The following is a 72,089-nucleotide window of genomic DNA, read 5'->3' on the forward strand; positions in this document are numbered from 1 at the left end:
CGTGCAAAAAGGGACCTCAAATCAACCATCTATGATATGTTGATGACTTGATTTTATTCATAACTGGTGATAAAAACTCAATCAAGATGGTCATGAGGGTGCTTAAGGACTATCAAAATGCATCAGGACAGGAGATAAACAAGCAGAAAACTAACTTCTACACCTATGGCCTTCAAAACAGAAGAACTATCAGAAGGTTGGAGAGGTGGACTATTTACAAGCATTCTCAATTCCCCTTCACATATTTGGGTTGTCCAATATACACGGGGAGGAAGAAAATTGCATATTTTGCGAATATGGCTACTAAGGTCCTGAATAAAGCAAATGCTTGGCAGGGCAAATTAATATCTATAGGAGGGAGAGCTATTATTATCAAACACATTCTACAATCTCAGACTCTACACTTGCTAACTGCCATGGTTCCTCCAAAAACTATCCTCAACCAAATAGAATCTTATTTTTCTAACTTCTTCTGGGGTATGAAAGAAGGGAAGAACAAATATCACTGGAGTTCCTGCAATAAGATGTGCTACCCATATGAGGAAGGTGGGGTTGGATTCAAGAAATTGCAAGACATAGGCTCTTCATTCTCTGCTAAGAGATGGTGGAGACTCAGAACGGAAAGGAACCTATGGACAAAATTTCTCCTGACAAAATATTGTCCTAGGTCCAATTTACTATCAAAACAGAAAAACTCCAAAGACTCCATTATTTGAAGGAATTTACTAGACACTAGGAAGATAATTGATTCCAATATCACGTGGAAACTAGGAAAGGGACATTGTTCTTTTCTGGTGGGATAACTGGCTTAGATCAGGACCCCTAGTCCAACACAATATCCAACCTGGGAAACCTGGGAACACAAAAGTTAAAAGATTTCATTTTTGACAACTGGAATACAAATGCACTCAGGAGAACTCTCCCGGATCACATCACTGAAGAGGTTTTAAAGGTGGACATTAGAAACAAGGAAGATACAGCTATTTGGTGCTTGAATCCTAATGGCCACTTCTCATGCTCCTCTGCCTTTAAAGCATTTAGACAAAAAAAGAACAAGAAGCCATAACTTGCTAAGCTATGGAGTAATGAAGTACCATTTAAAGTCTCATTCTTGATGTAGAGGATCCTAAAAAAGAAACTTCCCATTGAGGAACATTTACATAGATTTGGACTCAACATAGCTGCTGGATATGTTTGCTGTAGAGAAGCCAAGGAGGAGACTGCTAACCATGTTTTTATTCTGAGTGACATAGCTTCTAATACATGGAGAAGAATTGCTAGTTCCCTGGGTATTGATATCACACCAGTGAGTATCCATAATACTCTTAATAAATGGTGGAAGCTCAAGCCTAACAACGAGGTTCATAGGATGCTTTTACAAATTACTCCCATCATTGTATGTTGGGAGTTGTGGAAAGCTAGATGCTCCAAAATATATGGCCAACATGCTACATCACTGACAAGAATTTGGCACCAGGTTACCTTCCAAGTAAAGGTATCTCTGGGCAAAAGGTTCAGTAGAATGGAATCCAAGTGGAACTAGGACATGCTATGTAAAATTGCCATGGATTACAAGCCTAAGCTTATTAGCAAACTTGTGAAGTGGAATGACACTCTCTGTAATTCTCTCACTGTGCTACATGGCTAGAGTGGGCAAAGCTGGTGCAGGAGGAGTTGTTAGGAGAAGAAATGGAGAGATGGTCATGGCATTTGCTATACCTCTCCAATTCTCAACTAACAACTATAGTGAGACCTATGCAGCCTTGCTTGGAATTAATTGGTGCTATGCACATCACATAGATATCTTGTGCCTTCAACTTGACTCGCAACTACTTGTCAATATGATCAATGGCAAGCTCAATCCCCCATGACACTTGTACAATGAAGTAGAGCAAAGCAAACACAAAATCAGGGGGAAAAAAATTTAAGTCCATCACTATTACAGAGAAGGAAATAAAGTGGCTGATTCACTTGCAAAATATGCCACAACACTATGCTGAAATGAAGTCTATCTCCAGGTGACTTACCCAAGGAAGCTAAAGGAGCACTTAAAATGGACAAATTTGGACTCCCATCCTTCAGGATAAGGGCAGCCAAACACTCCGGGTGGTACTTTGATCCTCCTTGAACATCTTTCATCTTTTCTTCGAGGCATGTTCTGATTCACCAAGTAGTCATGCCTTTGTTTCGGCAAAGCCAACACTCATATAGGAAGTTGGCTTTGCTGAATTTTTGTCTAATGTTGGTAATGCTCCAGCATCGTTCCTAGTTGGTTTAGATTAACTAGGTTCTATGGGGGTTAGGTTTTATATCCCCCTCCTTGTTGTACTAATTTTCCTTTGAGTTATTAATATACAAGGTAGGGGTCTAGGCCAAACCCCCCACTACCACAGGAGATGAAATCCTGGGTGGATGGATTGAATAAAAAAAAAAAAAAAGATGTAGACGCCGAGGTTTGGCAAAACCCAATAGCCTTTACTCAAACAGGTATTTGTGTCAAGAAATTCTATAAATATATATGTAAAATTTGTTTTTATTGAGAATCCAATTAATAATATTCAAAGTTGTCGCTCTAAAATCTGTAACCCGTAAGATTAAAATCTTGCCTTCGCATTTGCCATATAGTAGGACTTGCAGGTAATTAAATTACCACCATTTTATTCAAGAGAAATAAACCAGTTTGATTCTCTCACTTTTACTGCCATAAAACCAAACGTACTCGCAAAACTAAGGTCAAGTTACAATAAAAGAAAACAAAAAGTAAAAGAAATGGATGGAAAAGATCGTCGTTTTGAATTTAGGCCAATTTACAGGCTACATGAAGAATGAGAATCAAAGCAAAAAAGTTTCGATCAATTTTCTTTTCTCTAATTTATCTAAAGTGTACTTTTTCCAGCCGCAGAAAGTATTAAAATTCTACTTCGTTATCCTTGGAATAAAATTAAAATTTTTAACTTCACTAATTCATTGACGCCCCCAATTGAAAGATTGCAAGCTATGTTATATTTTGCAAAAATAATTCTCCATGCTTCTGTCTACAGACGTAGTCCAAAACAGAAACTTGTACGACAATGTAGCAAAAGGTAGAGAGATTTGTGGTCACTTGTTACAAAAATATGATTCCATTTCTTGCATTCAACCCACTATTGTGACCAGGTTCAGTTTGTCCCAAATGTATTTCCCTTGTTTTCTTGCTATCAGAAAAATTACTATCTGAAAAGAAACAATGGAATGACGATAATATATATTGTTTCGTGTAACCTATATGTCACGGGTTCGAGCTGTGGAAGCAGCCACTAATACTTGCATTAGGGTAGGCCGTCTACATCACACCACCCCTAAAATTGTGGTCCTTTCCCGGATCCTGCGTGAACGCAGGATGCTATGTGCACTGAACTGCCCTACTATCTCAAAACTACCTGTGTTAGCCACACAAATTATATTCTTGAATTCTCTATAAATAGGTTAGTTTACCCATCCATAGGGAGCATTATTTCCTACCAACTGAGAATTGAAGATTAATAAAGAAAAGTCAGCTTTCCCCTAGAGTTCTCCTGATCACTTCATTGGGACTTCGAAAATGCCCTTAAAATGCAAAGGTTATTGATTATTAATGCCTACTGAAGTGTTTGGGGGAACTCCGGGAGCCACTTGACATCAATCATAATTTTATTATCTTCATATATATTATGAGAGTTTAACTAAAAATTTTAGGGGTTCTGAAATTTCGATGGGAGCTTAGTCTATATATGATACTCAGGTCATTGTATTTTTCTTGAATATTGCTGTTATTTTCCCTAATGGTGTATCTATGCTAATTCTTTTCTTTTTTGCCAGCTTTTTTAGCTAGGTCTTATAAGCTAGAAGAAAACTAAAAGCTATTACGTTCACTAAAAAAAATTTGAACTTTTTTCTGAAAACAAATGTCATATTTCTTGTGACAGCATATGTTAACGTCTTTCTCAAATTACTCTGTTTGGGACCTCCATACATTGCTCATCACCCGCCTTACCTTAGTTCTATTGAAAACTTAGTTCCTTGAATAATTTTTTTATCTTTAGAAAATACTTTTAAAATGATAGGCTGCTAATGAGAATACTATTAAACTGATAGGCTGCTAAGTACGCAAAGCATTAATTAGAAGAATGTTAAAAAAGGAGGGATGAAAATAAGAAAGTGGATACAAAGTGAGAGAGCTTGAAAAGCTCGAAATAAGGTAAACTCACATGAATAGTGGAGTGGTGAGACGTGAAAATGGTGATTTAGTTATGGCTTTTTAATTTTCCAGTCCAGTGCAGTAGTAATAGCCTAATAGGTTTGGATGAAGTTGGGTAATGCGCCGCATCAGGTGCGGCTCAAGTATATACACGGCGTAAAGTAAAGTTATACGATATGTCTGTACTTAAAAGCTATTTTTCTAGATTTTTGAGATAGAAAGTGTTAATAATCTTTTTTATAGTCGATTTTTTCTAATAATTTATTTTTAATTGACAATATAGCTAATTCATTTAATTTTTCTTGAGATATTGTTAATTTTAGATAGATTTTATAGAGCAAAAGAAGTATAGAATTATTGGAAGCTTCAATTTCTTGGAGAAAGAAGATGAGTAAGAATATTAAAGAGAAAGACAGAAAATATATAGGGGTTTCTGAAATATGAAGAGATTGGGAAAAGAAAGATTGACTTGAACAAATTAAGAAAGGGAGAGTAAATTTTTTACACCTTATCTAATGAAGGAGTAAGAAGTGAAAAATTGAAATGTTGGGAAAACTATTCATCTACCCATGTCTAAGTAAGTCAAATTATTACTTTATGTATGTATCTAAAGAGCTTTCTTTCCTTTTATATTAAAAAAACTCTGCCTTTTGTATTAAAAGTACTAAATATTATTTTTAAAGAAAAATTATCAGCTATGTCCATTTATAAGTAGCTCATTACAAAAATTGGCCAATTGATAAAATATTACTAATATTAGCCAAATTAGCCTATTAGCTATTTGTAGCAAAAAAAATTAAATTTTTACTTTGTTTTGAGTGAGTGTTATTAGAATAGATTGAGAACAACTTAAGGAGCTTGAATCTCAGTTTTGGGATGATTTGGTAAAGTTTTGAGGTGGTTTGAATTGAAAATTCGAAGTAAAAGCTGAAAATGAAAAAAAATGATATGTATATCACACTGTGTATCATTTGTGTATCACATATGTATCATATTTGTATCAATTGTGTATCACATGTATATCCATGTATACCTGTGTGTGAGATAAATGCGTGATACATGTTTGATACATGTGTCGCAGAAGACTTTTTTGAACTCAATTTAATTACCAATTTTGATACAAAACTAGTCTAAATCACCTCCAATCTTCCTCAAATTTTGTATATTGACTTATCTATATATTTTCAATGAATTTCAACTATACTCATTGAAAAAGTTCCTTTTTTGTTTAGATTTTTAGAATAATGTATAAATTTTTGCATTTCATCACCTTATTTGCTACCACATCCATGAAATTTCCTTTCCTTCTTGTATCTAATGTTGCTAATCACGCTTAAAAATATGGAAGGTGATTTTTGCATGTGATTCTTTGAGAGAAAGAACCGTATTATTTGGTTTTTCAATTTTTATTGGCTAGTTTTGGTAAGTCTATGACTAATGGCTAGAGGTTGGTAAGTTGAGATTTATTTGGGACATTTGTGTAAGTTTTCCTTTTATAAATACCTATAAACTTATTATTTTAAAAAAATTGGGCCCAAAAATTTGGGGGCCTAAGGCACAAGCCTTACTACTCAACACATTAGAGTCGGCCCTGCCCGGAATGTATTTTAAGCTAACCTAACGCTCGCTTAAGGCTCATGGAGTGATTAAATAATGTTAACAAACAATTGAAGTGAAGACTTAGGGTGTGTTTGGTATGAAGGAAAACATTTTTCGGAAAATGTTTTCCAATTTTCTTAAGTTTGGTTGGCTTAAATGTTTTGGAAAATATTTTCCTTATCAATTTATTTTCCTCCAATTGGAGGAAAATATTTTCCTTATCAAGAGAAAGAGAAAGCATTTTCCAAAGCTCCTTCTCAACCTTCCCCACCCTCACCAACCCACCCCACCCTCTTTCCAAAAAAAGGTTTTTTTTTTCTTTCAAATTTCAGTTTTTCCGTTACCACCCACCCAACTACCCCTCCATCCCCCCCCTCCCGCAAAAAAATAATTTTTTTATTTTTTTTTGCAATTTCAAATTTCTGTTTTTTCATTTTTCTGCACCACCCACCACACACCCCAACCCCCCACCTGCCCGCACAAAAAAAAATTTACTTTTTCTTTTTTTTTGTAATTTAAATTTCTGTTTTTTTCGTTTTACTGCCCCGCCCCCTCCCCTCCCCCCGAAAAAAATTTAAAATATATTTTTCAGTTTTAATTTTATTATTTATCGGTTTAAAGGCTCAAAATTTTATAAGTTCCAAAATTATGAGTTCGGAGGTTTATGTGTTTGGAAGTTTACGGGTTTAGAAATTATAAAGTTTACGGGCTCGAAATTCTGCGATTTTGAAAATTTAGCGGTTCGAAAGTTTATGAAATTTATTGGTCCGGAAGGTTGTTGGTTTGAAAGTTTATGGCTTCATGTTTATTATATCTAAATTATTTATAAATACTCTAGAAAAGTCATTTTCCTTAATTTGCGTACCAAACATCGAAAAATAAATAAGATTACTACTTATTTTCCAAAAAAAATATTTTCTTGGAAAATATTTTCCGTGATACCAAACACACCCTTAGTACAGAGGATAAGGTGTCTTGAAAATACTCAAAACAGAAAAAATAAAATGCCCCAGACCAGGGCTTATGGGTCGCACAAGCATAACAGAAAATTTTAGGAGTTCTTGTGCCTCGCACCACAACATGTGGAAAAAATTCTAGATTTTTCCTAGTGCTATGGCTGTGCCACGCACAACAATTCCCCAGGCATAATTTCATCAGATATAAAAGCCACTTTAGGGAGAAATAAATTCCCTTATTTCTACATAAATTTTGAGAGCAAGAACGGCCCAGGTCTTCCCCAATCCACCCAAGGTATGATACCTACCATGAATTCTATTTAGAAACTTTTAGGTAAATATTGGTTAACATCTAAAATTTCTAAAATTCTAGATTTTCAACAAGATTTAAAGGACTTTTCAAGAACCCCAAGATCTAGGTTTCTAAGAGCAACATCTAAGGTAATTTCTTTGCTCTCTATTAGCGAGATTAGAAGCTTTACAGGTTTGAATGGTTGGAATAATAGAGTTCATGGATAAAAACCTAGTTATGATGTTGGGGCCAAGTTGAACCTAATTTGGTGAATTTAGGTTAAAGTTACTGGTGGGCTAATTGTTCTAACCCCTTATTGGAGATTCTCAAAGGGTTTAACTACACGAACTCATTGGTAAAGTTCCTGATAGTCGATTGAGGTACGTTGAGTTTATAATTTTCTTAAGTCAAGGGCCAAACAAGACAGGTGTAATAAGAAAATTGCTTGACAAAACAAATAAGCTTGAATCCTCTTAAGTGTACATGTTCAGATTGTTGTTTGAAACTCCTTGGTTTGCTTAAATGCTAATAATCTATCATTGCTCACGATACAGAATTTATTACAGAAATTGAATTACCTTGCTTGAAATCTTAGTTAGCTCAGAATTTCAAAAGTAATTGAATCTCCTAATTGGTTTGATGTGTTGTTATGCTATTATTTGCACTTATTTAGATTCACCTCAAATTAGATATATGTGATCACATATGGCAAGAGAGAAGTAGCCAACCTCCCCAGGTATGAGTCCTATGGGGCCAGGGCTAGCTACCCCACACTAGTAGATGCACTATGTTCAGATTTAGAAAGGAAAAATGTGGTTAACCTCCGCAGTGTAAAAGCCGTCAGGGTCAGGGAATGAGACATCTATCCTCTCACTCGCAAGCGCCATTGCTTGTTAGATACTTAGCCTGTTTGAGCCTACCACATCATGTGGCAAGCGTTGAGTGTGCAGGTGAGGAAGCTCGTAGCTAGATTTCAGATTTTAAACTTCCCGTAGATCCAATAGATAGACTCCGTTGATTCCTCCCTGCAATTGTTGATTGTCTTCAATATTTTAGTCATTATGACGTATTATTATTATTATTATTATTATTATTACTATTACTATTATTACTATTATTATTATTATTATTATTATTATTATTATTATTATTATATTGTTGTTGTTGTTGTTGTTGTTGTTGTGTTTTAGGAGAATACTCCAAAGATAGGTTCATCACTATCATTGGTTGGTTTAAATTTTCAGATATCTTTTGGCTAAACTTTTATTAACTAATTTCATATGGTCTTAGTATAAGACTTATTCATACTTGGTTGGCTTAATAATATTATCAACATGTATCTTTACATGGAACAAAACTTACTCGGCAGATAAGAGAGATTGAGCGTCATCATGTCCCATCCTAATTTGGGGCGTGACAGTTGGTGTATCCATAATGGACACACAAATTTTACTTTGGAACTAGACTCTCTTATAGTTACTGTGACCGGCAAGCTGAAGGATAAGAAAACACACGATTATAAGATTTTAAGATCATTGATGAAACTCTACAAATGTTGAACTAGCTGGCTAATGTCAATATTATGCATTACAAATCTGGTGGCAGGCTATCTAGCAAAACTTGCTACTACCAGCCCTGAGGTTTCCTTCTCTCAATTCAGTGGCTAAGGATCCCTACTTCCACGTATATGGACAATTGTAACACGCCAAGCATAACTTATGATAAAGAAAACATTTTTGTTAGCTAAGTTTTTTTAAATATAATTTCTCAGTATCACTGGGTGTGTTGTATTATCTTTAGAAAGGAGGGGGCGATTGTCTTACCTCCAAGATTACAACACTAGGGAGTCCACCCTAACCAAAAAATCACAGAGAGGTGTAAAACAACCTCCTGTGCCCAAAAATTACAAGATGGGAGGCTTAACTCACAAAGAAATTTGCCTTATCATACTTTGTTCTAATGCTAGGTACTTGAAATTTATCTAAAATGAAAGTTCCCTTGATTTCCCTAGGCAAAAAGTAGAAAGACATGTACATCTTCCTCTCCGATGTGTTGGAAGTCATTTTTTGCCAAGTAGTCCGCTATCTGGTTAGCTTCCCTATAGCAATGTATAGGAGTGATATTGGCTTGGTTCATACACTATGAGATATCATCTACCGTGTTCTTCATTTTATAATTGTCAGTATGTCTTTCTTTGATCATGTTGACTATGAGCAAAGAGTCCATTTCAAGCATGAAGTCTGAAAAATCATTCTGAATACACCATTTAATACCAACCAAAGTCGCAAAAGCTTCTACTTCATTGTTGCTTCTGCAGTTTGCTGATAGAGAGAAGGCCATACATAAATCACCCTCCTCATTCCTCAAAACACCTCCAAGCCATGCTTTACCATTTTGATGGATAAAGCTTCCATCTGTGTTTAACTTGAATGCTCCCTGGTATGGCTTCATCCATGTTGCCATAATAGTTTCAGGGATGGGTTGTAGTCTGACCAACAATACTTGACCCAAGGCAATGTCAACTTGCATTTAGGAAAGGTCCTCTGTGCAGCAACCATAACATTCCAACTGATTTGTTGCTTCATTTTGTACAAGTTGAACTTCTTTTGATCTACATATTTACACGAGCATCCATTCCTCCAAATTTCCCAACAGGTGATGATTGGAATGATCTGCAAAGCTTGTTTGTGAACAACATTGTTGGACCTTTGTTGCCACCAGTGGTTCAGCCACCCTCGAATAGGTATTTGTACATGCTTAATTCCCAAGGGAGCGCCAATTGCTTTCTAGATAAACCTTGCTGCATAGCTTTCCATAAACACATGTTGTATAGACTCATTGATATGGTTAGTACAACAAACCATCTAGAAACAATGTCTACCAAAGTTAAGGATTACTTCATCAAATGGAAGTTTTGACATCCATAATCTCCAAGTTAGAAAGGAAATTTTAAAAGGAATGCTAGAGTGACATACCTTACTAAGGAATTGATCCTTAGTTTTAATAGCTCTGAACGTGTTCTGAGTAGTTTTATTGGAGTATGTACCATTATCAGAGAGATTCCGTATAGCTTGATCGGGGGGGGGGGGGTTTGGTCTCCAATGTTGATTCCTTTGATGTGGTCCACAATATCATCTGGGACTGAGATTTTCTATGTTCCATTCACCATTGTGAATGTACTCTTTCACAAGAGTTTTCGGATTCTTCCTTTCATTTGGGAAGAGAAGAGCTAAAGGGCCCTTCCACGACCAATTATCCCACCACATGTTAGAGTTGCCGTAATTTACTACCCAATGAATATGTGGCTCTACTTTGTCTCTTATTTTCCTCAATTTTTGTCATACATGTGAATCCCCTGGAGCATATTTTTTACTTACAGGATGAGATCTTAAGTAGTATTTCTGAATCATGAAGTTATCCCAAAGGGATGGAATGGTCCTAAGTCTCCATCAAAATCAATCACTCTTCTAACACATATGCCTCATTCATTACATGGGAAGCATAGGGTTTTCCATGATCTCCAATAGTATTTTCTTTGATCTCTAGAGGATCCCCAAAAGGAGTTGGCAAAAACGCTTTTCAATCGAGTTAAAAGTACTCTTTGGGGGGGAGGGCATGGCAGAAAAAGTATAAATAGGAAGATATTGAAGGACATGCTTAATTAAAATCAATCTACCACATTAAGATAAAATCTTACCATGCCATCCATTAAGCTTCTTAACAATTTTATTAACCATACCATTAAAATATACAATCTTTTTCCTTACTACATAAATTGGACAACCTAAATATGTAAAGGGAACATCCTTGTACATATAACCAGTAGCAATTCTGATTCTATTGATTCTATGTGCACAAGTATTGGGGGCAGTTAAGAAGAAGCTTTTATGAGTATTGACCATATGACCAGAGCAATTTTTATAATCTTTAATGATTTTCATGATAAGATTAATAGAATCATTGTTGCCACTAGTGAAAATAACAATATCATTAGCATAGGCAAGGTGATTGATATGTGGACCTCTAGTAGACATAGAGAAAGGAGTATTGATATGTGGACCTCTAGTAGACATAGAGAAAGGAGTAAGAGACATCAGTGTATAAATCAATGAGAGAGCAGGTAAGTACCTCAGAATCTAGGATGAAAAGGGTGGGAGATAGGGGATTTCCCTGTTTCAAACCTTGACTTGTGGTTAAAAAAAGCCTTTCCTATTACTATTAACAATAATAAAAAAACTAAATGCCAGACAATAGATTCATGATCATGCAATTCCAATGTTTTGAGAAACTAAATTTCCTAAGAAATAAAGTATCAAAATTCCAAGAAAGTTTGTCATATGCTTTAGTCATATCAAGTTTCAAAATAACATTACCACCATTATTTTTCTTAGTAATGTATTGAACAATTTCCTGTGCTAAGAGGACATTTTTAGAAATAAGCCTATCTTTAATAAAACCATTCAGATTAGCATTAATTAATCTAGGCAATAGAGGATTGAGTCTAATAGAGAGGATTTTTGAAATAATCTTGTTAGTGAAATTAGACAGACTAATAGGTCTAAAATTACTAAAGGATAGATGGGAGTCAATTTTAGGAATAATCACCAAGCAAGTATGAGTATAATATTTAGTCAGAGGGGTACCTTTGAAGAAGTCCTAAACAAGGCCATTGATGTCATCTTTGATAATGTCCCAACAGGTATAGAAGACCTATTCCGGGGTCATTTACACATATTTTACCTTCCGGCCAATGTATTCAACCTAAGCTTTCTTCTTGAAGACTAAGTGTCTCAATTCATTTCAAAACCTCATCGGACCCAAACCAATTACCCCAGTGAGTTATATAACAGTTGTAAAGCATGAATTTAGCAGTAAATGGGGGAAAATGGATTGTAATATTCAAAACAACTGGTCGGGTCGTTACATCCTCCCCCTCTTAAACAAACGTTCGTCCGCGAACGGGTTTAGAAAAATACCTGGAGTCTCAAATAGGTGTGGATATTTTGTTCGCATCTCATGTTCAGTCTCCCAAGTTGCTTCTCCGACTGGCTGGTCTCTCTACTGTACTTTCACTGAAGCTATGTTCTTTGACCTCAACTTTCGAACCTGTCGATCTAAAATTACCACTGGCTCTACATCATAAGTCAAATTACCATCCAACTGAATTGTACTGAAATCCAAAACATGGGACGGATTCCCAATATATCTCTGGAGCATAGATACAGGAAACACTGGATGAACACTTGATAGGCTAGGTGGCAAAGTAAGTTCATAGGCCACCTCTCCAATCCTTTTAAGTATTTCAAAATGTCCAATATACTTTGGACTCAACTTGCCCTTCTTCCCAAATCTCATAACGCCCTTCATAGGCGAAAGCTTTAGCAGAACCTTCTCCCCAACCATGTAATACACATCGCGGGCTTTCCTCTCGGTATAACTCTTCTGTCTAGACTGCGCCGTGCGAAGCCGCTCCTGAATCAATTTAGCCTTGTCCAAGGCATCCTGAACCAAGTCAGTACCCAATAGCCTAGCCTCACTTAGCTCAAAGCAACCCACTGGAGACCGACACCATCTCCAATATAAAGCCTCATACGGAGCCATCTGAATGCTCGACTGGTGGCTATTATTATAAGCAAACTCCACTAGAGGTAGGAACTGATCCCAAGAACCCCCAAAATCAATAACACACGCGCGTAACATATCCTCCAATATCTGAATAGTGCGCTCGGACTGTCCGTCCATCTGAGGGTGAAATGTTGTACTCAGTTGTACCTGTGTACCTAACTCTCGTTGCACTGCCCTCCAAAACTATGATGTAAAATATGTGCCCCTATCGAAAATAGTGGAAACGGGCACCCCATGAAGGCGAACAATCTCGCGGATATAGATCCCTACTAACCGCTCCGAAGAATAAGTAGTGCCAACTGGAATAAAATGTGCGGACTTGGTCAACCTATCCACAATCACCCAAATGACATCAAATTTCCTTGAAGTTCATGGAAGCCCCACTACAAGGTCTATGGTAATACGCTCCCACTTCCACTCCGGAATATCAAGTCTTTGAAGTAATCCGCCCGGTCTTTAATGCTCATACTTTACCTGCTGACAATTTAAACACCGAGCTACAAACTCAACTATGTCTTCATTTTTCTCCACCAATAGTGCTGCCTCAAATCCTGATACATCTTTGTGGCACCCGGATGAATAGAATACCATGAACTGTGGGCTTCTTCAAGAATCAATTCACGTAACCCATCTACATTTGGCACACAAATTCGACCTTGCATCCTCAATACCCCATCATCTCTGATAGTAACATCTTTGGCATCAATGTGCTGAACTGTGTCCTTCAAGATATGTAAATAGGGATCAACATACTGGCGCTCTCTAATGCGGTCATATAAAGAAGACCGAGAAACCATACAAGCTAGAACCCGACTAGGCTCCAAAATATCTAATCTCATAAACTGATTGACCAAGGCTTGAACCTCCAGTGCTAATGTCCTCTCTGCTACCGGTAGATATGCTAAACTGCCCAAACTCTCTGCCTTTCGACTCAATGCATCGGCCACAACATTAGTCTTCCCCGGATGATACAGAATGATGATATCATAATCTTTAAGTAACTCTAACCACCTCTGCTGTCGCAAATTAAGATCCTTCTATTTGAATAGATGTTGTAGGCTCCGACGGTTAGCATAGACCTCACAATGGACACCGTACAAATAATGCCGCCAAATCTTCAAGGCATGAATAATAGCTGCCAATTCAAGGTCGTGCACATGATAATTCTTCTCATGTACCTTCAATTGTCTGGATGCGTAGGCAATCACCCTACCATCGTGCATTAACACCGCGATGAGACCAATATGCGATGCATCACAATACATAGTATAAGATTCGGTACCTGTAGGCAAAACTAATACTAGAGTAGTAGTCAAAGTTGTTTTGAGCTTTTGGAAGCTCTCCTCACACTCCTCGGACCATTTGAACGGAGCACCCTTCTGGGTTAACCTGGTCATAGGTGCAACAATAGAAGAGAAACCCTATACAAATCGGCGATAATAACCTGCCAAGCCAAGAAAACTCCGAATCTTTGTAGCTGAGGATGGCCTGGGCAAACTCTAAACTGCCTCTATCTTCTTCGGATCCACCTTGATTCCTTCACCGGACACTATGTGTCCGAAGAATGCCACAGAACTAAACCATAACTCACACTTAGAGAATTTAGCATTAAGTTTGTCCTCCCTCAGCCTCTGTAATACAATACCCAAGTGTTGCGCATGCTGCTCCTGGCTATGTGAGTACACCAGGATATCATCAATAAATACCACGACAAATAAATCTAGATACGGCTGAAATACACTATTCGTAAAGTGCATAAATGCTGCTGGGGCGTTAGTCAACCCAAAAGACATCACAAGAAATTCATAGTGACCATAACGTGTCTTGAATGCCGTCTTTAGAATATTCGAATCCCGAATTTTTAACTGGTGATAGCCAGACCGCAAATCAATTTTTGAAAATACCTTGGCACCCTGTAGCTGATCAAATAGGTCATCAATACAAGGCAATGGGTACCTGCTCTTCATTGTAACCTTGTTCAGCTGTCGATAATCGATACACATGCACATGGATCCATCTTTCTTCTTCACAAATAAGATTGGAGCACCCCACAGTGATGCACTAGGCCGAAAGAAGCCTTTAACAAGCAGCTCTCACAACTGCTCCTTTAATTCTTTCAATTCTGCTGGGGCCATCCGATATGGTGGAATAGAAATGGGCTGAGTGACCGGTACCAAATCAATACCGAAATCAATATCTCTGTCTGGTGACATACTCGGCAAATCTGTAGGAAACACATCCGAGAAGTCTCGCACTATCGGTACAAAATCAATAGCAGGAATGTTTGCATGAACATCTCTTACAAAAGCCAAATATGATAGACACCCCTTCCCAATCATTCGATGAGCCTTTAAGTAAGAAATTACTCTACTAGGAACATATTCTAGAGAACCTTTCCACTTGACCTTGAGAAATCCCGGTATCTCCAGTGTCACAGTTTTTGTGTGACAGTCCAGGATAGCATGACATGGAGACAACCAATCCATACCCAAAATCACGTCGAAATCAACCACACTAAGCAATAAGAGATCAACTCTGGTCTCCAGTTCCCTAATAGTTACCACACATGACCGATACACACGGTCCACAATAATAGTATCGCCCACCGATGTAGATACATGGACAAATGAAGTTAAGGACTCACGGGGCATATCCAAATAACAAGCAAAATATGATGAAATATATGAGTATGTGGAACTAGGGTCAATAATATATAAGCTTCCCTATGGCACACTAAGACAATATCTGTGATCACTGCATCTGAAGCAATGACATCTGGTCTGACAAGAAGGGAATAGAATCGGGCCTGACTGCCACCTGATTGGCCTCCCCCTCTAGAGAGACCTCTAGCTAACTGGGTTCCACCCCGAGCTGGCTGGGCGGGTGGTGAAGCAACTGGTGCTGGAGTCATAGTCTGACTCCTCTATTGCATTGGACCTCCCTAGAGCTGAGGACACTGCCTCCACATATGTCTAAACTCTCCACACTCAAAGCAACTCCCCGATATTGGTGGTGGGGACTGAGGAGAACCCCGAGCAATGGAATAACTAGATGAGCCCTGAACCGATGGAGAACGTGATAGACTCTGAGCTGGAAGAGCACTGAGAGATGAGTGGCCCTACTGAGAAGTATGAAAACCATGGCCAGATGATGCACCACGGTGAGCTGGACGAGCAGTCTAAGCATGTCTAAAATGACGACCCCTGCCGTGGTGAAACTGGCCTCCAGAAGGAACACCACCAAAACTAATGGATCTATGAGGCCTTTTGGCCTCCCTCTCTACTCGCTCCTGGCGACGGACCGACTCTATATCCCGAGCAATATCAACAACCTCCTTAAAAGAAGTGCCAGTAACCCTCTCTCTAATCATAAGAATTCGGAGATGATATGCGAGACCATCAACGAACCTCCTAATCCTCTCTCTATCTGTGGGAACCAACCAAACAGCATGATGTGCTAACTCAGAAAATCTCATCTCATATTGCGTCACAGTCATACTATCCTGACCTAACTGCTCGAACTGTCTGCGCAGCTCCTCTCTACGGGACTGCGGTACATACTTCTCCAGGAAGATAGCATAAAATTGCTGCCATGTAAGGGGCTCTGCACCAACCGGCCTACGCCTCTCATAAGTCTCCTACCAAGTGAAGGTAGCTCCAGAGAACTGGAAAGTAGTGAATGAGACCCCATTGGTCTCCAAAATACCTGCTGTACGAAGAATTCTCTAACACTTATCCAAGAAACCCTAGGCATCCTCGCCCTCTACACCACTGAAGGTCGGAGGCTGAAGTCTACCAAACCTCTCCAATCTATGCTGCTCGTCATCAGGCATGGAAGGAACCACATAGTCCTGAACAGCTGGAACCAGTTGGGCTTGTGGTACCCCCGGTGTCTGCAGTCCCTGCACCACCTGATATGGAGTACGGGCAACAGGGGTATGCGTACCTCTCCCGGCCTAAGAAGTGGCAGGTGCGGCTTGAGCCGAAACCACCTGGGCAAGACAAGTGCAAACATTCAGTATCTGGGCCAAAGTTTCCTGAAGGCCTGGAATCACAATAGGCACAGCTGGTGCCTGAGCTGGCTCTGTCGGCTCAACCATATCTGGAATCTGCTCTTGAGCTGGAGCAACTGGTGGTACTACAAGTGCTGCTCCAACTGCTAGACAAGCCAGACCTCGATCTCTACCAAGGCCCTGACCTCTTGCGACCCTGTCTGGTGGTACTGGTGGTTGGCCGCCTGATCCGAAAGTACATTACTGGTGGCTGGCCTCCTGATCCGAAAGTACATGTCCGCACCATCTGTGAGAGAATGAAATAACAGAAATTTTAGTTTCCGGAATTAACAAGTTCGCACGACAGAATACAAGAAAGTGAAATGTTCCTAAGGGTTCTGCAGCCTCTCGAAGATAAGTACAGACGTCTCTGTACCGATCCGCAAGACTCTACTAAACCTGCTCATGGCTCGTGAGACCTATGTAGTCTAGGCTCTGATGCCAACTTGTCACGACCCAAAATCTCATCTATCTTGATGGCGCATATCGTGGTACTAGGCAAGCCTCAACTCAATATCTCAACACAGTAAAAATTTTAAATAAAGGCGGAAGCTGTTAATATTAAATAAAAACTTTTAGAACAGAATATAATTCCAAAAGTACTAATCAATCCATTCCTAAAACCCGGTGTCATTGAGTACATGAGCATCTAAATGATAACAACATCCTACTGATCAAACACTGCCTGGCAATATAGAACAATTCAACATGAAAGGAAAGGAGATTCAAGGTCAGCGAACGTCGTGCAGCTACCTCAATAGTTTCCTGAGTCTGACTCCTCAATCAGCAACCGCCGTGACCAGAAGTGTCTAGATCTGTACACGAGGTACATGGGGTAACATGAGTACACCAACTCAGTAAGTAACAGAAATAAATAAGGAACTGAGAAGTAGCGACGACCTATGCAAATACAATTATCTCAATAACTTTCAAATAAGAGTAGGCATACTTTCAATTTAACAGTTTAAGTCACATCAGCACGAACTCAATAAGCCAGATATCAAATTTGACTGAGCAGTAAATATTATCTTCCAATAATTTTCAAAACAGTGATATGACATCTACGATGCAACAATAATGCAGCCAATTCTTTCTCTCAGAGTAACAGTCACTCTGTCCTCCCATTCACTCCAACCTCACAATCACTCATTCCTCACATTCACTCATTCCTCCCAGTCGCTCAGCACTCGACACTCGCACTCAGCACTCATACTCAGTAGGTACCTGCGCTCACTAGAGGTATGTACAGACTCTGGAGGGGCTCCTTCAGCCCAAACGCTATAACAAGCCACCTCATGGCATAAATCACTCAGGCCCTCGGCCTCACTCAATCATAAATTAGTAACAACATGCTGCGGCATGCAGCCCGATCCCATAAATATCGACACAGATCAGGCCCTCGGCCTCACTCAGTCATAAATCTCTCCAGTCTCTCGGGCTCTCAAAAATCATATAAACAGCCCAAACGTAGGTAATGTCATGTATCAACAACGAACAGCAAGAGACGGAGGCATAATAAGCAAGAAAAGCTATTACTTAGTACAAAACAACAATTAGTAATTAATTCAGTAAGTACACGACCTCACAGGTCTCAACAGTGATCACATAAGACCTAAACATGTTTCTAACATGAAGTACAATCAATTTCCATGAAAACAAAGGGAACATATATTAAATAGTAGGCCAATTGATTCCACAGTCTCGCGGGACGGACTAAGTCACAATCCCTACGGTGTACGCCCATACGCCCGTCACCTAGCATGTGCGTCACCTTAAAATTAGTCATACGACATAATGTCTCTGGTTTCATACCCTCAGGATAAGATTTATAACCGTTACTTACCTCAATCCGAGCAAAATCCTACTTCGCAATGCCTTTGCCTCTCAAAACGGCCTCCGAATGTCTCGAATCTAGCCACAAACAATTCAGTTCAATCAATACCATTTATAGGAATTAATTCCCTAGGAAATTCTATATTTTCCATTAAAATTCGGAAATTGCACTCAAAATTCACCCATAGGGCCCAGGTCTCGGAATTCGGAGAAACTCATAAAATCCGACTACCCATTCCGATACGAGTTCAACCATACCAAAATTATCAAATTCTGACAACAACTCGACCTCCAAATCTTAATTTTTCATTTTTGAAAAGTTTTGCAAAAATTTCAATTTCTTCCATTTAAATCCGAATTAAACGATGAATATAACCATGTATTTATGAAATATAATCACTTCAGATATAGAATACTTACCCCAAATGTTTCCCTTGAAAAATATGTTGAAAATTGCTTTTCCCGAGCTCTACAATCGTCAAAAATGAATACAAATGGCTAATTCCCGAATATAAGCTATTTTCCAGGCAAGTCACATCCATGAAATGTGACTTGCACTTATTTCCAGCCAAAACAAAAGGCAGTCCCGACCTTCACGAAATCTATCATAACTTTTTGTACAAATGTCGGAATGATGAATGGTTTAACTTTATAGAAACTAGAATGCAAGGACTACAACTTTCATGTTTTGCAAATTATTGGATTCCTTATGAATTTCGAGATATAATCTTCCAAATTAGCCTCCTTGCATCAAACATTTCTGGAAAATTTCAAAATAGCTTTACCAACCCTTATTGAATCGATATTAACATTCTGTGCAAATATTCAAATGGTTAATGGTTTAGCTTTCTGGAAACGTGGATGCAAGGGCTAAAACTTTCATGTTTTGAAAATTTTCAGATTCCTTATGTATTTCGAGATATAAGCTTCAAAAATAGCCTCCTCGCATCAAACATTTCTAAAAAATTTCAAAACAGCTTTACCAACCCTTATTCCGTCAATTATAACTTTCTGTACAAATATCAAAATAATTAATGGTTTAGTCTTCTGGAAACTAAGAGGTAAGGGATACAACTTTCATGTTTTGCAAATTTATAGATTCCTTATGTATTTTGAGATATAAGCTTCCGAAATAGTCACCACGATTGCACAGTTGTCCAATACAGCTTCTGCCGCAGAAAATTCCAGCAATCCTTTTTGTCCGATTTCCCATTAACCTTTCGAAATCCACCCGAGGCTCTCGGGACCTTAACCAATTATACCAACAAGTCCCAAAATACAATACGAACTTAATCAAGACTTCAAACCACGTCAAACAACACTGAAATTACGAATCGCGCATTGAATTGAATTATGAGTTTTCGAATCTTTCAACTTCTACATTTTGCGCCGAAACATATCAAATCAATCCGCAATGACTTCAAATTTTGCACACTAGTCATAAATAAAATAATAAAGCTATAAAAAATTTCAGAACTCGATTCCGACCCCGATATCAAAAGTCAACCCCCTGGTCAAACTTCCAAACTTAAATTTCTTATTTTCGCCATTTCAATCCTATTTTAGCTATGGACCTTGTAATAAATATACCAACACACTTCTAAGCCCGAAATTATCATACAGAGCTATTGGAATCATCAAAAATTCATTCCAGGGTCATTTACACATATTTCACCTTCCGGTCAATTTATTCAACTTAAGCTTTCTTCTTGAAGACTAAGTGTCTCAATTCATTTCAAAACCTCACCGGACCCGAACCAATTACCCTGACGAGTTATATAACAGTTGTAAAGCATGAATTTAGCAGTAAATGGAGGAAAATGGACTGTAATATTCAAAACAGCTGGCCGGGTCGTTATAGTAAAAGCCTACATAACTTTGAAAAACATAAAAAAGTAGCTCTATGAGAAAAATACACTTTAAAAGTACTAATTAATAGTTGGGTCAAACACAAATTGCTGCTTAAAAGTAGGGATAATGCATAAAATCCTCCCCGACCTATGACCATATTACCAACTATACACCTTTTCTTTTCGGGGGTCCTATTACCCCCTTGAACTTTTTTTAAGTAATATTATTTACCCCTTAAAAAGAAACAACCAGATGCGTGCAAGGTGGTGAAATACAGGCGCCTAAAATGTGTATTTCTTACTTAAAAACTTTTTTTCACCGTTTTCTTCTTCTTCCTTATTTTCTATTTGCAGGCCTTCATTACCATATCCGGCCAAAAGGCAAAAACCTCATTTAATGGGTTTTATATAATACTTGTTTGATATTGTCAGATCTGGCCGGAGAACGAAACTCCGACGAAGACCCTTGCTCCAACGAAACTCCAGTGAACGAAACCGTTTTGACTGTTCGTAGGTTCTTACTGAATCATGCTCGTTGCTCCCTCTAGTTGTAGCTCTGTTTCTATTATTAAACATATCTGCTTTTGATTTCTGGGTTGATTTTGCGTTGTATTGGATTTTTGCTCCGGCATTTCACCGTTGAAACGATGTCCCCCTTGTTCGTGCGAGAAAAGGTTTAGAAGCGAAGAAAACTAATTAATTTGATGTAATTAATTCTGTAATGTCCCATCAAAAGATGACACTTGTACTTGTTAATCAATTTTAAAATTATTTTTGTAACTTCCACTTGCCTCTAAGAGAATGTGCACACTCTCTATGTCATGTCAGCACTTAAGGTGGTGTTTATTATACTTTAAAATAGTTCAGGGGGGTAATAGGACCCCCGAAAAGAAAAGGTGTGTAGTTGGTAATATGGTCATAGGTCTGGGAGGATTTTATGCATTATCCCTTAAAAGTATTTTTCAAATTAATTAGCCAAACATAAACTACTTCACATAAAAAATACTTTTTTAAACGGACTTTTGAGAAAAATACTTTTCCAAATATACTGATTTTAGAAGTTTGGCCAAGCAGACTATTAGTCATGATCATCATTAAATTACTCGAGCTATTAGTGAGGATGGGCTTATTTATCTCACAACAAATCTGTTGGAGATATAAAATTCTAGGAAGATCTCCTACTCATGAACACCTTAACATTTGTAATATTATTGTCACGACCCAAAATTATTAGTTGTGATGGCACCTAACTCGACCCGTTAGGTAAGTCAACTAATAGCCAATACCAAACCAAATGAAATTATAGGAAGAATAGTAAAGAATTATCTCAACTATTACACATTAACCCAAAAACTGGTAGTACAAATCATGAGTTTCTAAGATTTAGAATTTACAAAGTTGATACAAATAATTACACGATCTATTTGAAAGCTACATAAAAAGATTAACAAAATATAAAGCTACCTAGGACAAGTGGTAGATGTATCTAGAATGCACGATTACCTTCAGGGTCAGCTCCCGACATCACCAGCAGCTCCGCTCCAAAAGTCTGCACGCAAGGTGGAGAAGTGTAGTATAAGTACAACCGACCCCATGTACCCAGTAAGTATTTTGTCTAACCTCGTCGAATTAGTGACGATGCTTTTTAGTTAAAAGATGATTATTGATAAAGACTGTAATGTAAACTAACAACAGAACTATACTACCGTATAACATGATAGAGTACACGAAACGAATGTACAAAACAATAACAGAGTACTAGAATAAATCACAATTCAACATATTCCAATATCTCACCCAATCCTTTTCTTAGAGCGAAAGCCAATAAAACACAATAATCACCTCAAAACTTTCATAGTGTGATAAATATACTCAAGACATCGAATCCAATGGCACGACAACACCCTTCGTGCATTTATCTCATCCTCATCAAATATACGTAAAACGGTACCAACTGAAGGGCAGAAATACCGATAACAGAAATGACAAAGTAAGAAATACGCAAATAGTAATAATAAACGAGAATGTATTTAAGGACATCAACAACAGACTAGGCGGAAAGCATAGAGGGACACCAATTAGGAAAAGGAATGCAACTTCAGCTAACTAGCATAGCGGAGACATGAAGATAGATATAACAGATAAGAAAGGGGACACATGATCTTTATAAGTTAACAAGTAGATACATGAATGACTAACATGGAAGAAGGCATGTACCTAAGTGCAACGAAATAGATATGACATGGATGCAATTATAATAGCAGGAAATAGGCATGTTATTTACAAGTTAAGCAAGTAGAAGGCATGGGCAACACAACAACAATTGATATAGAGAATACAGACAGAACAGTGATGATGAGTCATATAAGAAACATAAGTACGACACTAACAATTCAAGGTAAAGACTTGAAGATATCTGTAAGAAAAGGATATCATAACATAATGCATATCTCGCGTCCTTACTTGCACGGAAACACTCTTCGTGCCATGAACTCGCAATAACACAAAAACTTGATAACATAAATGCAATGGCACGACATCACCCTTTGTGATTTTACTCACATAACATGGAAAGGCATCACCCTTCGTACTTTTACTCACAAATGATATGGCACCGCATTACTCTCAATAATATGGCATGGCATCACCCTTCGTGCTTTTACTCCAATAATATGGCACGGCATCGCCCTTCGTACTTTAACTCTCAATAATATGGCATGGCATCACCCTTCGTGCTTTACACTCTCCCTTACATGATAATGGATAAACAATGGCACAATATCACCCTTCGTGATTTACACTCTTCATTACCAGGCAACAAGGAAGGAAGCATAAATAACATCAAAGGGAGTGTTTAAACGAATATTCCAAATGAATCCCAATCATAACATTCCAAGGCAATAATACTTCAATAATCTGCAAGAACCTTATTATTCAGGTATTCCAGCAATTCTCACAAATGATCCACTACCCAAGTACAAAGTCTAGTATCTCAAGAATATCGGCCGTAGTAATGTATTAATGATTATGCATAGTGATGACCAAATTAGACACATCAATGTGTTCTCGGGATTTCCATCAAAGTTGATCAAGTCATAACAAGCCAAGTCTTAGTTCCTAACATTTAATACTATGATTTTAGTATCTAGGAGTCAAATAAGGCATAAAATAAGAAGGTCACAGAATTCTACAAGACACAATTATAATATAATCTACCCCCGAGCATGATTAACCCCGACACATACATATACATTCGCCACCTCATATATGTATCACCCACGCATGTAACAAACAATGTCAAATAGTAGGAAAAATTCTCTCAACAAAGTTAGGCAAGACACTTACCTAAATTTGGCTAACTCAATACTCAATTTAGCTTTTCCTTTACAAATTCACATCCGCTTGGCTTAATCTAGCCAAAGAGGACTTAAATACATCACACAATACAAGAGAAAATAATCTCAATTAATAAAGGTGTGATTTTTATTCAATTTTTAAAAAAGTCAATAAAAATCAAATCCCGGGACCGCTCGATCAAAACCCGGGTCCAAGGGTAGGACTTGACTACCTATAGCCTTACGAGTTCAAATACGTATTTTGTTTTCAAATCCGAGTCCTATTCGACTCTCAAATCCTAAATTTTTATTTTTCAAAACCTTGACAAAATCACCAAAATTTTCCGTAGATTTCTCATTAATTTGATGTTAAATCTTTATATATAATCATGAAATGTATTTGATAATTGATTAGAGGTACTTACCCAATGATTTGACATGAAAATCCTCTCTCAAAATAGCCCATTCTCGGACCTAGGGTTCAAAATATGATAAAATGAAACTAAGTCCCGAAATGGGAGTCTTAATACGAGCCTCAGATGTCGCATTTGCGACACTCGGATCACAATTGCGATGCATGCAAATGTGACAAAAGCTTCGCAAAAGCAAAGGCTGACCAGCTCTGTTCCGGTCGCAAATGCGACATAAGACTCGCAAATGCGAGCTCTTAGTTTTTCGGAAAAGCAACAGTTGGTGTCGCAAATGCGGAGCTGCAATTGCAAATGCGATGATGTAGTTCGAAATTACGAACTCCCCTGCCCCATCCTATCGTCGAAAAAGCGAGAAGTATCTCGCAAATGCGAACATCGCAAATGCGATGAAAACCTCGCAAATGCGAGAACAAAGACACGAGCATAGCTAAACCTTCTTTCAACACTCCGAAACGCATATGAAACTTATCCGAGCCCTCGGGCTCCATGCCAAACATCCACGCAAGTCTGAAAATATAAAACGAACTCGCTCGCATGATTGGAACACCAAAATAACCTCTAGAACCACGAATCGGATTCCAGAACACATGAAAATCACCATAAACTTCAAAAACTTCAAGAATCGCAACCAAACGTCCTAACCCTATCAAATAAACTCCGAATGGTGCCAATTTTTGCAGACAATTTCCATATGACGAATTGAACGTACTCGAAGCTTCAAATCACACAAAACAACCTCGAAACGACGAATCACACCTCTAGTCAAAATTAATGAACTATGAAACTTCAACTTCTATAATCGATGCTGAAACCTATCAAATCACGTTCAATTGACCTTAAATTTTGCACACAAGTCACATTTTACATTACAGACCTATTCCAATTTCTAGAATCGAAATCCGACCCCAATATCTAAAAGTCCACTCCCGTTCAAACTTCCCAAAAATCCAACTTTCGCATTTCAAAACTAATTCGACTACGGACCTCTAAATTACAATGAGGACGCCCTCCTAAGTCCAAAATCACCCAACGGAGCTAAAGAACCGACGAAACTCCATTCCCAGGCCTCAAACTATCGGGCGAAGTGCAGATGCTCAAAACAACCAGTTGGTCGTTACATCCTCCATCACTTAAACACACGTTCGTCCTCGAACTTGCCAGGAGTCGTTCCAAGGCCATCAAATCACGGTGTAATTTTACCATGCATATACTGGAGTATGATCCCACATCACCCTGCTCCATATAAGCCAGCCAACACAACATAACTAGAGGTCCTTACTTCATCCTTGGTCCTTAAACCTTAGAACCCAATCTCTAACATCCAGAATCTCACATCTACAGACTATATAAGCCTGAACAAGCCGTATTAAGCCATAACCATAACCCCAAGTTGTATTCACATGACATACCCCATCATTCAGATACTCACATCAGGAATTACTGACCACCATCGCTGCCTAAAAACAAATTCGGTGCCGGTAGCAAACCTCATATTGATTAGAACCTCGTTCTAAAACCTTCACACACTACCGATGATGAAAGAAACATGCATAATCTCTTAACCACACATCTGATCAATAAACTAAGAAGGTCACTCGTCTGACCAAGGCCATTGCCCAAATCCTCAGCAGAAACATGGCATCATTCTTTCAAACATTCATTATCTCGATACGATAGTGCAAATCTCAAGGTCTAAAAACCTCATCTCAGCCAATACAAGTAGCCCCACCAACAAGTCTCAACAATCATCATATGGAGCCCCACACAACACGGTTTCTTACACTAACAAGTAATTATTCAGACATGACAGAAAACAGTAAGAAAGTTAAATAAGAAAGCTACTAAACAAGTTAAGCAGGTAGGGAAATTTTAGCATTTTCCTATGAACTATTTTCAACAAGGTGAAAGAAAAACTACACGAAGTAAACATCATGTGTTACATTTCATCCCAGTACTGTTGTGGCGAGCAACCCGATCCCATCATATCAATCCACATAGGGTACCCGAGAGTCATTATAGTCGGGCTCACTGATCACATGTGCATAAATACCAAGCACGATAGAGTGCACAAAATATAACTGTGGGGAAATTATTAGGAACAAACAATACTGAGAAGGACAAGCACATCTATGGTGCAATAAGCAAATCAACATCGCGAAGGCCATCTCACCCATAGCGCCATGCAGCCTAAACTGAATTACAATATGCGTTCGAAGAACTATGTAACCCTCATAATCCATCATAGCATAAGAGAGGAATACATAACATAGACCAAGGCGCGAATCGCTTCCATTCCGGCCGATGATATACCTGAGGTAACAGCTGCGCAGGAGCAAGCAAATCCGATCCGATACAAAATACACATCCTCATTGAGCATACCAATGGGCCCCCAAATCAACTCCAGTCATCCCCGAACGGACAAAAAACCCTCAAAAAGTCCACAACGACATACCCATAACACATACTATCATTTGGCCCGCTTTAGCCGTACTTCACAGTCCACAACCACTAATCAAACTGCTTTTGAGAACTCCTAGTCTCCCATCCATAGAACACACAAATCACCCTATTTGATCCCAACTCCACCGCCTAAATGTCTAACACATCTCTCAAACATGATCATCCTACGAGGAGTACTTCTAAAATTCTTCTGTGCCGCAAAACAAAATCTGAATCTCAGCAGTCGACTAACCAGGCAAGCACCGCAACATCAATGATGCATCCGTAAGTCAAAATACAATGTGTCTTCTAAAATGTACATCCTTCTCAGGCAATACTTAGTAGTAATAGCATCCATCTAGACATCTAAAACCGTCCGGGCTGTCTAAGATTTCACGTACTTCCCTTTAAAACTAAACCGTGACCTTGCACATGCAAAACTCAATCCCAATCAGTCAGAAACCTTCTATTTGATCTCATCGTGGAGGAAATACCAATACGCAACATGTTTTTCACACCAATAGGAAATATCAACCTCGAACCATGATAGAAATCACCGAGAACTCCTTGAAATCCATTTTCACATAATCAAGCTATCAGAACCTAATCCCTCTAACTTAACCAAGTTACGCAGTTGCCCAAAACCCTTGAGCATTGCTACGAAACACCTGTGGAGACTCACCACATCGCAAGTACCTAAAGAACCGATCATAACATTACCGTGTTGATCCAAGTTCCTATCAAACCACCTTATTTCCTCTGAGTTCCTTCCAATTTACCCTCAAGTTGATACCCCTTCTTGCGAGAACACCATGATCCTTACCCCAAAGTTCTCCATAAGAGATTCTAGCATAAAAATCACACCGCCCTAAGGCCCATAAGCCGTTGCATTCCCCCTTAGCACCCTAAAGTACCACAACCGAGGCACCCACTCTGATGAGACCTTTTATGAATCGAAGGTTGTTTCCTCCACCACTTAGTCTTCCTATTAATAAAATGCATAATCCACAATGATATAGAAATACCGCGAGCCTCGACACCATCTAATGTAAATCTTAAACTTTAGCCATAACTACTATGCCACTACTTAATCTTCCTGAGTCTGAACTCGCCAATGAGGCATGAGAATCAAATTTATTCCACATTTAAACAACATGAAAACCTTTCAATACACTCATAACTCGAGACTATATGCCACATCAAGAAAGAAATCAAGCACCCATTAGCCCTTTTTACACCCCAAGCAGGATCTTCATCACATTCAAATCATTTTAACATAGCACGCAGTCACATCCCACCCATCATTTAGTCATCCAACCACTCGCCTGCCACATTTTCCACTCATAGGGAAACTATTGGATGTATAAGTCCCAAAGTATATGCTCACACAACCGAAATCCCCGTGCTTAAGCTAAAGTCAAAACCCGACCTCAAGTCCTCCAAACTGACCCATCATCAGCACACATGAATCACATCTCGCATCTCGTCCATGGACTCACAAGTCGTCGATGCTCCGCCAATACCGAGCGCTCGCATGCGCATACGAATGCGTGGAAGGAATTCAAAGAGTTGTGCTCCAACCTAAATCAATGATGCACAATAAGGAAAGAAAGACGGGAAGTTTATCCTAAATAACTTGTAGCCTCTCGAAGAGAGGTATGAACGTCATCATACCGATCCGCAAGACTCTACTAAACACTTGCTCATGACTCGTAGAACCTGTGAACCTAGATATCTGATACCAACTTGTCACGACCCAAAATCACTAGTCATGATGACACCTAACTCGACCCGCTAGGTAAGCCAACTAATAGACAATGCCTTCCAAATGAAATTATAGGAAGAATAGTAAAGAATTAGCTGAACTTTTACACATTAACCATAGAAGTGGTAGTACAAATCATGAGCATCTAAGACTTCCAATTTACAAAGCTGATACAAATAGTTACACGATCTGTTTGAAAGCTACATAAACAGATTAATAAAAATCTAAAGCTACCTAGGACAAGTGGAAGTTGTATCCGGAATGCACGATCACCTTCAAGGTTTGCTCCCGACATCATCAGCAGCTCCACTCCAAAAGTCTGCATGCAAGGCGCAGAAGTGTAGAATGATTACAACCGACCCCATGTACCCAGTAAGTATTTTGACTAGCCTCGTCGAAGTAGTGACATGGGTTTTCAGTTAAAAGATACTTATAGATAAACACTGTAATGTAAACTAACAATAGAATTATACTACTGTATAACATGATAGAATACACGAAATGAATGTACAAAACAACAACAAAGTACTAGAATAAAACACAATTCAACAGATTCCAATATTTCACCCAATCCTTTTCTTAGAGCGAAAGCCGATAAACCACAATAATCACCTCAAAACTTTAATAGTGTGAGAAATATACTCAAGACATTGAATCTAACGGCACGACAACACCCTTCATGCATTTATCTCATCCTCACCAAATAGAATTCATTTATCAATAGATTTTTTTCTTCCGTTTGAATAGATTTCAATAATCATTTTAGTTACTTTAATAGGTGCAATTGTTGTAGCTCGTCAATAAAAAAATTCTATTAAAACTTAGAATTACGTAAAACAGTACCAACCGAATGGCAGAAATACTGATAAAAGAAATGACAAAGTAGGAAATACACAAATAGTAATAGTGAACGAGAATGTACATAAGGACATCAACAATAGACTAGGCGGAAAGCATAGAGGTAATGACAAGAATTAGGAAAAGGAATGCAACTTCAGCTAATTAGCATGACGGAGGCATGAAGATAGATATAACAGATAGTAAAGGGGGCACATGATCTTTATCAGTTAACAAGTAGAGACATGAATGATTAACATGGAAGAAGGCCTGTACCTAAGTGCCACGAAACAGATATGATGTGGATGCAATTATAACAACAGGAAGTAGGCATGTTATTTACAAGTTAAGCAAGTAGAAGGCATGGGAAACACAACAACAATTGAGATAGAGAATAAAGACAAAAAAGTGACGACGAGTCACTTAAGAACCATAAGTACGACAGTAACAATTCAAGGTAAAGACGAGAAGATATCTGCAAGAAACGGATATCACCACATAATGCATGTCCCTCGTCATCACTTGCACGGAAACACCCGTCATACCATGAACTCGCAATAACACAAAAGCATGATAATATAAATGCAATGGCACGTCATCACCCTTCGTATTTTTACTCACATAACATGGCACGACATCACCCTTCGTGCTTTTACTCACAAATAACATGGCACGGTATCACCCTTCGTGCTTTTGCTCTCAATAAAATGGCAAGGCATCACCCTTCGTGCTTTACACTTTCCCTCACCTGAAAATGGATAAACAATGACACGACATCACCCTTCATGCTTTACACTCTTCCTTACCAGGCATATGTATAGCAATGACGAACAAGGCAGGAAGCATAAATAACATCAAGGGAGGTGTTTAAACGAATATTCCAAATGAATCCCAATCACAACTTTCCAAAGCAACAACAATTCAATGATCCGCAAAAACCTTATTATTCAGGTATTCCAACAATTCTCACAAATGATCCACTACCCAAGTATAGAGTGTAATATCTCAAGAATATCTACTGCAGCAATATATTAATGATTATACATAGTGGATGTCCAAATTAGACACATCAATGTGTTCTCAGGATTTCCATCAAAGATGATCAAGGCATAACAAGCCAAGTCTTAGTTCCTAACATTTAATATTATGATTTTAGTATATAGGAGTCAAATAAAGCATGAAACAAGAAGGTCACGTAATTCTACAAGACACAATTATAATATAATCTATCCTTGAGCATGATTAACTCCGGCATATACATATACGATCGTCACCTCATATATGTATCACCCCCGCATGTAGCAAACAATGTCAAATAGTAGAAAAAATTCCCTCAACAAAGTTAGGCAAGATACTTACCTCAATTCGGTTAACTCAATACACAATTTAGCTTTTCCTTTACAAATTCACCTCCGCTCGGCTCAATCTAGCCAAAGACAACTTAAATACATCACATAATGCAAGGGAAAACAATCTCAATTAATAAAGTTGTGATTTTTATTCAATTTCTAAAAAGTCAACAAAAATCAAACCTCGTGCCTGCCAGTCAAAACCTGGGTCCAAGGGTAGGTCTTGACTACTCATAGCCTCACGAGTTCAAATACTTTTTTTTTCAAATCCGAGTCCTATTTGACTCTCAAATCCTAAATTTTTATTTTTCAAAACTTTGACAAAAACCTCAAATTTTTCCCTAGATTTCTCATGAATTTAACGTTAAATCTTATATATAATCATGAAATGTAGTTGAGATTTGATTAGAGGTACTTACCCAATGATTTGACATGAAAATCCTCTCTCAAAATCGCTCATTCTCGGACCTAGGGTTCAAAATATGATAGAATGAAGCTATGTCCCGAAACAGGAGTCATAATACCAGCCTTAAATGTCGGATTTGTGACATCCGGATCGCAATTGCGATGCTAGCAAAAGCGTCGCAAAAGCGAAGGCTGACCAGCTCTGTTCAGGTCGCAAATGTGACATAAGACTCGCAAATGCGAGCTCTGAGTTTTTTGCAAAAGCGATAGTTGTTCTCGCAAATGCGGAGTTGCAATCATAAATGCGATGATGTAATTCGAAATTGCGAACTCCCCTGCCCCAGCCCGTCGTTGCAAAAGCGAGAAATATCTCGCAAATACAATGAAAAGCTTGCAAATGCGAGAACAGAGACACCAGCACAACTGAACCTTCTTCCAACACTTCGAAACTCATATGAAACTCATCCGAGCTCTCGGGGCTCCATGCCAAACAGCCACGCAAGTCTGAAAACATAACACGAACTCGTTCACACGATTGGAACACCAAAATAACCTCTAGAACCACGAATCGGATGCCAAAACACATGAAAATCATCATGAACTTCAAGAACTTCAAGAATAGCAACCAAACGTCCAAACCATATCAAATCAACTCCTAATGACGCTAATTTTTGCAGACAAGTTCCATATGATGAAACGAACCTACTCGAAGCTTAAAATCTCGCATAACAACCTCAAAATAACGAATTGCACCTCAAGTCAAAATCAATGAACCTTGAAACTTCAACTTCTATAACCGATGCTGAAACCTATCAAATCACGTCCAATTGACCTCAAATTTCGCACACAAGTCACATTTTATATTACGGACCTCTTTCAACTTTCAGAATCGAAATTCGATCTCGATATCAAAAAGTCCACTCCCGGTCAAACTTCCCAAAAATCCAACTTTTGCCATTTCAAGAATAATTTGACTACGGACATCCAAATTACAATCCGGACGCATTCTTAAGTCCAAAATGACTCAACGGAGCTAACAGAACCGACGAAACTTCATTCCGAGGCCTCAAACTACCAGGCGAAGTGCAGATGCTCAAAACGACCAGTTGGATCATTACAGTTATCAAGAACGATATAACTAATAGTAGAAATACAAGTAATACTGACAATGACAACGAAACAACAACATAAAAAAAATAACCTATACAATAGTAATAAAAATAATAAGGTGACAAAAACAATTCTTTTAATAGTTAACATTCTTTAGAGAAAAGTTTCTAAATGTTATTTGACTATACAAACAACTCGAAATTGGCACTCCCAATATTTGGTTACCCCTATTTGGAAAGTAGTTATCATACTATTTCAAATTTGTACCTAAGTACCTACATTTCAAGATACTAGAGACCTGATCTATGCCTTCCTAGGTTACTTTCAATTATTCTCACGAAATTGAGCAACAAAATCAATTTCTTACCATTTTCTTGAAAGGTGCTAAATTTTCAGCATTCATCTCTCCTATTACAATAATATGAACTTCTAATATTACATTTGGTAAGAACATTATGAAAACAATCCATTTAAAGGGATTTCTCCTCTTGCGAGAGGCAAGTCACATAGCAAACTAAAGAAAAGAGCTACTTTATTCTTAATTTGCTCTTGTTTCTATCCAATGGCTTCTCGGAAACGGGGTTCTAGTTCAAAGCAAGAACTTAGCAAGTGAGTTGTGTTTCCATTTATTTTTCCTCTTTTCTTGTTTTTTATTTTATAGTCTTCAATAGGTTTTTACGGTGCTTTCAATTTTTAGCGAAAGGAAAAATGAAAATAAGGCACTTAAACTCGAAAATGAAATGCTCCGCTTGAAAAACAAATTGCTATGTGAAAGGAAGAAGAATCTACTTTGCTCTACATGTAGAGAAAATGAAAAACAAAAGAAAATCATTGAACAACTGCTCAAGGAGATGGGCTGATCACGTCCAACTATGCCTTATCAAAAGGATTAAGCGGTTGTTGCAAATATAATCCGATTTACAAGTTTGGAGTTGAATCCCACAGAGAACTAAGGCCTAGGTACAACTGTTCACTATCACCAAGAAGACAAGCTTGAACAGTTTTTAACTTATAGATATTAAGATTCTTGTGTTTAACTAATTAACTAACAAATTAAAATAGTAATTAACAACTACAGATACTGAGGGTTAGAGACAAGATTAAGGAGGTCTAGAGTTATGATTTCCCCAATTGTTGGAATCCTTCCCGTTGTGTCTTCTATAATTTCGCTTAAGTATTCTCTACCGATCATGAGTGCTCTGCATGTTGTAATTCTCTCCCGAGTAATTACGACAATTTACTAGACATACTCTCCCGAGTTATGCTAGCTCGCTATAATTACAGCTCATTTTGATCGCACCCAAGGCTTCGTTATCCCTAATCCCACCTTTAAACCCTTGTTTATTTATTCCTCACATACGTCGGGAGTGATATTGTTCAACAACTACCTAAATATGCACTCCCTCCCGCTTAATACATACTAAATAGGCACAGCTAATTGAGGGCCCTTCAACCAACCACAAGAATAATATAGTTGAACAAATAGAGAAAATACTATGGCTCGATTATATAAAAACATAACAAGAAATTATTCTACAAAAGAATCCATCAAAACCCTAGATAACAAATTAACTATTCATAATAGTATGTAAAACTACAATACTAAAAGTCATAACCAACAATGAAAAATAGGAAGAGGAAGGAAAAACTCGTAGAAGAATTCTCCACCTTGCTCCTATTGTGTTTCTACCTCCTTAGGTCAAATCTGTGTCTCAAATCTGTCCAACCTCAACCTCCCTAGGTCTAAATTATGTCCAACCCCTTAAAAATACCGTTTTACATGTATATATACAAAGTAAGGTCGAGCCCAAACAATTATACTTTCTCCTACGGGAAAAAAGACAATTATTTCAGGTCTGGACGCCGCGGCCGCGGTATATGGCAGGTATACCGACTCAACCCGCCTCAGGTCCGCGGTTGCTGTTTCGACCGCGTTTTTCACCCTTTTCAGTTTGAAATTTGGAAAAACGTAAAACATGAAAGTTGTAGCCCCTTGTACTATCTTTCCAACTATGTATTGTGGAGCCCAAATGAGGTTCTGAGCAAAATGTTATGTGCATTTTACTAGACAGTGCGCAATATGCCTACTCGATTCTTCATTTTGTTGCTCTATCATCCATTGATCCCCGAATAAGATCCCGGCTTAATTACTTGAGTTTTTACTCAGACTTCAAAGCTCCAAATCACTTGAATTCATTCCATAACATCTATATAGCTCAGAATCACTCCTATAAGTCATAAAACAAACAATTAGTGCAAGACACTAGCGATTAAAGCTCAAACTCAATTAAAGTGCAGTAAATTTGAGTGTAATAAGAGACTAAAATACGTAATTATAGTCTATCATCATGGGACAATTGAAAACAGAGGTCAGCTTTCATCTAATTAATATTCAGCTTTTTTTTTTGGGTAAACAAACTGTTTTGAAATGCTATATAAATTATTTACTTTATCTGTCTTTTTCTTTTGCAGTATGAAAATCTACCAAGTTCTGGCCCTAGAAATTCCCAGTGAAATATGATAATGGAAAAGTTGCGTATTTCTAAGATACAATTGTTGTAGCTCTCTCTTCTAAAGGAGCAATTTTAATCTTTATACTTTGCCAAATTATCTTCAAATTCTACTGGTACTGTAAGGCTCATTTTCAGATTCAGTTGCTATCATATTTCTTATACCCTGCCTTTGTTGAAATCTATTACAGCGTTTTAATGTAATCAGTCTGTAGCTATATAAAGCTATGAAAAATTAGATATATCAAAAGATAATATATCTTGTGTTTGGAATTTACGGTAGGCTTGACGAAACAAACTATATAGAAATAAAGATATTCTTACTAAGTTTACTAGCTACTAACAAAATGACTGACAAGTTAAAAATACGGCACTCACATTTTGATCCCTTATGTCACGACCCAAAATCAAACTATTGTGATGGCGCATATCGTGGAACTAGGCAGACCAACTACTCAACCATTTCAACACAAATAAGGCTTTGAAAAATATGGAAGCAATTAATATTTAAGGAAAACCCTTTGTCAGCGAACCCATGCAACTACCTCGATAATCTCCAAAATCCTGACTCCACAACTCAGCAGCCGCCGTAATCCGGAAGCACCTGGATCTGCACACGAGATGTAGGGTGTAGCGTGAGTACAACCAACTCAATAAGTAACAAATTCAACCGTTGGACTGAAAGTAGCGACGAATTCAACCTATAGAGTTCAACATAAAAATAACAGTACAAAAACGTAGACATGCTTTCAAATTCAGCAGTTAAACTCAATACAGTAAGGTAGATCAATTCTGAATAATATGAAGAATAAAACTCATCTACTTCTACATGTCAATGCACATGTTGTATGTGATGCACCATATTGAAAGTAGGGGTGTCAATGGTTCGGTTCGGCCGGTTATTTTATAAAATTTGTACCATACCAATTTTTCGATATTTTATTATGTATAACCTAAACTAGACTTTTCGAAACCGTCCCAATCATGTCGGTTTCACTTCGGTATCGGTACGGTTCGGTTAATTTTCGGTATTTTTCAAATGTCATATAAAATTCACCAGTAAAAATAGAATGCAATAACGTACGTTCTTTTATAGGACTTAGCGAAACTCTCTAGACATTTTTACTATTTAAAGGATAATGAATTAAAAACATGAAAGATGGCTAGAGTATAGATACACAACTATTCGACACCAACGTAAAAGAAACCAAGTAAAAGCAAAGAAAATATAAATCACACGAGTGGAAAGATATTAACCAAGTTGGGACTCAAGAATAAAGTCTATATTAAATATTTAAAAAGATAAATCTAAATTATATAAAAGAAAATATATTCAAACATTGTAGTTTGCTACTCATAATCATTAGAATACTTTGTGTCTTGATAATAAAGATACTTGAAATAGCTTAGTTTAAGTATAAGTAGCAGAATAGGTTTTAGGAATTAGTATTTTGAGTTTAATTACTTATTGGCTTGTAACAGTTTTATTAATTCCAAGACCCAATGAAAAATTTAATACATTATTAGTTTTAAACTTACTATATGAATATATTTTTCACATGTAAAATTTATTCGGTACGGTTCGATATTTTTTCGGTTTACTTTTATAAAATAAAAAACCTACCCTAATTATCGGTACGATTATAGATTTATATAAAAACCTATGGTTTCTTTAAAAGAAACCTAAAAAACGGTTCGGTGCGGTACGGTTCATCGGTTTAGTTGATTTTCTAATATCTATTGACACCTCCCAATTGAAAGCCTTATGTGCTCACACTCTCAAAATGCTCAATCACTCAGTACTGTAGTGTATGGCCGATCCGGACCGGGGAAGATCTATCCGGAATATATACATCAACTGACCATCAGTCACTATCTATTGGGTAGGGCCAATCCAGCCTGTGGGGAAGATTCATCCCCAGGTATAAATGCTTCGGACAAGATCCATATTCACAGAAGATCTATCCCTCAATATAAATCAACTGCGCTCACTGGGCGTGTGTGCAGACTCCGGAGAGGCTCCTTCAGCCCAAGCGCTATCATAAATCAGTAAAACCCGCTGGGGCGTGCAGCCTGATACCATAAATGTCACCCATAATCAGGATCTCGACCGCACTCAGTAATCAATCTCTCTAATCTCTCTCATGGGTTCATAATGTCACGAAATTAGCACGAAAATGATAATATTATGTATGAATAAATAGAAACAGAGACTGAGATATGATATGGAATGAATATGACTGAGTAGAAATTTCAATAGAATCAATAAGTCAACAACAAGAAACGACCATTATGAGTCTCAACATATACTCTAAACATGATCTCTAGCAAGATTGACAGTTCAATTACTTTATCACGTGATGAAAATACGGATATCAACAAGATAAATCTGCTATACAGTGCCATGGAATCGACCAGGTCACAATTCTCACTGTGCACGCCCACATGCCCGTCACTTGGCATGTGATCAGAGTAAAACTCTACTTCGACACACCTTTGCCTCGCAAATCAACCTCCAAATGTACCGAATCTAGCTACAAACAGTACAATACAATCAATACAAGATAAAGGAAATAATTCTATGAGAGAATACAAAGTTATTAATCAAAAGCCAAAAATTGTCCCAAAGTCGGCCTTTGGGCCCGCGTCTCGAAATACGATAAAAGTCACAAACCCGAAAGCCCATTCAACCACGAGTCCAACCATGTAAATCTTATCAAAATCCGACACCAAATCGCCATCCAAATTCCCAAATCAAACTCTCCAAATCCCTAGCTTCAAACCTCCAAATTTTACCTCAAAACCACACAATCTAGGTGGGAAAATCAATGAAGAAACAAGGTTATTGATAAAAAAAGAGAACAAGAGAATCTCAAGAATCCCCTCGGAAAACCCTCTCAAAAAATTGCCTTAGCCCGAGTTTGCAAAGTCCAAAATGAGAGAAATCACGAAACCCTTCGATTTTTAACACTGCCCAGTCAAATCGCATATGCGGTTCAAAATTTGCTTCTGCATCCCGCTTTTGCGGTGAAATCTCCATATCTGCGGAGGTCACTTAACTCCCCAACTATCATGCCGAAGTATATCAAATCACGACCCAATGAACTTAAATTTTGCACACAAGTCACAAATGACACCACAGACCTACTCCAACTACCAGAATCCCAATCCGACCCCAATATCAAAAAGTCCACTCCCAGTCAAACTTTTCAGATTTCTAACTTTCGCCAATTCAAGCCTAATTCAACTACGGACCTCCAAATCATAATCCGGGCGCTTCTATATCCGAAATCACCTAACAAAGTTAACAGAATCATCAAAACTCCATTCCGGGGTCGTTTACATATAAGTCAACATCCAGTCAACCTTTTCAACTTAAGCTCCCAACTTAGAGTCTAAGTATTTCAATTCATTCCGAAATCATTCTGGACCCGAACCGACTGCCCAAACAAGTGACATTGCAGCTATAAGGTATAAAATAAGCAGTAAATGGAGAAACCGGGCTACAGTTCCCGAAATGACTGGTCGGATCGTTACACCGTAGTTTCAAACATTTAGTCAATTATCACGTCAAATAGTACAAACTTTTTCCATATTTGATTTTCATGCACCTTGTAAAATCAGACAAACGATTAGCATGCATGGAATAAAGTTATACACATTGACAATGCGAATACTTTTTACATCATCAGTGTTGATTAAGCTATTATAGCATGTTAGCTAGTAATTTTTGTTAGGTTAACGGCTAATGCTTATCATAAATTTGTGTTCTCACAACCATTGTTTTCACTTTCTCTTCTTCTCACATCTTCTACATATGCTTCAAGGAATTGTATATTTTCTGCTTCTCCTTTTATGTCACCTGGTTGCATTGTAAGAAAATTGAAGAAAAGAGGTCCACCATTGAAGACCATTCAAAGCTTTGCTTTCGAAAATGGTTTTTTTTTTTGAGTTTGTTAGTTGCTTGGATTGCGTGTTGTTTCAATTGATTGAAAATATCAAAAGGAGTTCAAAATTTAAATTTTAAGTGATTTGGAGAAGATTTGAACAAGATTTGAGTTAAATTTCAGAAAAAACGCAAGGAAGAAGACGAAGTCAGTTTTTTGTATAATTATGTGTAATATGTATAATAGTGTATATGAGTGTATATACAAATCTTATACACTATTATACACTTTTATACACATTTATACAAGCACCAGTAAACGAACTTCTTCCACGATTTTCAGTTGTAATTCTTATTCAAAACCAGTACAAATCTCCATTAAATGACTTCAAAAATTTATATACAACCTCCTTATACTATTTCTAACAAGTCTAAATAATACCCACTCCAAATTTCTTACAAAATCAAACTCGGAATTTAAACCCACATATTTAAGCTTGTTAAAAATCTAGTTTTCACCACCCAAATGGATTTGGTTGTTTGAACTAATATTTGAGTTACAGTTATTGATTCGAAAATTAACTTAAATGCTTGAAAATCTTTTTTAAAAATTAAATAGAAATTTTGAGAACCTATTGGAGTTGGGTGTTAAATCTTAGCATATTATATTTAGGCTAGTTGGTTGAAAATTAAAATATGAGTTATAAAATTGAAAAATAGGGAGCCCAATTGTTCTAATGTGAAATTTTCCCTTTATTTTTTCCATATTGATATTCGGAGTGTTTATCAAAATTTATTGCGAAGCTAAGAAAGTCAATTGTATTTTAAGAGAGCTTAGTCTATGCGACTCAGGTCACTGTATTTCTCTAGAAGATTGCTGTTATTTTCCCTAACGGTGTATCTAAGCTAATTTTTCTTTTTAACCAACTTTTTTATCTAGGTATTATTAGCATGAAGCTAAATACTTTCAACTCTCTCAAACATTCTTTGATTGAATGGGTTAGTAAAACACCAGATTATAGTGACCATCCTCCGTAGAATGATTACAACCGACCCCATGTACCCAGTAAGTATTTTGACTAGCCTCGTCGAAGTAGTGACATGGGTTTTCAGTTAAAAGATACTTATAGATAAACACTGTAATGTAAACTAACAATAGAATTATACTACTGTATAACATGATAGAATACAGGAAATGAATGTACAAAACAACAACAAAGTACTAGAATAAAACACAATTCAACAGATTCCAATATTTCACCCAATCCTTTTCTTAGAGCGAAAGCCGATAAACCACAATAATCACCTCAAAACTTTAATAGTGTGAGAAATATACTCAAGACATTGAATCCAACGGCACGACAACACCCTTCATGCATTTATCTCATCCTCACCAAATAGAATTCATTTATCAATAGATTTTTTTCTTCCGTTTGAATAGATTTCAATAATCATTTTAGTTACTTTAATAGGTGCAATTGTTGTAGCTCGTCAATAAAAAAATTCTATTAAAACTTAGAATTACGTAAAACAGTACCAACCGAATGGCAGAAATACTGATAAAAGAAATGACAAAGTAGGAAATACACAAATAGTAATAGTGAACGAGAATGTACATAAGGACATCAACAATAGACTAGGCGGAAAGCATAGAGGTAATGACAAGAATTAGGAAAAGGAATGCAACTTCAGCTAATTAGCATGACGGAGGCATGAAGATAGATATAACAGATAGTAAAGGGGGCACATGATCTTTATCAGTTAACAAGTAGAGACATGAATGATTAACATGGAAGAAGGCCTGTACCTAAGTGCCACGAAACAGATATGATGTGGATGCAATTATAACAACAGGAAGTAGGCATGTTATTTACAAGTTAAGCAAGTAGAAGGCATGGGAAACACAACAACAATTGAGATAGAGAATAAAGACAAAAAAGTGACGACGAGTCACTTAAGAACCATAAGTACGACAGTAACAATTCAAGGTAAAGACGAGAAGATATCTGCAAGAAACGGATATCACCACATAATGCATGTCCCTCGTCCTCACTTGCACGGAAACACCCGTCATACCATGAACTCGCAATAACACAAAAGCATGATAATATAAATGCAATGGCACGTCATCACCCTTCGTATTTTTACTCACATAACATGGCACGACATCACCCTTCGTGCTTTTACTCACAAATAACATGGCACGGTATCACCCTTCGTGCTTTTGCTCTCAATAAAATGGCAAGGCATCACCCTTCGTGCTTTACACTTTCCCTCACCTGAAAATGGATAAACAATGACACGACATCACCCTTCATGCTTTACACTCTTCCTTACCAGGCATATGTATAGCAATGACGAACAAGGCAGGAAGCATAAATAACATCAAGGGAGGTGTTTAAACGAATATTCCAAATGAATCCCAATCACAACTTTCCAAAGCAACAACAGTTCAATGATCCGCAAAAACCTTATTATTCAGGTATTCCAACAATTCTCACAAATGATCCACTACCCAAGTATAGAGTGTAATATCTCAAGAATATCTACTGCAGCAATATATTAATGATTATACATAGTGGATGTCCAAATTAGACACATCAATGTGTTCTCAGGATTTCCATCAAAGATGATCAAGGCATAACAAGCCAAGTCTTAGTTCCTAACATTTAATATTATGATTTTAGTATATAGGAGTCAAATAAAGCATGAAACAAGAAGGTCACGTAATTCTACAAGACACAATTATAATATAATCTATCCTTGAGCATGATTAACTCCGGCATATACATATACGATCGTCACCTCATATATGTATCACCCCCGCATGTAGCAAACAATGTCAAATAGTAGAAAAAATTCCCTCAACAAAGTTAGGCAAGATACTTACCTCAATTCGGTTAACTCAATACACAATTTAGCTTTTCCTTTACAAATTCACCTCCGCTCGGCTCAATCTAGCCAAAGACAACTTAAATACATCACATAATGCAAGGGAAAACAATCTCAATTAATAAAGTTGTGATTTTTATTCAATTTCTAAAAAGTCAACAAAAATCAAACCTCGTGCCTGCCAGTCAAAACCTGGGTCCAAGGGTAGGTCTTGACTACTCATAGCCTCACGAGTTCAAATACTTTTTTTTTCAAATCCGAGTCCTATTTGACTCTCAAATCCTAAATTTTTATTTTTCAAAACTTTGACAAAAACCTCAAATTTTTCCCTAGATTTCTCATGAATTTAACGTTAAATCTTATATATAATCATGAAATGTAGTTGAGATTTGATTAGAGGTACTTACCCAATGATTTGACATGAAAATCCTCTCTCAAAATCGCTCATTCTCGGACCTAGGGTTCAAAATATGATAAAATGAAGCTATGTCCCGAAACAGGAGTCATAATACCAGCCTTAAATGTCGGATTTGTGACATCCGGATCGCAATTGCGATGCTCGCAAAAGCGTCGCAAAAGCGAAGGCTGACCAGCTCTGTTCAGGTCGCAAATGTGACATAAGACTCGCAAATGCGAGCTCTGAGTTTTTCGCAAAAGCGATAGTTGTTCTCGCAAATGCGGAGTTGCAATCATAAATGCGATGATGTAATTCGAAATTGCGAACTCCCCTGCCCCAGCCCGTCGTTGCAAAAGCGAGAAATATCTCACAAATACAATGAAAAGCTTGCAAATGCGAGAACAGAGACACCAGCACAACTGAACCTTCTTCCAACACTTCGAAACTCATATGAAACTCATCCGAGCTCTCGGGGCTCCATGCCAAACATCCACGCAAGTCTGAAAACATAACACGAACTCGTTCACACGATTGGAACACCAAAATAACCTCTAGAACCACGAATCGGATGCCAAAACACATGAAAATCATCATGAACTTCAAGAACTTCAAGAATAGCAACCAAACGTCCAAACCATATCAAATCAACTCCTAATGACGCTAATTTTTGCAGACAAGTTCCATATGATGAAACGAACCTACTCGAAGCTTAAAATCTCGCATAACAACCTCAAAATAACGAATTGCACCTCAAGTCAAAATCAATGAACCTTGAAACTTCAACTTCTATAACCGATGCTGAAACCTATCAAATCACGTCCAATTGACCTCAAATTTCGCACACAAGTCACATTTTATATTACGGACCTCTTTCAACTTTCAGAATCGAAATTCGATCTCGATATCAAAAAGTCCACTCCCGGTCAAACTTCCCAAAAATTCAACTTTTGCCATTTCAAGAATAATTTGACTACGGACATCCAAATTACAATCCGGACGCATTCTTAAGTCCAAAATGACTCAACGGAGCTAACAGAACCGACGAAACTTCATTCCGAGGCCTCAAACTACCAGGCGAAGTGCAGATGCTCAAAACGACCAGTTGGATCATTACAGTTATCAAGAACGATATAACTAATAGTAGCAATACAAGTAATACTGACAATGACAACGAAACAACAACATAAAAAAATAACCTATACAATAGTAATAAAAATAATAAGGTGACAAAAACAATTCTTTTAATAGTTAACATTCTTTAGAGAAAAGTTTCTAAATGTTATTTGACTATACAAACAACTCGAAATTGGCACTCCCAATATTTGGTTACCCCTATTTGGAAAGTAGTTATCATACTATTTCAAATTTGTACCTAAGTACCTACATTTCAAGATACTAGAGACCTGATCTATGCCTTCCTAGGTTACTTTCAATTATTCTCACGAAATTGAGCAACAAAATCAATTTCTTACCATTTTCTTGAAAGGTGCTAAATTTTCAGCATTCATCTCTCCTATTACAATAATATGAACTTCTAATATTACATTTGGTAAGAACATTATGAAAACAATCTATTTAAAGGGATTTCTCCTCTTGCGAGAGGCAAGTCACATAGCAAACTAAAGAAAAGAGCTACTTTATTCTTAATTTGCTCTTGTTTCTATCCAATGGCTTCTCGGAAACGGGGTTCTAGTTCAAAGCAAGAACTTAGCAAGTGAGTTGTGTTTCCATTTATTTTTCCTCTTTTCTTGTTTTTTATTTTATAGTCTTCAATAGGTTTTTACGGTGCTTTCAATTTTTAGCGAAAGGAAAAATGAAAATAAGGCACTTAAACTCGAAAATGAAATGCTCCGCTTGAAAAACGAATTGCTAAGTGAAAGGAAGAAGAATCTACTTTGCTCTACATGTAGAGAAAATGAAAAACAAAAGAAAATCATTGAACAACTGCTCAAGGAGATGGGCTGATCACGTCCAACTATGCCTTATCAAAAGGATTAAGCGGTTGTTGTAAATATAATCCGATTTACAAGTTTGGAGTTGAATCCCACAGAGAACTAAGGCCTAGGTACAACTGTTCACTATCACCAAGAAGGCAAGCTTGAACAGTTTTTAACTTATAGATATTAAGATTCTTGTGTTTAACTAATTAACTAACAAATTAAAATAGTAATTAACAACTACAGATACTGAGGGTTAGAGACAAGATTAAGGAGGTCTAGAGTTATGATTTCCCCAATTGTTGGAATCCTTCCCGTTGTGTCTTCTATAATTTCGCCTAAGTATTCTCTATCGATCATGAGTGCTCTGCATGTTGTAATTCTCTCCCGAGTAATTAAGACAATTTACTAGACATACTCTCCCGAGTTATGCTAGCTCGCTATAATTACAGCTCATTTTGATCGCACCCAAGGCTTCGTTATCCCTAATCCCACCTTTAAACCCTTGTTTATTTATTCCTCACATACGTCGGGAGTGATATTGTTCAACAACTACCTAAATATGCACTCCCTCCCGCTTAATACATACTAAATAGGCACAGCTAATTGAGGGCCCTTCAACCAACCACAAGAATAATATAGTTGAACAAATAGAGAAAATACTATGGCTCGATTATATAAAAACATAACAAGAAATTATTCTACAAAAGATTCCATCAAAACCCTAGATTACAAATTAACTATTCATAATAGTATGTAAAACTACAATACTAAAAGTCATAACCAACAATGAAAAATAGGAAGAGGAAGGAAAAACTCGTAGAAGAATTCTCCACCTTGCTCCTATTGTGTTTCTGCCTCCTTAGGTCAAATCTGTGTCTCAAATCTGTCCAACCTCAACCTCCCTAGGTCTAAATTATGTCCAACCCCTTAAAAATACCGTTTTACATGTATATATACAAAGTAAGGTCGAGCCCAAACAATTATACTTTCTCCTACGGGAAAAAGGACAATTATTTCAGGTCTGGACGCCGCGGCCGCGGTATATGGCAGGTATACCGACTCAACCCGCCTCAGGTCCGCGGTTGCTGTTTCGACCGCGTTTTTCACCCTTTTCAGTTTGAAATTTGGAAAAACGTAAAACATGAAAGTTGTAGCCCCTTGTACTATCTTTCCAACTATGTATTGTGGAGCCCAAATGGGGTTCTGAACAAAATGTTATGTGCATTTTACTAGACAGTGCGCAATATGCCTACTCGATTCTTCGTTTTGTTGCACTATCATCCATTGATCCCCGAATAAGATCCCGGCTTAATTACTTGGGTTTTTACTCAGACTTCAAAGCTTCAAATCACTTGAATTCATTCCATAACATCTATATAGCTCAGAATCACTCTTACAAGTCATAAAACACACAATTAGTGCAAGACACTAGCGATTAAAGCTCAAACTCAATTAAAGTGCAGTAAATTTGAGTGTAATAAGAGACTAAAATACGTAATTATAGTCTATCATCATGGGACAATTGAAAACAGAGGTCAGCTTTCATCTAATTAATATTCAGTTTTTTTTTTGGGTAAACAAACTGTTTTGAAATGCTATATAAATTATTTACTTTATCTGTCTTTTTCTTTTGCAGTATGAAAATATACCAAGTTCTGGCCCTAGAAATTCCCAGTGAAATATGATAATGGAAAAGTTGCGTATTTCTAAGATACAATTGTTGTAGCTCTCTCTTCTGGAGGAGCAATTTTAATCTTTATACTTTGCCAAATTATCTTCAAATTCTACTAGTACTGTAAGGCTCATTTTCAGATTCAGTTGCTATCATATTTCTTATACCCTGCCTTTGTTGAAATCTATTACAGCGTTTTAATGTAATCAGTCTGTAGCTATATAAAGCTATGAAAAATTAGATATATCAAAAGATAATATATCTTGTGTTTGGAATTTACGGTAGGCTTGACGAAACAAACTATATAGAAATAAAGATATTCTTACTAAGTTTACTAGCTACTAACAAAATGACTGACAAGTTAAAAATACGGCACTCACATTTTGATCCCTTATGTCACGACCCAAAATCAAACTATTGTGATGGCGCATATCGTGGAACTAGGCAGACCAACTACTCAACCATTTCAACACAAATAAGGCTTTGAAAAATATGGAAGCAATTAATATTTAAGGAAAACCCTTTGTCTGCGAACCCATGCAACTACCTCGATAATCTCCAAAATCCTGACTCCACAACTCAGCAGCCGCCGTAATCCGGAAGCACCTGGATCTGCACACGAGATGTAGGGTGTAGCGTGAGTACAACCAACTCAATAAGTAACAAATTCAACCGTTGGACTGAAAGTAGCGACGAATTCAACCTATAGAGTTCAACATAAAAATAACAGTACAAAAACGTAGACATGCTTTCAAATTCAGCAGTTAAACTCAATACAGTAAGGTAGATCAATTCTGAATAATATGAAGAATAAAACTCATCTACTTCTACATGTCAATGCACATGTTGTATGTGATGCACCATATTGAAAGTAGGGGTGTCAATGGTTCGGTTCGGCCGATTATTTTATAAAATTTGTACCATACCAATTTTTCGGTTATTTTATTATGTATAACCAAAACTAGACTTTTCGAAACCGTTCCAATCATGTCGGTTTCACTTCGGTATCGGTACGGTTCGGTTAATTTTCGGTATTTTTCAAATGTCATATAAAATTCACCAGTAAAAATAGAATACAATAACGTACGTTCTTTTATAGGACTTAGCGAAACTCTCTAGACATTTTTACTATTTAAAGGATAATGAATTAAAAACATGAAAGATGGCTAGAGTATAGATACACAACTATTCGACACCAACGTAAAAGAAACCAAGTAAAAGCAAAGAAAATATAAATCACACGAGTGGAAAGATATTAACCAAGTTGGGACTCAAGAATAAAGTCTATATTAAATATTTAAAAAGATAAATCTAAATTATATAAAAGAAAATATATTCAAACATTGTAGTTTTCTACTCATAATCGTTAGAATACTTTGTGTCTTGATAATAAAGATACTTGAAATAGCTTAGTTTAAGTATAAGTAGCAGAATAGGTTTTAGGAATTAGTATTTTGAGTTTAATTACTTATTGGCTTGTAACAGTTTTATTAATTCCAAGACCCAATGAAAAATTTAATACATTATTAGTTTTAAACTTGCTATATGAATATATTTTTCACATGTAAAATTTATTCGGTACGGTTCGATATTTTTTCGGTTTACTTTTATAAAATAAAAAACCTACCCTAATTATCGGTACGATTATAGATTTATATAAAAACCTACGGTTTCTTTAAAAGAAACCTAAAAAACGGTTCGGTGCGGTACGGTTCATCGGTTTAGTCGATTTTCTAATATCCATTGACACCTCCCAATTGAAAGCCTTATGTGCTCACACTCTCAAAATGCTCAATCACTCAGTACTGTAGTGTATGGCCGATCCGGACCAGGGAAGATCTATCCGGAATATATACATCAACTGACCATCAGTCACTATCTATTGGGTAGGGCCAATCCAGTCTGTGGGGAAGATTCATCCCCAGGTATAAATGCTTCGGACAAGATCCATATTCACAGAAGATCTATCCCTCAATATAAATCAACTGCGCTCACTGGGCGTGTGTGCAGACTCCGGAGAGGCTCCTTCAGCCCAAGCGCTATCATAAATCAGTAAAACCCGCTGGGGCGTGCAGCCTGATACCATAAATGTCACTCATAATCAGGATCTCGACCGCACTCAGTAATCAATCTCTCTAATCTCTCTCATGGGTTCATAATGTCACGAAATTAGCCCGAAAATGATAATATTATGTATGAATAAATAGAAACAGAGACTGAGATATGATATGGAATGAATATGACTGAGTAGAAATTTCAATAGAATCAATAAGTCAACAGCAAGAAACGACCATTATGAGTCTCAACATATACTCTAAACATGATCTCTAGCAAGATTGACAGTTCAATTACTTTATCACGTGATGAAAATACGGATATCAACAAGATAAATCTGCTATACAGTGCCATGGAATCGACCAGGTCACAATTCTCACTGTGCACGCCCACATGCCCGTCACTTGGCATGTGATCAGAGTAAAACTCTACTTCGACACACCTTTGCCTCGCAAATCAACCTCCAAATGTACCGAATCTAGCTACAAACAGTACAATACAATCAATACAAGATAAAGGAATTAATTCTATGAGAGAATACAAAGTTATTAATCAAAAGCCAAAAATTGTCCCAAAGCCGGCCTTTGGGCCCGCGTCTCGAAATACGATAAAAGTCACAAACCCGAAAGCCCATTCAACCACGAGTCCAACCATGCAAATCTTATCAAAATCTGACACCAAATCGCCATCCAAATTCCCAAATCAAACTCTCCAAATCCCTAGCTTCAAACCTCCAAATTTTACCTCAAAACCACACAATCTAGGTGGGAAAATCAATGAAGAAACAAGGTTATTGATAAAAAAAGAGAACAAGAGAATCTCAAGAATCCCCTCGGAAAACCCTCTCAAAAAATTGCCTTAGCCCGAGTTTGCAAAGTCCAAAATGAGAGAAATCACGAAACCCTTCGATTTTTAATACTGCCCAGTCAAATCGCATATGCGGTTCAAAATTCGCTTCTGCATCCCGTTTTTGCGGTGAAATCTCCATATCTGCGGAGGTCACTTAACTCCCCAACTATCATGCCGAAATATATCAAATCACGACCCAATGAACTTAAATTTTGCACACAAGTCACAAATGACACCACAGACCTACTCCAACTACCAGAATCCCAATCCGACCCCAATATCAAAAAGTCCACTCCCAGTCAAACTTTTCAGATTTCTAACTTTCGCCAATTCAAGCCTAATTCAACTACGGACCTCCAAATCATAATTCGGGCGCGCTCCTATATCCGAAATCACCTAACAAAGTTAACAGAATCATCAAAACTCCATTCCGGGGTCGTTTACATATAAGTCAACATCCAGTCAATCTTTTCAACTTAAGCTCCCAACTTAGAGTCTAAGTATTTCAATTCATTCCGAAATCATTCTGGACCCGAACCGACTGCCCAAACAAGTGACATTGCAGCTATAAGGTATAAAATAAGCAGTAAATGGAGAAACCGGCTACAGTTCCCGAAATGACTGGTCGGATCGTTACACCGTAGTTTCAAACATTTAGTCAATTATCACGTCAAATAGTACAAACTTTTTCCATATTTGATTTTCATGCACCTTGTAAATCAGACAAACGATTAGCATGCATGGAATAAAGTTATACACATTGACAATGCGAATACTTTTTACATCATCAGTGTTGATTAAGCTATTATAGCATGTTAGCTAGTAATTTTTGTTAGGTTAACGGCTAATGCTTATCATAAATTTGTGTTCTCACAACCATTGTTTTCACTTTCTCTTCTTCTCACATCTTCTACATATGCTTCAAGGAATTGTATATTTTCTGCTTCTCCTTTTATGTCACCTGGTTGCATTGTAAGAAAATTGAAGAAAAGAGGTCCACCATTGAAGACCATTCAAAGCTTTGCTTTCGAAAATGGTTTTTTTTTTTGAGTTTGTTAGTTGCTTGGATTGCGTGTTGTTTCAATTGATTGAAAATATCAAAAGGAGTTCAAAATTTAAATTTTAAGTGATTTGGAGAAGATTTGAACAAGATTTGAGTTAAATTTCAGAAAAAACGCAAGGAAGAAGACGAAGTCAGTTTTTTGTATAATTATGTGTAATATGTATAATAGTGTATATGAGTGTATATACAAATCTTATACACTATTATACACTTTTATACACATTTATACAAGCGTCAGTAAACGAACTTCTTCCACGATTTTCAGTTGTAATTCTTATTCAAAACCAGTACAAATCTCCATTAAATGACTTCAAATTTTATATAGAACCTCCTTATACTATTTCTAACAAGTCTAAATAATACCCACTCCAAATTTCTTACAAAATCAAACTCGGAATTTAAACCCACATATTTAAGCTTGTTAAAAATCTAGTTTTCACCACCCAAATGGATTTGGTTGTTTGAACTAATATTTGAGTTACAGTTATTGATTCGAAAATTAACTTAAAAGCTTGAAAATCTTTTTTAAAAATTAAATAGAAATTTTGAGAACCTATTGGAGTTGGGTGTTAAATCTTAGCATATTATTTTTAGGCTAGTTGGTTGAAAATTAAAATATGAGTTATAAAATTGAAAAATAGGGAGCCCAATTGTTCTAATGTGAAATTTTCCCTTTATTTTTTCCATATTGATATTCGGAGAGTTTATCAAAATTTATTGAGAAGCTAAGAAAGTCAATTGTATTTGAAGAGAGCTTAGTCTATGCGACTCAGGTCACTGTATTTCTCTAGAAGATTGCTGTTATTTTCCCTAACGGTGTATCTAAGCTAATTTTTCTTTTTAACCAACTTTTTTATCTAGGTATTATTAGCATGAAGCTAAATACTTTCAACTCTCTCAAACATTCTTTGATTGAATGGGTTAGTAAAACACCAGATTATAGTGACCATCCTCCGTTTTTGATATATAAACGCTTCTATCAGGGCCGGAGCTAGGCAGGGGGAAGGGGTTCAGTCGAACCTCCTTTGCCGAAAATTACACTATGTATATAAGGTTAAATTTCTTTTTCATGCATACATACACACACATTCGTTTGTTTACTTTTTATTGTAATTTTTTGAATCCCCTTGGTAAAAATTTTGCTTCTGCAACTGTCTTCTATACATTTTTAGAGATCTAAATCTTACTATAGGGCAGTCAATTATATCTTATCTAACATAAAGGATTGAAACTATCAAGATGTATCATCGGGCTAATTATATTGAAGGCTTGGTGCATAAATAGCTAGAAAAGGAAAGAAATCTATTGCCATTAACTATATTTATATAAACTCGTATCCGATCAGTGTCTTCATTCTGTTTTTCTCCTCTTTCTAAGTCGCTACATCCGAACGGAATTTTTTTAAAAGGCTGAATACATAGACAGCCCCTTAAATCTGTCCTTTTTTTTCATCTAGATCCTTAAACTAACCTCATAACCCATGAGGCACTCTATCTTTACACAAAGTGTGCCTATCAGACACAAGAAGCTAAAGTAGTATAGGAAGGAATATGCGTGTCACTCAACCTTCGGTGACATGGAAAAATACCAATGAAAAACGACATGCGGCTCTTTCCAAGAAAAAACTTTGAAGCAATGTCCTTTTTAACTGTTAAACACTAAAAAGGAGAGAGTAATTCTGTATTTTTTTTTCCAACTCTATTCCCCTGTTCATCTTCTTCCTTAATTGCTCTCAAATCTCAAATTAGTTTATAGCTTATTCTGTTAGCTTATAATTAGTTTTCTCTATCGTCATCTTTCCCACACAAATTTCTTTCCCTTATTAAGACTTTTGTAACGACCCGACTAGTCGTTTTGATCAATTGCGTCCGATTCGGTGGTTTGAGGTCACGAGCAACTTCATATTATGTGTATCAACTTACGTGCATGGTTGGATTCTGTTTCCGGATGAATCGGAGTCGAATTAGAAGAAGGAATTCAGTTTTGGAAGCTTAAGCGGTGAGTTTGACCGGAATATGACTTTTGAGTAAACGGCTCCGGAATGAGTTTTGGATAATGTCAGTAGCTTCGTATGGTTATTTTAGACTTAGGCGTGTGTTCGGATTCGGATTTGGAGGCCCATAGATAATTTGAGGCATTTAGGCAAAAATTGGAAAAGTTGAAGTTTGGAAAATGGAGAGTTTTGACCGAGAGTTGACTTTTGTGTTATCGGGATCGGAATGCGATTCCGAGAGTTAGAACAACTCCGTTATTTCATATGGGACTTGCCTGCAAAATTTGGGATCATTTGGAGTTGATTTGATATGGTTCGGACGCTTGGTTGCAATTCTAGAAGTTCTTGAAGTTCATAGTGATTTTCATGAGTTTTAGCATCCAATTTGAGGTTCTAGAGGTTATTTTGATATTCCAATCGCTCGAGCGAGTTCGTGTTATGTGTTCGGACTTGTGTGGGTGTTTGGTTTGGAGCCCTTAGGGCTCGGATGAGTTTCAAAATCATTTTGGAGTGTCTGGAAGAATTTTCTAATTTGCTGCTGTCTGATCTCACATTTGCGAGTTATGGGTCGCATTTACGACCACCACTTTTGCGGACATTGGATTGCATTTGAAAAAAAGGCTGGGACTGGCTGGCTTCGCATTTCTGGGACTGGTAGGCTTCGCATTTGCGAAGCCAACCTCGCAAATGCGAAAAAGGATCTGGGCAAGGGAAGTTTGCAATTGCGGAGTGTTTGGCCGCTTTTGCGAAGGCCCTTCGCATTTGCGAAGATTTTTATCGCAATTGCGATGCAGGAAAGGGTAGATCAGGCTTTGCATTTGCGAAGTATTCTTCGCTTTTGCGAGTTCACATTTGCGAACCCGGTGTCTCAAATGCGACATCTGCAGCCTACTAAAAGCTGGGCATTCCAAATCTTAGCTTCATTTTTCCATATTTTGAATCCTAGGTCCGAGAGTGGGCGATTTTTAGAGAAGATTTTCATACCAAATCGTTGGGTAAGTGTCCTTAATCCATTTCCAGCTATATTTTATGATTATATCTTAGATTTAACATCAAATTTATGAGAATCTAAAGGAAAATTTGGGGAAAATTTGTAAAGTCTTTCAAAAATGTAAAATGATGATTTGAAAGAACAAATTGTATCGGAATTTAATAATTTTTATATGGGTGAACTCGTATCGGAATGTGTATTCGGTTTTTGTAAATTTTCTCGGGTTCTGAGGTGCGTACCTATTGATTTTGTCGGGTTCCGAACTCATAACTTAGCTTAGAATTTCACTAGTAGCTAAATTTCCTATTTGATTTGGCTGCTGTTATGCTATTTTTCACCTTATTCAGATTCAACTCAGATTAGATATGTTTGTGATCATATACAAATTATTTTAGTTGTTAATTATTACCGTTCTGCTTTTAAATTGTTAAAAATGGTGAATTAATTTATAACGTTGGCTTGCCTAGCAAATGGATGTTAGGCGCTATCACGACTCCATGGTTGGGATTTCATATCGTAACCAATAGTTAAACTTCTTAGGATAAATTCTTCGATCTAAATGTTAGTTGACTTTACGAATAACTCAAATTTGGCAATCACAACATTTTGTTGCCCCCATTTGGAAAGTAGTTGTCATATTTTACATTTGTTTCTAAATAACTATATTTCATGATCTAGAGTCCCGATCTATGCCCTTTTAGTTTACATTCAATTAAGCAATAAAATCAATTTCTTACTATTTTCTCAAGATATGCTAAATTTTTAGATTCCTTAATTTCCTATTGCGATAATATGAACTTCGAATATTAGATTTGGTAAGAACATTATAAAAACAGTCTATTTAAAGGGCTTTCTCCTCTTGTAAGAGGCAAGTCATATAGCAAACAAAAGGAAAAAAAAAAATTCTTTATTCTTAATTTGCTCTAGTTTCTTACCAATGGATTCCGGGCAACCGAGTTCTAGTTCTAAACAAGAACTTATCAAGTGAGTCCTTTTTCTATTTCATTCTTCTTTTTTATTCTTTCTCATTATTTATTTTACATTCTTCAAGAGATTTATATGGTGCTTTCAATTCTCTTAGCAAAATGAAAAAAGAAAATGAAGCACTCAAACTCGAAAATGACGAACAAAAGATACTCGTTGAGAAGCTGCTCAAGGAGATTGCCCAATTGAAAACGAAGGTGGGCTTTTATACCATTAATTTTCAATTTTAAAATGCTACGTAGATTATTAACTGTATCTGTTTTTTTTCTTTTGCAGCATGAAAAGCTGCAGGAAAATTTTGGCCCTAGAAACATCGAGTGAAATTCCGTATATACAGTGAAAAATATTCTTAAGATAAAATTGTTGTTGCTCTCTCTTTCTAGAGGAGCAATTTTTCTTATAAGTTACCTAATTATCTTCAATTCTAGTGTTATCGTGTTTTTTGTGACCCCGCCTCTGTTGAAATCTATTATAGTGTTTTCATTAAATGAATTTGTAGCTACATAAACGTGTGAAAAAAAGTTGTGTTTGAAATTCATGGTAGAATTTAATAAACCGACAGAAACAAACATATTCGTACTAATTTTACTGCTAAACAAAATGAATGACAAATTAAAAAGAAACAATTACGAGGAAGTACATGTGGGGTTTCTTCCCCAACCAATTTTGTCTATATTCTTTCTTTTTTTAAATATCTATTTTAGCTTATTTTGTATATAATTTAAAACTTCTTTTTACGGGTATTAAGAAGATCAGAAACTAAGCAACAGATTTGAGAGTGATATTCAGGTTTATCATCACAGATTTTAATGTTCTTGGGTGAATTAAAATAAAAATAAATTAAAAACTCACATTTTAGCCCTTAGTTTCAGAAAATTAGTCAATCATCTCATCTAATTGTACAAATTTTTTCCATATTTGATTCTCATGCACGTTGCAAAACTAGACAAAAGATTACTACTTTTTTAGGCACGGTAATATAACTTACAATTTCAAATTCAGCAATTTTTAGAAAGAGTTCTCAACAGGAGCTGATCTAGTGCTACAACATCTAATTCATTCTAATATTCCTCCAATACTCGTCAGGAAGGAATTGTATACCTTAATTTACATCAGTAGTGTGTTGTCTAAGCTATTATAGCATGCTAGCTGTGAATTAATTATATATATATCAAGTTAATAACTTGTTAATGCTTATTGTAAAAATTTACATTCAATCACCTTATAAGTGACATGATTAATTATGTAAAAAAATTTACATAGTAAATTTATTGAACTTATGCTATAAAATCATATGTAGTTGCAACACTTAGGTCAGGTTCGATGTAGTACAAAAAAAAATAAAAAAGAAGAAATGGACGGAAAAGATCAAAGTTTTTGATATTAGACCATTTTACAAGCAAGATGAAGATGAGAATCAAAGAGACAAAGTTTTCATTTTTCTTTCTTATAATTATCTACACATATATACCATACTCTGATACCAATGAAGGATAAATAACTTCGAGATTATGCGGAATTAAATATACTTTTTTCTAGGATCATTTATGTGTTATCACCACCAATTGCTAAACTAAGTAGTTCGCTAAACGATCACTTGTCGAGTCTTATAGTTTCTACAGCAACTACACTTTTTATCCTTAAGGTTCACACTCTCAATTTTTGATGTAGAGAATGATCTCAACTCACCCCTTTTATAGCTGAACAATGTGATTTTTAACTCCACTTTATTCAAGAGTTTCATAGCTCTTCTTCTTTTACTGCGGGGAGTTATAACGTTAGTTTCATAAATGAAGTAAGTTGTGGATAACCTCGTCATGGGTTTATAAAGTTCTACCAGTTAAGATGAAGGGTCCAATCATTTAACTCTTTAACTGAATAAATACCCATAATTAAGCCATGCTTCTACTTGACTATGAGCGCGTTTGGATTGACTTTTAAGCTAGTCAAATCAATTTTTAAGCTTTTTTTTTTAAATTATTTTTTTCAGTGTTTGGCAAAGCTATAAAGTGCTTAAAATAATTTAAAATTGCTTAAAACAAGCCAAAAGCAACAAGCTGGCTAATCCCAACTTATTGCTTTTTGGCTTAAAAACTATTTCTGCTAAAAAGTCACTTTTCTAAAGCCAATCCAAACGGATTCTATATGCATGCCGGCAAGTTTTGCCTTTACCATTTCGGATAACATGACTCTAGCAGAATGGAAGCGATGATTTTCCAAGATTTGATATAACAGAAAGTAGTAACCCAAGATGTAAAAGAAGGGCAGAACAAAATTTGATATAGAATGTGGTATGAGGCAAAATCTATCTCTGTATGTTCGGTCAATGTTTGCTTTGAAATGTTTGAGAATGCAGGCGTAGAGACAAATACTTTGCAAAACACTACTATAGGTAAGTTATAGTATCATAACTTTAGAACTAAGTCATCCAGATGGAAAAGAAAAGAAGATTTGGAAAAAAACGTCTCACAGACCTGCTATTCAATAAATAAAATTTCTTATGAAAAATAACCTCACGTAGAAATGCAAGTTACATCTATAAACAAGCAACCTCGGGAGTTCCTCCAAACACAAGGGAGGATCTACCTTCGTCGAAAATCTTTACTAATTATTGATATGCAATCCAAACGAAGAAAAGAGAAATGCTAAATTAAATAAAGTGACACCACTTATCACAAAGAGCTGAATAACTTATACGGTTAGAGTCTGAAGAATGCTAAGCGGGGCCGCAAGTTCGAACCTCATCTACAAAATGTACGTGCCCAGATGGAGTCTGAACCGCTAACCTCTTACAGGTTAGCGCAATACTGAACCAGTGGATCATAAGTCATAGCTGAAAAACCATCACAAATAGTACATTTTTAAAATTGAGGTATGTTGTTGCTTCCTTTTTAAGTTGTGTTATTCTTTCTTTGTTGTTTTTTTAAATATGATATTATTATAGTCATTTAATTATTTGTTCACGTCTAACATGGTGACCCACTTACAAAAGTTCTTGTGTACATGTTGAAGATAATGATCAGGCTAATAAATCTGATCAGGCTTACAAGAATAGGGACACTTTGTATTAGCTATCCTAGAAGAGTCCTACTCTATGTAGTATAGCTAAAATATAGGATGAATATTCTGTATAAATACATAGGACTCGTGTAACTGAAAATACATCAATACAATGCATTCTCTACATTCTCTCTGCACAATAATTTCACATGGTATCAGAGCTTCTTTGAAGCCAATCCCGCTGCCAAAATCCAGTTCTTACTACACAATATCAACTCTGTCCATATGGGTTTCAACACCTTTTCAACAGCATCTCTTCATCATCTCATTGCCTCATGCTCTGTGAAATTGAAGCCCTCTAACTATTGATATGGTGAAAATAAATGATGCAACTTATACAAGTAATGAGGTTGAGCTATTTCATTGAAGGAAAGCTAGAAATTATAAACATAGAAGCCATCAGTTAAAGCAGTGATAAGGATAGTAGCAAGAAAGTTGACAAAGCCAGTAATGCTGATGACTAGGCTGAAAAGGATGAGTTGTTATGGAGTTGGATATCTGGGACAATGTTAGAAGAGAGCATGTATCTCAGTGTGAGATGCACGAATGCTAAAAAAATATGGGAATGCCTGGAAGAAATCTATTTGTAGGCAACAAAGGACAAGGAATTCCAGTTGAATCAACAACTTCAAACCATCAAGCTTGGCAGTAGGACCATCGATGAGTATCTGAAGGAATTCAAAGGCATTTGTGATGGCTTGGCTGCCATACACAAGCCTGTAGATGATGATAGCAAGGTTATAAACTTTTCTAGAGGTTTGGGTCCTAAATACAAAACTTTTAGGACATTGATGCTTGGCAAAACACCTTATACAACTCTAAGACAGTTGGTCACTTCTCTAAGAGGCTTTGATCTTAGAGAGGATAAAGGAGATGATCCACAACAAGTGAATCACAATATGACATTTGCAGCACAAAGGACATACAACAACATAGGTAGAGGAAGTTTCTCAAACAGAAGAGAGTAATATGAGCTATAGTTTAAGAGACGGAGGCTTCATGCCTGCTGGACAGAACAACAATCAAAACACTCAAGGATTTGGAAATGTTGTTAAGGGACAGGAAACGACATGATCATCAGCCTGTCATATATGTGGCAGGAACAATCACACTGTAATAAAGTGCTTCTATAGATGGGACTTCTCCTATCAAACACCAAAAAATGTTCCACAGGATCTTGTTACACTCAATGTGCACAGTCAGAGTGGTGGAGACAATGCTCACTATATGGATTCTGGAGCAAGCACTCACATGACAAACAATTCAGGTAACTTATCCAATCTTAAACCTTACAATGGAAATGATAAAATTTTAGTAGAAAATGGACAAGAACTGGATATCACACATGTTGGAAAAGGAACAATTCCTGGTTTAAGGATAAGTGAAGTGTTAGTAGTTCCTAAGATCATAAAAATTTTGTTATCTTTAAGTAAGATTACTAGAGATAATTGCTACTCCATTGAGTTTAATGAGTCATCTTTTGTATAAAGGACAAGAGGACAAGGAAACTAATGGCCAAGGGTGTTAAAAGAGGAGAGATATATGCCTTGAAGGTGGACAACCTGCTTGCTTTGAGTGTAACACAGACAAAAAGAAGCTCTAATGATATTTGGCATGCCAGACTTGGGCATCCAAATTCTAGGTCCTTAGAAATACTTAATAACAATAAGTCTATCAATGTCACATTTAGAATAAAAGTGTCACGACTCTAAAACCGACCCGGTCGTGATGGCGCCTGTCGTTAAACTATGCCAACCAACTTATTTCCAAAATAATCCACATTTCATTTAAAACTTAAGTAAAACCATTTTTCAACAGAAATACGATTAAGATAAAAAAAATCAAAATTTAACAAAGCGGAAAGTATAAACCCGACCTCGGGTGTCACTAAGTCATGAGCAACGCTACAATAGTTCTGAAACAAGACAAGACCAAGATAGTCTGGAAATAACAACAATGTACTAAGAGGAAGATAGAGAAGGAGAAACCTCAGCAGGTAATATAACAAAAATAACAACAATGTACAAGAGAAGGAAGATAGTAACGAACCAAAACCTTAGCAGGTAATACAATTAAGTTGTACAATAAAGTAGGCATGCTTGTAGTTCAAGTATTCAGTTCAACAATAAATAAATACAATTTGAACTGTACGGAGTATAAAGCTCAGTAAAAACCTTATGTACCAATGCACATAAGCATGAAGAATGTACCATGTACCTCCACTCTCAAGTCCTCAACCACTCGATATGTATATGGCCATCCGGCCCAGGGAAGATCCATCCTAGAATATATATACATCACTGACCGCAGTCACCTAGTACTGAGGAAGGCCGTTCCAGCTCTATGGAGACGATCCATCTCCAAGTATAAATACTTTGGACAAGATCCATGTCCAAGGAAGATCCATCCCTCAATAATATCAACTGCACTCACTGGGAGTGTATAGACTCCGGAGGGGCTCCTTTCAGCCCAAGCGCTATAACAAGCCAACAAAGGCATAATCAATATCCCGCTGCGGCGTGCAACCTGATCCCATACTGTCACTCCATATCAGGATTTCGGCCTCACTCAGTCATCACTCTCCAGTCTCACACACACGGGCTCAAAATGCCATGATACTAGCCCGAAATAATGATATGATGTGCCAAATGACAATAATCGAGACTGAGACATGATATAATATGCATGAACAAGACTGAGCATAGAATATCAATGAAGCTAATGATATGGCAGCAAGAAACGACCTCTCGAGTCTCAACAGTATCAGCGGGAAGCCTAAAATGATACTTAGCATGATTTACAGCTCATTAACTTAATCACATAATCACAACATAGATATCAGCAAGAAAGAGTCACTAAGTGGTAACATGGAATGATCCAGGCCGCAATTCTCACGGTGTACGCCCACACGCCCGTCACTTGGAATTTGCGTCACCTTAATAGTAATCATAGAACATATAGTACGGGGTTTCGAACCCTTAGAACCAAGTTTAGAAGCATTACTTACCTGAAGCCAAGCCAAAACTCTAGCCCGCGACGTACTTGCCTCTTGATTCGGCCTCCAAATGCCCCGAATCTAACCAAACTTAGTATATTATCATCAATATAAGCTAAAGGAATGAAACCCATACGAAAATTATCAAATTAACTCAAAAATCCCGAAATTGACCAAATCCGACCCCCAGGACCACATCTCGAAATTCGATAAAAATCACATTCCTAGAATCCTTATCCTCCCACGAGTCCATTCATACCAAAAACATCAAAATCGGACCTCAAATGGCCCCTCAAATCCCCACTTAACGCTCTCCAAAACCTAAGCCCTAACCTTCAATTTTAACCCTTAAATCCCACTAATTTCATGTCTAATTAGTTAGAAATCACCATAGAATAAAGTATTGACTTCAAAAACCTTACCTCCAAGTGTTACCCCTTGAATCTCTCTTCAATTCGTCTCAAAAAGCTCTAAGTCCGAACACAAATGGTGGAAAAATGACCAAATTTCGCGAAGATCTCTATTATACTTTTTGCCAAGCAAAACCGCACCTGCGGTACCAATATCGCACCTATGGACAAATCTCCGCTTCTGCAGATTTTCATTAACCATCCAAACTCCGCTTCTGCAGTCGCCTAACCACACTTGTGGTCATGCAGATGCGGGGACCTAGCCGCACCTGCGGTTCCTTTATGCACATGCACCTCAAGACTGCTGCTGCGTAACTCACACCTATGGTCCCCAATCCGCAGGTGCAAATATGACAGAAGCAGCACACCAGCTGCATTTCTTTAAGTCTAAACTTTTCCGAAAATCATCCGAAATTATCTCGAGGCCTCCGGGACCCCAACAAAAAATACGAACACGTCACATACCATTATTCAAACTTATTTCAATCTTCTGAACACTCAAAACAACATCGAAACACCAAATTGACCTCAAATTTAAGCTTACAAACTTAGAAACTTTCAAATTCCGCAACCGATCCAAAAATCTATCAAATCTCATCCGAATGACCTGAAATTTTTCACACACGTCACAAATAACACAACAGACCTACTCCAATTTTTGAAATTCCTTTCAACCCCGATATTAAAATTTTCACTGCCGATCGGAAAACGCCAAATTTTCAATTTCGCTAATTCATACCTAAATCTACCACGGACCTCCAAACCACATTCCGAACACACTCCTAAGCCCAAAATCAGCTAACGGAGCTATCCAAACCATCAGAATTCACATCCGAGACCTTCTATACATAAGTCAATATCCGGTTGACGTTTTTCAACTTAAGCTTATTCAAAAGTGACTGAGTGTCTCCTTTTTGTTAGTTGTCAAATGGAAAAAGATTATAAACTACCATTCAAGTTGAGAAATAAAGTTGAGAATGAACCTCCATTAAAAATTCACCGTGACTTATGGGGTCCTGCTCCTGTTGAATATTCCCAACAAATGAAATACTATGCTTCATTTGTTGATGATTATAGTAGATATACTTAGTTGTATCCTTTAAAAATAAAATCTGATTTCTTTGAAATATTTGTCAAATTCCATAAAATGGTTGAGAAATAAAATTCAAAGACTATCAAGATCTTTCAATGTGATGGTGGAGGTGAATTTTCAAGTTCTGAATTTGTTAAGTACTTAGAAGATTGTGGCATTGTAATAAATATTTCCAGTCCTCACACTCCTGAGCAAAATGGCATTGCTGAAAGAAAATATAGACATGTAGTGGAGAATGGATTAACACTACTACTACATGCTAGGTTACCTTTATATTTATGGACTGAAGCATTTCTCACACCACTATTCCTAATAAATAGATTGCCATCATCTGTGCTAAAAAAAAGGAAACACCATTTCATAAATTGCATGGTTCACATCCTGATTACAACAGTTTGAAAGTGTTTGGGTGAAGGTGTTTTACCTTACTTAAAGGGAAAACATAAGTTCTCACTTAAATCCTATAAATATGTGTTCATTGGTTACAACAGACTGCATAAAGGCTATAGGTGCTATCATCGAACCACAAGGAAGGTCTTTGTGTCAAGACATGCTGTCTTTGATGAAATAACTCTTCCCTATGTGCAAGAAAACAAGATTGACAATGCACCAAATGACTCTAGTCATATGGCCACCTTCTTTGAATTTTTCTTAGAATCACAAGCTAAGTCTGGTTCATCAGACCCTACTATTGCAGGGGAAGTGGTGAGAGCTGATCATGATGATGTTGTAGCTTATGTTTAAGATGATAAAAGTGCTGTGTTGATAGATGATCATGATGTTGTTGCAGCTGTTGTTTCAAATGATCGGTATGATGGTGTTAATGCTCAAACAACTGCTCTAACTGCTGACCACAGTGATGTCGTTGAGTCTGATTAGGATGAGGTTGTGGAGCTCACAAACAGTGTTGTTGAGCCCTCTGCAGACATGCAAAACTCAAACACTAATGAATTGCACTTAGATGCCTCTCACTCAGATGAAACACATATACAGTTCACAGTGACAGATCCAAGAGGATTGCAGCTAGAAGTAGACTTGTCACATTTCTTCAATGCCCAAGATGAAGCACCTCCAACAGAAAACATAGTTCATGTTGAACCTGAAATCACTGATCAAGGCTATAAAATGGTCACCAAATTCAAAGCTAATTCTCTTCCTATAGCTTATACGTCACTAACAGATGTACAAACAAAACCAGAAGAACCTAAAACTATAAAAGAAGGCTCTTAGTTTCCCTCACTGGTTTAAATCTATGCAAGAAGAATTAGAAGCTTTACATCAAAATGAAACTTGGATACTAGTTCCTAGAACTTCAACAATGAATGTAGTAGGATCTAAGTGGGTATTTAAAACAAAAATAAAGCCAGATGGATCAATAGAAAGACCCAAAGCAAGGCTAGTTGCTTAAGGGTACTCACAATTTGAAGGTATTGACTTTGAAGAAACCTTCAGTCCAGTAGTTAAAGCTACTATAAGAGTTATTCTCTGTTGTTGTCACTTTACATTGGACCATTAGGCAATTAGATGTTAAAAATGCCTTTCTACATGGTCATCTACAAGAAGATGTCTATATGACTCGACCACCAGGCTTCATTATTCCAATGTATCCTAATCATGTCTGTCTCTGGAAGAAGGCACTATACGGTCTCAAACAAGCTCCCAAAGCTTGGTTTGAGAAATTTAGTCTATTCCTGCTTCATCTTGGTTTCAAATTCAGTCGAGTTGATTCTTCCCTATTTACTCTCCATGATGCAAAAGGAACAATTTTACTTCTTTTATATGCGTATGATATAATTGTAACAGGAAGCAATTCAAGGCAGATAGGGGAAGCAGTCTAAAAGCTGGGGCATGATTTTGCTATAAAGGATCTTGGACCCTTGAGTTACTTTTTAGGTATTGAAGTAAGCTATTTACATGGAGGAATCCATTTGAACCAAAGAAAATATGCAAATGATCTGCTTAGAAAAGTGGATATGGCAAATATAAAAACAGTGCACACTCCAATAGCTTAGAAGCATAGTCTACAAGAAGCAGTCGACAAAGCAGTTGATCTCTCAGCTTACAGAAGCATTGTAGGAAGCTTGTAGTACCTCACACTCACAAGACTAGACATTACTCATGTTGTTAATATTGCAAGTCAATTCATGTAGAATCCAAACAACATGCATCTTCAGGCAGTAAAGAGAATATTGAGGTATGTCAAAGGAACCATCGATCATGGACTGAGAATCATATTACAGTCTTCCTTCAAGCTGTATGGATTCTCAGATGCAGACTAGGAAGGATGAGGTATACTACTGGATATAGTATATACCTTGGTGCAAATTGTGTCTCCTGGTCATCAAGGAAGCAGAATATTGTTGCAAGGTCAAGTGCTGAAGCTGAGTATAGAGCACTGGCAACAACTGCAGCTGAACTTACCTGGATAAGCTACGTTCAACAAGTCATTGGAATGTATATCAAGACTGCTCCTATCTTATTTTGTGACAACTTGAGTGCTCTATATATGACTACAAATCCAGTATTGCATGCTAGATCTAAGCATGTAGAACTAGATTACCACTTCGTCAGATAGAAGGTAGCTCAAGGACATTGATTACTTAGTTTGTTAGATCCAAGGACCAACAAGAAGATGTTCATACAAAGGTTCTTGGAAAAGACCAGTTCTAGTTTTTTCGAGACGAGCTAGGTGTAGTGAAGTCACCTCTCACTAGCTTGAGGGGAAGTGTTGAAGATAATGATCAAGCTAACAAACCTGATAGCTATGCAATTACTTAGTCTTAGTTTACAAGAATTAGGACTCTTTGTATTAGCTATCCCAGAAGAGTCCTACTCTATATAGTATAGCCAAAATATAGGATGAATATTCTGTATAAATACATAGGACTTGTGTAATTGAAAATACATCAATACACTGCCTTCTTGACATTGTCTCTGCACCGTAATTTCACAGTACACCCTTGCCCAAGCACATCACTGTGTAGGTAGGTTTCCTCTTAATAAAGGGAATTATAAACTCTTGGGGAAACCTGATCAACTTGCTATTTCATTGCGTTCCTTTTCACTAGAAGAATAAGGTCCGCTGGTGCTACTATTATAGTGATTTGATGTATTATTATTTGTTTGTAACTGACAATATATTGCCCTCGAACCTTAGGTATGCCAAAATTAATGTTAATAACAAAGTTCAATCATTGGGAGTCCAAGGTTCGGGCGTGGAACCTAATAGCCTTTGCTCAAATAGGTATTTGTGTCAATAAATTCATTAAATATGTACACATTTTATATTTAAAATACAGTTACTAAAACTCCAAGTCGTCGGTCTAAAATTTGAGACCCGTAAGGTTGAAGTCCTAGTTTCGCCTTTGCCAATAGTAGGACATGCAAGTAAATTACCACCATTTTATTCAAGAGAAATAAACCAGTTTGATTCTCTCATTTTTATTACCATAAAACCAAACGTATTCGCAAAACTAAGGTCAGGTTATAATAAAAGCAAACAAAAAGTAAAAGAAATGGATGGAAAAGATCGTAGTTTTTGAATTTAGGCCAATTTACAGGCTAGATTAACAATGAGAATGAAAGCGAAAAAGTTTCGATCATTTTGCTTTTGTCTAATTTATCTAAAGTGCACTTTTTCCAGCCGCAAAAGGTATCAAAATTCTTCTTCATTATCCTTGGAATAAGTTTAAAATATTTATATTCACTAATTCATTGACGAAGATTGCAAGCTATATTATATTTTGCAAGAAAAATTCTGAATACTACTGTCTACAGACGTAGTCCAAAACAGAAACTTGTACAACAATGTAGCAAAAGGTAAAGAGATTTGTGGTCACTTGTTACAAAAATATGATTCCATTTCTTGCATTTAACCCACAATTGTGACCAGGTTCAATTTTCCAAAATGTATTTCCCTTGTTTTCTTGGTATCAGAAATATTACTATCTGAAGAGGAACCATGGAATTACGATAATATTGCATTGTGTAACCTATATGTCACAGGTTCGAGTCGTGGAAGCAGCCACTAATGTTTGCATTAGGGTAGGTTGTCTACATCACACCCCTTAGGGTGCGGCTCTTCCCCGGACCCTGTGTGAACGCTGGATGCTCTATGCACCGGACTGCCCTACTATCTCAATACTACCTGTGTTGCCACACAAATTATATTCTTGAGTTCTCTATAAATAGGTTATTTTTCCAATCCAAAGAGAGCAGTATGTGCTATCAACTGTGAATTGACGATTAATAAAGAAAAGTCAGGTTTCCCCTAGAGTTCTCCTGATCACTTCATTGGGACTTCAAAAATGCCCTTAAAATGGAAAGGGTATTAATTATTAATGCCTACTGAAGTGTTTGGGGGAACTCCGGGAGCCACCTGACATTTATCATAATTTTATTGTCTTGTTATATATTCTGAGAGTTTAACAAGATTTATAGGGGTCCTGGAATTTCGAAGGGAGCTTAGTCTATATATGTCACCTCAGGTCACTGTATTTTTCTTGAATATTGCTGTTATTTTCCCTAATGGTATATCTATGCTAATTTCTTTTCTTTTTAGCCAGATTTTTTAGCTAGGTCTTATAAGCATGTAGAAAACAAAAAACTATTTACGTTCACTAAAAATTTTAAACTTTTTCTGAAAACAATTGTTATATTTTTGTGATAGCATATATTGACGTTTTCCCAATTTACTCTATCTCTGGGACCTTCATAGAATGGCTCATGATCCGCCTTACCTTAGTTCTCTTCAAAACTTATACATTCAAATTCCATGTTTGATTAATTTTTTTTGCGTGCTTTAGAAAATACTTTTAAAATGAAAGGCTGCTGAGTACGCAAAGCATTAATTAGAAGAATGTTCAAAAAGGAGGGATAAAAATAAGAAAGGGAAAAAGTAAGAGAGCTTGAAAAACTCGAAATAAGGTAAACTCACATGAATGAGTGGAGTGGTGAGAGATGAAAATGGTGATTTAGTTATGGCTTTTTTCCCCCAGTCCAGTTATAATTAAGTAGTAGTAATAGGTTTGGAGGAAGTCCCGCATGTATTTTAGCTAACCTGACGCTCGCTCAAGGATCATGAGTGATTAAATAATGTTAACAAATGTTTGAAGTGGTACAAGACTTAGTATAGACGATAAGATGGCTTGAAAATACTCAAAATAGACAAAATAAAACGTATTATTGAACCAGGGCTTGTGGGTTGCACAAGCATAGCATCACAGAAAAAGAAATTTTTTGGAGTTCTTGTGCCTCGGCTGTGCCTCGCAATAAATCTACAAAAAATTTCAGATTTTACCTGGTGCTCTGGCTGTGCCTCGCACAATAATTCCCCAGATTTTGGGGTTATACAATTTATAACCTTTAGAACTTTGATCATAGCCAATGAAGACATACCTCTCACTTTTGTCATCAAGCTTAGACCTCTTCTCATCTGACACATGTGCATATGCGATGCTCCCAAAAACTCACAAATGAGAAACTTTTGGCTTGAAACCACTCCATGCCTCTTGTGGTATTTTTCCACGAACTCTTTTGGTGTGACACCGATTTGATCAGTACACCACACAAGCAACAGCTTCAGCCCAGAACTCTTTTGGCATATTTTTGCTCTTCAACATACTCCTCACCATGTTGATAATAGTTCGATTCCTTCCCTCTATGATGCCATTTTATTGTGGTGATCTCGGAACTGTCAAGTAATGACGAATTTCATTTTTCTCACATAAAATCTTGAATTCATTTGAGGTGAAGTCTCCACCATTATCGAACCTAAGTGACTTAATTTGATAGCCACTTTGCTTCTGTGACGACACGCTCCGTTTCCCCTATTTCTGCTTCTAATTGCTTTGTATAATGGTTTTATATATGATCGTGTTGATTGGATAGGGTTCGAAAAAGATTTGGTAAGGTTTGAGCCACTTAGTCTCTTTTGAGGAAGGTTAGGTTGGAAAAGTCAATCGGATGTTGACGTATGTGTTATAGGGATCGGATGTGAGTTCTGATAGTTCAGTTAGCTTCGGGAGGTGATTTAGGACTTATGAGCGTGATCAGAATGAATTTTGGAGGTCCGGTGTAGATTTAGGCTTGAATTGGCGAAAGTAGATTTTTTGCTATTTCCGGTTGGTAGGTGAGATTTTGATATAGGGGTCGGAATGGAATTCTGAGAGTTTCAGTAGTTCCGTTGTGTCATATGGGATGTGTGTGCAAAATTTCAGGTCATTCGGACATGGTTTGGTTGGGTTTTTGATCAAAAGCAAAATTCGGAAGATTTTGGAAACTTATAGCCTGTTTGGCCAAACTTCTATTTGGCCAAAAGCACTTTTGGCCAAAATTGAGTTGTTTGGCCAAGCTTTTGGAAGGAAAAAAAGTGCTTTTGAGGAGAAGCAGAAGCAGTTTTGGAGAAGCAGAAAAAGTAGCTTCTCTCCAAAAGCACTTTTTTGAGAAACACTTTTGAGAAAAATACACTTAGAAGCAGTTTTTAAAGCTTGGCCAAATACTAATTGCTGCTTAGAAGTGCTTTTCAAACTAATTAGCCAAACACAAACTGCTTCTCACCAAAATTACTTTTGAGAAAAGCACTTTTGAAAAAAAGCACTTCTCAAAATAAGCTGATTATTGCAGCTTGGCCAAACGAGCTATTACGCTTGAATCCGATGTGCTTTGGTTGATTTGATGTTGTTTGAGATGTTTTAAAGATTGGTACAAGTTTGAATAAGGTTTTGGGTTATGTTGGTGCCTTTGGTTGAGGTCTCGGGGGCCTCGGGTGAGTTTCGGAGGGTTGAACGGATCATTTTAAGTTGAAAAAAATAGCAGATTTTGGTTCCAACTATTGCAGAGCTTTTACTCTTCGCGATCGCATAAGGGGTCTCGCAATCGCATAGAGCTATTGTGGGGGAAGTCTGGTTTGCTTAGTGCGTTCGCGAAGCTAGGGTTGCGATCGCATAAGGTGAAGGCATTGTTGATAGTGAACGCGTGGAGTGGGTCGCGTTCGCGTAGAGCTAAGTGGACCAAGGGTTTTGGCTGGAGTTTGTTCTTTGCGAACACAGTAGCCAGTCCGCGATCGAGTAGTGTTAGATTCCTGAGCATCGCATTTGCGTGGGACTTTACACGTTCTCATAGTGTTAATTTTTGGAGCTGAGAGTTTGTGTTTCGCGATCGCGAAAGATGTCCCACGATCGCAATGAAGGAATTTAGGCCTAGGCAGAAGGTTTAAAAGATCGTCTTGTCCGCGAATTTGAGGCTTATTTCTTCCATTGTTGGTCGTTTTTGGAGCTTCTTGAAGGAGATTGAAGAGGGATTCAAGGGGAATCACTTAGAGGTAAGAATTTTGGACTTAAAACTCGATTCTATTGTGAAATCTACCTAATAAATCATGGAATCTAAGCTTAAAATTGAGGAATTAGGGCTTGAGATTAAGAGATTTTAAATGAGCATTTGAGGGGTCATTTGGACTCCGATTTCAGTGTTCATGGTATATACGGACTCGTGGGAGGATAAGGATTCCGTTGATGTGATTTTTATCGAGTTTTGAGACGTGCGCGCGGGGGTCGGGTTAGGCCAATTTTGGGATTTTTGGTATTATTTGATTGTTTTTGCTTGGGCTTTGTTCCCTTAGCATATTTTGATGCCGTGACTTTGATTTTGGATGGATACGACACGAGCGGAGGCCGATTCGAGGGGCAAGGCATCGCGGAGTGATATTTTCACCGGTTTGAGGTAAGTAACCATTGCAAATCTGGAACTAAGGGTACAAAACTCCGGTATTCAACTTGTTTTGATAAATGCGGTGACGCCCATGCTAGGTGACGAGCATGTGGGCGTGCACCGGTAGGGATTGTGACTTTGTCCACCCCTTAGCGACTATTAAGCCGCGTATTTGATTGGAAATCTTATATGTTTCCGTATTTTAGTCATTTATACTGTATTATGGGATGTATGCCATGTTTGGGGCCTTGTGCCGACCTGTACAGACCCTTAAGGGCATTTTGAATGTTTCTCCTCACATTACTTGCTAAAAGCATATTCTCAGTCATGATTTACCTGTTTAAATTTTTAAAACTGGTTTTATCACTCCACTTCTAAATGAAGGACTGGTTGTACTGAGTTCCCTCATTTCCACTGTTGTGCCCAAGAGGCTGTGAGGATAATGACTGAGAGAGGTTGAGAACCTAATTGTGAGGATATTTATATATATGTGAGTTATGGATCAGGCTGCACGACGCAATGATACTTATACTGATCGGGCTATACGCCGCATCGATATATATATTGGATCGGGCTGCATGCCGCAACGATATTATGCTTGGGTTGTAGGAGCCTCTCCGGAGTATGTACACCCTAGTAAGCGTAGTTGACTATAAATTATAGATCGGGCTGCATGTCGTAGCGGTTACTATGATTTCTATTATTATGAGATATTAATCAGCCTGAGTGCTGAAAGTGAGTACTGAGTGACGATAGTTGAGTCACGAGTGACTGAGAGGCTGCCCGAGTGGCCATATTCTAAGTGATTACTTGCCCGAGGGGACTAGTTATGATATTTTCACTGATTTCACTCTTCTATCAAAATAATGCTCTGTTGGAAAAATTGCTAAGTATATGATTTCGAGGGGTCAGTTTCAGTAGGGCAGAGGCTATTTTTTCAGGCAGGCTCGTTCAGCTCGCCCAGGTTATCTTGGGGCATAATCGGGTCATGGTTTTCATAGTTCTCATTAGGGACACTCATCATTTATTGCCCTTCCAACATAGAGTTCGTCCCGTGCTCCATTTGTTCAGGGTTCTTCCATGCCAGGTCCTTCTACTGGTCATTCCGGTGCTAGGAGTTCCCTTCAGTCCCCATCTCCAGCACCGGGGAGTTGTTATGAGTATGGAGAGTTTAGGCATATGAGGAGGCAATGTCCTCGTATTCATGATGGTCAATCTCAGCAAAAGGGTTAGCCCTTGACTTCTGCTCCAGTTACTTCACCACCCGCCTAGTCAGCTAGGGGTGGAGGTTAGTTAGTTAGGGGTCAGCTTAAAGGGAGAGGTCGATCAGGTGGTGATCAGGCTCATTTCTATGCCCTCCCAGGTAGACCAAATGCTATTGCTTCAGATGCCGTAATTTCAGGTATTGTTTCAGTTTGCCATAGAGATGCATCTGTATTATTTGATCCCCGTTCCACCTTTTCCTATGTGTCATCATGCTTTTCCCGTTATCTAGATATGCCCCATGAGTCTCTTATATCATATATTCATGTATCAACTCTAGTGGGTGATACTATTGTTGTAGACCGTGTGTACCGATCATGTGTGGTGACTATTGGGGGTCTGGAGACCCGAGTGGATCTTTTATTATTGTGTATGGTGGATTTTGATATCATTTTTGGCATGGATTGGCTATCTCCGTTGTCACACCTCCTTTTCGCGCCCACCCCGAAGGGTTAAAATGCGCGAGGAGAGTTTTTTCCCATTTAAGTGACAATATTCGAAATGGGATTATTTATTTAATTCAGAGTCGCCACTTGGGAAAGGTTTGGCTTTTGGTGTCCCAAGTCACCGGTTTATCTTGAATCCCAAATCGAGGAAATTTTCGACTTTTCCAAATGAAGTCTGCGAACCAGAAATTCTAAGTAAGGAATTCTGTTGACCCGAGGGAAGGTGTTAGGCACCCTCGAATCCCGTGGTTCTAGCACGGTCGCTTAAATTGTTATAATGGCTAAATATCTGATTTAAATACATGTTGTGACTTATGTGCTTTTATTAAGTTTTAACCGCTTTTATTATTATCATTTATTTTTATAGAATTGCAACGTCGTGAAAATGTATCTCGAACCACGTCACAATCAATGCACCCGTAGTTGTTAACACATTTCGACTCCGTTGAGATTTGAAATTGGGTCACATAAATGCGCACCCGAATTTAAGAATGTGATTTGATTAAGTCGCGCCTAAAGAATCTAACGCGTTATTGTCTTCGGGGAGGGCAGTGGAATTCACTAAACAGTCCATCCCGAATTCTAAGTATTTATTATGGTTAATTATTGAGGGCCCCGCAATTTACATTTTTATTTGGCGAGGCTCGTCTCATTATATGAAAGGATAAACCTAATGGCGACTACATTTTTTTTTTGTGTTTATCTTTGAGAAAAATGAAAGAAGGAAAAGTACACGCTAATTAAATTACATGCTTGACCAACTTCGGATTCTTATTTGATTATCTGATTAGTTGTTTATGAGACGTGAATTGTTTCGTGCCTTATTTCATGGATGAACATGCTTTTAATTCGCTAGAGGATATTAATATACAAGATTAATAAAACTGCCAAAACCTACGTTAAAATGTTCTTCAATCCTGAATTTAAACTAACTTATTTAAACTAAGTCAGTAGAATTGACTATCGGAAACTGCTACTAATAGGGTTCGAACGTGGTCATGTAAACTGCCTAACGAGATCCGATAAAGTTAGAACTCAAAAGATTAAAACTACATTGTATTCTGCAGGGTTAAAACATTCTGCCCTATATATACAAAATATAGCTGAAAGGAAATCTAATTATCCGTATGTCAACCACTCACGCATTCTTTATCATACAACCAACTAGATAACTGAAATCACAATTTTAAGCACACTAAACTTCAATTAAGTACAGGCTACCCTATGTGTTCTTCATTGAGTTGCAAACTAAACAGGTTACACAAATCTAATAACGTTTATAAAACTGTAAATGCAGTAACGAACGATTAAACTCCCGCGTATCTTTTATTTCATGCTTTCATTGTTACATCAAAGCAGAGTTCTAGTGTGTACCTGGATGTTGAATATAATAGAAGAAGCAGGGAAGTCAGTAGCAATAGGAGCAATACCAAACAGCAGCAGTAACATCAGGTAACAAACAAGAACAAGTCCCAGTGCAAGATACAACTATGGCCGATGGAAAAATGGCAAAATGACAGCAGCAAACAGTGCAGTAGAAATAGAAGTCCAAGACAGACCAAATCCAGGAAACAAACCAATGCGAACTGTCACACCTCCTTTTTCCGCGCCCGAGGGGGCGCAAAGGAGTTTTTTCCAATTAAAGGACAATCGAAACGGGATGAGTTTATTTATTTCAGAGTCGCCACTTGGGAGATTTAGGGTGTCCCAAGTCACCAATTTTAATCCCGAATCGAGGAAAATAATGACTCTATATTACAGTCTGCGTACCAGAAATCCGGATAAGGAA

The 72,089-nt window shown here is 37.2% G+C and overlaps 1 long non-coding RNA gene across 7 annotated transcripts; it reads left to right on the forward strand.

Annotated features, from left to right (window-relative positions):
• The first annotated feature begins 6,834 nt into the window (after positions 1–6,834).
• Positions 6,835–34,791, forward strand: LOC104240976 (uncharacterized). 7 transcript variants are annotated; one of them, XR_714595.2, is made up of 6 exons: positions 6,835–7,066; positions 7,145–7,212; positions 7,342–7,443; positions 9,719–9,806; positions 20,855–28,765; positions 34,567–34,791. It is a non-coding gene; the product is annotated as an uncharacterized lncRNA (long non-coding RNA). The 7 variants fall into 7 exon arrangements; XR_011402749.1 differs by lacking the exon at positions 20,855–28,765; XR_011402748.1 differs by lacking the exon at positions 7,342–7,443 and having other exon boundaries at positions 20,777–28,765.
• Positions 34,792–72,089: the final 37,298 nt, after the last annotated feature.

The sequence above is a fragment of the Nicotiana sylvestris genome, chromosome 10 (assembly GCF_000393655.2).
Source record: "Nicotiana sylvestris chromosome 10, ASM39365v2, whole genome shotgun sequence".
NCBI lineage: Eukaryota > Viridiplantae > Streptophyta > Magnoliopsida > Solanales > Solanaceae > Nicotiana > Nicotiana sylvestris.